The following is a 72,089-nucleotide window of genomic DNA, read 5'->3' as shown; positions in this document are numbered from 1 at the left end:
ATTTACAGAAGTGTGATATATATATATATATATATATATATATATATATATATATATATATATATATATAGTTTAAATTTTCAAATAAACCTTTTAATTTGCAAAACAAACCTACTTCTTGGCTCAGTGGGGTCAGGGGGATTCTAAGAGGGGGGTGTTATACAAGGGTTGTCATCCAGAGTACTGAACTGGACATAAAAATACATCAATAAGGGTTTTCCACAGCATCCCAGACTAGGCATTGACTTAGCTGTAGGCCCTCATTACGACCCTGGCGGATTTCGCGGTGCAAAATGCACCGCGGAGCATGGCGGAAAGCCGCCGATAGCGCCATGGGGGTTGGCGGATTTACCACCCCATGCCGACCTTGGCAGAGCGGTAAATCCCCAATCCCCATTTTACCCTTCCCCATTCCCATTCTTGCCCCATAGGGTATAATGGGAGTGGGGAAGGAGTTAATTACGCCGCCGTAAAGTACGGCGGCGTAATTAACAACGAGGTCCCTTAGCGCCATGGTTTTCTCCGCCCGGTAAAACCAGGCGGAGAAAACCTCCATGGCGCTAAGGGAACTCGTAGTACGGCGGACGGGTCCGCCGCGATTACCGCTGGCGGTATCCCACTCCGCCAGGGTCGTAATGAGGGCCGTAGTGTTGATTGAATATCGCTTACAATATTGTTGACCACGACATCTTATGTCTTCACCGGAACTCCACCTTCGCTCTCACCTCAGATGCCACCAGTTGGATTAACTCCTTTCTTAGCAAGCAAAACTCCAGGATCTTCACCGGCTCTGAAGCCGCAGACCTGATCCCTGTCTCTCACATGGCCCCACAAGGCTACTGCCATTCCCCCACGTTATACAATATGTATACCAAGCCCTTATTTGATCGTCTTGACAATCTTGGTATTCCCAACACATACTTTGCCGATGATATGTAAGTACTTCTAAAAGTTACTGCAGCTACAGCCAAGACTCTGCCAGTATTAAACAGATTCATAGCATCATCCGGGCCTGGGTGGCTAACCACGATCTCTGCTTGAATGACGACAAGACAGAGCTCCTTATTGTAGTTTCCCCCCACCAATTGAAACACCTGGACCCTGCCTACACCTCCTTCTCCATTGATGTCAATATCACACCAGCATCTAGCCATGTCAAAACACTTGGAGTTCTTATTAACTCTGAATTATCCATGAATAAACATATCAAGACTCTTGCAGTCATAGCAGCCTGCTCAACCAAACTCATCAACCACAGTAGAAAATGTCTAACCTCTGACAACTGCCTCACATTAGTCAAAGCCATCATACGTAGTACATTAGATTACTGCAATGCCATACTTTCCAGAACCTCCATAAAAAACACAAACTCCAACTTATCCAAAATAATGCCTTTCAGGCAGTCTGGGGCATTAAGCGATCAGACCACATCTCTCATGTGATGCACAAGGCCTACTGGCTGCCTATCAAAGCCTGTATCGAATTTAAAGTCCTAACTATCCCACACCAATGCATTCACAACACTGCACCGACCTACTTCAGCCAGTGCATCCACAAAAGCTCAGAAAAAGAGCAGGTGGAGCTAGCTTCACTGTTACAGCTCCAACTCTCTGAAATGCTCTCTACCATTTATCCAAGACGAGCCCTCTTACCAAATCGTCCGCAAAAAACTGAAAATGCTACTATTAAACAAATATGCCTTAAAGCTTTCCTACCTTCTTAGGTCTGCACAATCTATACCGATTTCTCTGTCTTACAGAAGTCTGATCACGTAACACCTTGGGTGCATAGGGTCTCCACATATTCTGCACATTGCCTAATTAGATCAACACAGAAGGAACAAGGAATTCTCTAGCAACTGGCAGCACAAAATGCTATAGATCCACACTGGCAAAACAAGAAAAGCACTTTGTAAACAAGACAAATGGCATACTAGAACTATATTATGTTTGTGTAACTTGACAGGAAACATTGATGAATATCTCAGGGACCAATTAATGTTGAACACGGACATGAGACCAGGCCATTGATATTGATCGGACCATGGAGCTAGGAGCCAAAAACTTAAGTCAATTACGGAAGCAGAATATGATGAAGAAAATCACATGGTGGCCCATGTGTGGCAAACCCAATATTTAAGGCAAGGCACAAAACCAGTGAAAGGAGACAAGGGGTGACAAAGTGAGCGAGTGCAGCATGGAAAACAAGCACATACAGCAAATGCATATGAAATTTAACGAGAAAAGCCACAGATGCGGCATGTTTAGACATCCCAATCATGACAAATATTGCACAATTATAGCAGAATGTCTGAGATGTTGTCTTGTAGGCCATTATGCCTGAGTTTGCAGATAAATAACAGGAGCAAGCCTAATACCAACACAATAAGGGCACTAGCAGAAATCAGAGGAGCGAGAAGCTGACTTACGATTGAATGCAGTGAAGAACCAGGCCATGTTGTTTTTGTCGCACACAAAGGAGGCAGTGGTCCATGAGACAATCGATACATAAATGGCATGGAACTCAGGACGATGATATGCCTAGGGTTGCCATATGCCATGGTGGGTACAGACATGTTTGTAAGAACACTAAGTGGGGATATGGAAACCCTATTGCTAGCGACGGTCAGAGGCAGGGGATGCAGGTAGGCTCCCATAAGAATAGTAGGTTTCAAATGGGTTCACCTTAAGTTCCATAACCGAATGACCAGCTGCAAAATATATGTAGCAGAAGGAGGATCCCCAGTAGTAGGGTGGGAGGAGCAGGTAGCACTAATGTACACCATGGAGAGAGCTGGCTTTATGTGGCTCGTAACAGTAGTTGCAGCAAGACAAACCTACAAGAAGAATATTCTGTAGTATTCTGTAGTATTCAGTGATGAAGGATGCTTAGGGGATTGAAGTTTCGAATAATTTTGAGACATAGGGTGGAACCTGTAGCTCTTAAGGTTAGAACTATTCCTATAGGAACAAGAGATGAGCTAGCAAGATAACCCAAGCAATTACACAAGGATGGCATAATCGAGCCCATTGAGTAATCCGAGTGATTGGTACCTACTGTAATAGTGAGCAAGTCAAATAACTCAATTTGCATGTGTGTCGATCTTGAGAGATTTAAACGCAAACATATGGGTTGTACACATGCTGCAGAATATCAGCCGAATGCTCATTACGATGAAGCCAGCAAAATATTTTAGCACCCAAGACTTATCATCAGTATACACCCGTCGAGTACAAGGAAGATTCAAGGGATTAACATTGTTTGTCACACTGATAGCTGTGTATAGATGTAGGTGGACGCCCTTTGGGCTAGCTTCTGTTGCTGCAGTGTTCCAAAGATTGAAGCAACATTTGTTTGGGGAGCTGTCTGGTGTCTACTTCTGTCAAGATGACATACTGGTTACAGGACAAGAGGAAGATGAACATGATTCGAGGCTATTAGGTGTCTTGAACATATTGAAAAGTAAAGGCCTAATCCATACGTTGGAGAAATGTAAGATACAAGTACCGAAGTTGAATATTTTGGACACACTATTAGTGGAGAAGGCATCAGGCTGAAAAACAACCAACTAGATAATATATTTATGATATCAGTCCCTTCCAACAAGGAACAATTAATGTCTTTTCTCCGGTTGTCTGAATGGTACTCATAATTTGTGAATAATTCTGCTCACAGGACGAGCAAAATGAGAGACATGAATGGACAGACACATGGAAAGTCAGCACAGACGTTTGCAGATGTTTGAAGCTACAGCAAAAGCAATAATCATCAAGGCTACTGAAAGGAGCAGTGAGATGATATTCTATGATGGAGAAGGAGACCTATTGGGCTTTGAGACACTTCAAAACAGTAATTTGGGGCCTGCCCATCGCGGTTAGAATGTATCACAAGCCACTCATCCACGTGGTTAACACCAAATGTAGGACCTCAATGTCACCCATAATAGGGAGATGGACATTGGATAGAAAGCAGTACAATGTCAGGCTGATGATCACATCAGGCAAAAGAAATTGTACGGCAGATTTCTTTTCACGGCACTCACCAGTGGATCAGGATAGTAAAGAAAATGATTCAATAGAAACGATGGATTCAGAGGAACAGGAATCAATCATAGCAATGACACAGTCAGGCATCTCTGCGAATAGTGTCGGAAAGCCACAGAAGGGGATGATGATGATGAAACCAACTTCCTGCACAAGGGTATACAAAGAATCTGGAGAAATATTGATCATAATGCACCAGAATATCCAAAGGTATGTCAGGAAATAGCAGAAGGTGAAGGATGCATGCATAGAAGAGATAGGCTCATACTGCCACTCTCCCTGTGGAAGAGTCTCATTATGTTAGCCCATGAAGGGTATTTGGGAAGGAGCAAGACTAAGCATAGGATACAAGAGAGATATTGGTGGCCCAGTAGGGGTTGAGGAATTAGTGAAGGAATGCCAACCCTGCAAGCACAGTTACAAGACAAGACAAAGAAATACAAAGTTGTGCCACTACAACCAGTAGAAGTACTGAAAAGGGTATGGAAAAATGTGAAAGGTTTGATGCACAAAAGATATACCTTTTTGCACTCATGCATTAGATTATACGTACACATCGGTGGAATGGGGCGTGGTGATAGGTTTGACAATACAAAAGGTGAAACATTTGTTGAAAAACATTATTTATTTATTTTTATTTATTTATTTATTGAATATAGTTGAATTTAATCAACTTTTTTCAATCAATACAATTTTATCAATCATTCAATTTAACAAGAGAAAATTAGAAAAAAAAGAAGACAATTTTTACATATACAATTACAATTTTCAATTTTAAGTTCATTTAAAGCGCATCTGTGCAGGTCGATAAAATGCCATTCATTCCATTTTCAAAGCTGTCAAAAAATGAATGGTGGCTAGACTAATACTCATGGATTTAGTGGCGGCCAATGCTATCCAGCGGTGTTCAGGGTTCATCTGTGCAAAGTACGCAAGATGTTTTGCAAAATGAGTCCTCCTTAAATTTATAAGTGCCGGACAGTCAATAATTACATGTTTCAGCGTCTCAACAACACTGTTATCATTACAAAAATGACAGCATCTGTCATCAAAAGGTATCAATTTCCTTCTGGCTTTAATCTCACGGGTAGGCCAGATATTAAATCGAAACGCAATATGGCATATCTTGAGGCAGTTGATGGTGCTAGATTTAAATAGGAAGCCATTTCTCTATAGCGTTTAGGACTGAATACTGAGGCATCAAAGTCCTTATATTGGAGACAGTATCCATCAATATCGTATCAATCCAATCCATCAGATACATTTTTGTTTTAGCCCGGTCTGGATTAAATAGGAGGGTCTCAAGAGAAATATCGGACACCAGAATAAAAATCACTTATAATGGCATACATTTGGTTTAAGAGGAGATGCAAGACATCTTGAGAGAGCATGAGATCATGCACTACCAGACCTCACTATACCATCCAGCTGCCAATGGACTAGGAGAAAGAATAAACCATGTTATAAAAGGTTCCATTCACTTAGCACTCACTAGCTCTTTGATGTGGAAGGAGCTTCACAGGGAAACTTTGAGTGCATAAAGGGTTACCCCACCTTCAACTGAAGTCGAGCCAATGACACTTATGAGAGATAACTAACAGGTTGAACCCCCCGGTGATTTGTTATTTTATGTTATGGTTTATGCTTATAAAATGCTGTATCCCACAGGCATCTGGGCGCACGTAAAACACAGGGCGAGAACTAAAAACACAGACAAAGATACATGTACCCAGTGGGCTACAGAAAATGAGAGTTCTGGGCAGGGGGCAGGCATTGTGGCAGAACGAGTTTCCTATTTAAATAAAAACGTCTTGGAGCCTTTTTCGAAAAGTTTGAAGGCTCTCCTCTGTGCGCATCTCAATTGGAAAGTCGATCCAAGCAAGAGTAGCGATAACCGGAAAAGAGCAATATTTGCCCAGGCTTCTTTTAATCCTTGGGCAAATTAGGTGATTGGTGTTGTTTGATCTTTTTGACCTCCACTGCATTTGACTGGTGAGGCAGATTTTCAGGTAGCTTGAGCGAGTCCATAAAGGCATTTATATGTCAGGGTCAAAATCTTGAAAGTATCCTAAAAGCAACAGAGAGCCATTGAAGTTCCCTCCTGGCAGAGGTCATGTGCTCCCTTTTGGAGACGCCTTTTATGATGTGGACCGCATCACTTTAAAAGACTTGGAGCTTCTGTATACATTTTGTGCTAGCTCTCCCAAGCAGAGCATTACAATAGTCAATGAGGGCCATTATTATGCCTCTGAACAAGGTCTTGCAGTTCTTACCAGTAACATATGGTTTAACCAACCTGAGAATCCTTAGGTGGTATTGAGATTTTTTTTAAAATTACATTTGCTACATGGGAATCTGCACCCAGTGACTGATCCACTATCACTCCTTGACCTGGTCTAAAACCCTAATGGAATGGTCATCAATATTAAATTATGCATATCCCAGCCCAATTTTGACCTTGCTTGGGAAGATCCAAAAACCAACAGCTCAGGGCCCGATTCTCATCTTGGCGCAGTGCGCCATTTCTTGATGCCCAGGCACAACTGCTATTCTCGTGTGGGCATGGGCGTTTTCGCAAAGCATGACAGTGCTTTCGCTGTAATCCGCCTGTTTCTAATGCGGAAGATTGCTCCACCTACAGAATAGGGTGTAATGACCGAAAATGTTGTTAGCCCTTTTTATGACATTTTCGGCAATTACCACCAACTTGAGAATCGGCCCTCAATCGTTCCACGTTTGAAGCATAGCCAGAATATTTATCAAATCCTTGATGATTTGGTAAATATTCTGTATAGTTTTCGAGTCATCACTATAGTTTCCACTGATTTCTACCAACAACTGAGTGTTGTCAGCATAGTTTGTAAATTTCACCCCTGGTTTATCCAAGATATTACATAGAGAGTGTAAATAGTTATTAAAGAGTGCAGGGGATAGACAGGCTCCATGCGGCAATCCATACACGGAAAGTAATTGCCCAGAGGATTGAGCATAACTGTAAATGTGAAAGAGCAACTAAATGTATTGAGATGCAAAAATGTACAAGGGATATTATACCTCGAGGAATGCGTCTGGACCTATTAAAGTCAGTGAAGGAAAGTGGGTGAGAGTAATAGAATCTTTGTTGGTTCTGAAGGGACTATCAACATATAGGCCACCCCAAAAGATCACAAGAGTAATACGAATCAGAGTGACATTAGAAGATAGACAGACATGGTCCTTAAATGATGTTGTGAAATGTTGGCAAGCAAGTGAAGAGAAAGGTGCATTAAGTCCTGTTAGCACTATGTATTATGGCAAAGATAAGGATGTCACAGGTTATTTTGTGAGAAGGGTGAGAATATACATCCAGGAGGGGCCGAAGATGTACACCTAAATAGAAGGAATCTTTTTTATATTAGAAGATACCCCATTTAAGCATCATTAGCACCCTGGTGGGGAGAGCCAGCCAATCAGGTAGCTAGGAACTTAGGCTTGAAATGCCAGTGAAAGCTTGTGTTCCATGCCACCTGACTTCTGGTTCCCCCTCCCGTCATCATCCCCCATCCTCTGTCCCTTTTTTTCCTTTTCTTCGCCCTCTCACATCCCACTTACCATATTTCTACAGCGGCGAGTACCACTGCCACAGCCACTCCTTCTCCCCGGCTCCCTCTGGCCACCAATGAAAGGGAAGAGGGGCTCCGTACAGAGCCCCTCCTTTCCATTCCATGTTGACCATCTTGGAAAAGTATTTTCCTTTGTTGAAGGGGATGCGTGCAGCGTCCCATTGAACGAAGGAAAACACTTTTTTAAGCATCCCTGGTTACAATTTTTGGCAACCCGGGGTGCTAATAGCTTTGATCCCCTGTTTCAAGGGCTGGAATGGGGGGTTCCAGTCCAGAGCCCTCATTACTCACCCTTGCTTATTATTTACAGAGCCTCTACATTGGCCTTCAAATTAATATTAAGTAAAGAAGGTGTTATATCTGTGCTAAGTGTACTGGGACCTTTCTCCATGTAGGAGGTGTGATTCCAGAACACTTATCATAGAATGTTATGATTCTGAGAGTGTCAGTTACCCTAATGGATGATTGCAGACTCCTTGAAAGTGGGGTCACTTTCTCATTAAACTTGTATTCAACTACTTACTTTGTAGTATACATTAGTAGTACTTAATCTGCTGCCATTCTAGGTCACAAGATGTCACTGAGCCTATAGGTGCTACGGTTATGGTGTTGACAACTGTTTGAGCAAGCAGATGCCTTCTTCAGGGAGCATGGAAACTTGATCTGGGTCATTCTGAGAACAGTCCTTTAGCATGTTTTAAAAGAGTAAAAGTATTAGTCTTTGACAGTAAAAAATGATGGGTAGGATGTAATCAAATAACGCTTCTGAAATCAGTAATGTCCCTCAGCTGTGAAAGGAATATTTCGAGTACTTTTTATTCACATATTTAAAAAAAAAAAAACATGAATGAGAACAACATAAAGTCTGCTTCACAATGGTGTCAGGTGTGTTTTTGTCAAAACTGCAAAGAATATGTTTCAAAAGACTTTCCTCTGAAACGTGTACAAATAACTACAGAGATTATGCTACTCTCATTTAAATAGTATGACACAATAAGAACAGGCAATGGAAGCTTAGATGGATTGTCAGTTAAGATTTATTCAAAGCTTTGCTTCCATGTTTTTATTTTGTTTCCATTGTTGACAATTGCCATCTGTCTAAATCTCTTTCAGGCACCTGATTAAATTCTACCTAAACCCTACCAAACCCATTTGGTTAATGATATTCCTCTCTTTAGGATAGTAAATCAAATTATCTTTATTATTGCCAACCTACACACATATCCATAGGTTGGGTTGACCCTGCATGAGGTCTTTGTGGACCTCTCTGTCTGTGTCTTACTTAAAAGTGTATCCTTGTGTCCTAGAGCAGAGATTGCCACAGGGTACCCTCCAGACAATTGAGATGCATATATATCTGCAACATATGGCAGCAGTGTTGACTTGGTATGCACTGCTGCCTGCTCTTGTATGTGTTTATCCAAGGACATTTAGGAGAAGACACGGCATGCTGCCACATGATTGGAACACCAACCCAATAAGTTGCCTTAGGACTTATCACAATTAGCCTACCCGAGGAGCACCATAACGAGGATATCAACATGACCGCACCAGATGACAGACCCAAATGCCCATCCTTTCTCCACTTACCCACACTGAAATGAAATGCTACAATACACAATAGCAATAACAACTAAGTCACCCACACATGACAATTGAGCACCCCTCCCAGAAGATATCAAACATTTCAATGATGCACTAGATAAGCCAACTTATATATGCTAACCTCAAACCAGCACACCCTCATGCTTGCGGCATATGAGACTCGCCTCTGGGAACAATAACCTGGGTACATCTGATCTGCCTGCATCAACATAACACAGCAAAGCTATCTTGAATTCTCTCATTCCCTGCTAAGCAAACCCATCAACCATTCCTTTCACGTCTGCTAGAGTGCCAAGCAATCTTGCAAATGGCAGCAGAGAACAGCATAAACAGAAATAATGTAACAGCTGGGAAGAACATGTCTGTTCAGTGGAATGCTGGCATATATTGGGCTCAGCCAGCATTCGAATGGCTTATGGGGGCAGCACTGGCATAGATCTGCATTTCAGCAATGTAAATCTTATAGAACAATCATATTAATGGCAATGCTTACATACAGTGTAAGCTTGGCATCATGCAAATGTATTGTGGAAATGGTGGGTATATATTGTGGGCACAGTGATCATGAAAGTGCTTTGTAAAATGTGTCTATGTTCTGTTAGTGAGATGGCATCTGCTGAATTTGTTCATGTGTTACCATCTATAAATGATTTTAAGTTGTATGACTTTTTGTCTAACTTTTCACAGAAATTGATATGTACAATGCACCATTTCAACCCACTGCCTTACAAACTTTCTCAGGGAGGTCGCCCCTGAAGACCCCATGATGATCACAGCTCACTCGCTGTGCTAGATTGTTTGCACTCATTCAAGGGAAAATATTCCTCTACCTCCAGTGGGGCTTGGGGTAATTGGGAACACAAGCCACCACCGACATTGAGTATTTCTTTCTCTTTCAAATGGAGAGGCTCCCTTATGAACTCCCTGCCGTCCCCATCCCCCAGAGCCAAATACTGTCTTGGTTACCGTTGCTTCAAAAGAGGTGATACAATCAGTCAGAAGGTCTGTATGCAGTCTTCTTTTCCCAAGCACCTCTGGGAGTTTCTCCTTCTCTATAGATTCCTACCTACTGATCAAAAAAAGATTGCACATACGGCAAACGTATCTGCAGACACTGAAGGGTAGTTTCCTGCCTTTAGTCCACTCTCGGATGTTCTTCTCCTTAGTAGTCACTAACGACATAAGTCACATGTATGTATTTCGTGCAGGGGATCACTGAGATGTGCTCCTCCCAAGAAGTCACAAAAGATGGCACACTCATGAATGATAAAGTCCTACTTGTCTCCAACACACTCTGGAATTTCCTATTTTTTCTGTTTATTGAGAGTTTTCTAATGCACATACAGTTTCAAAACAACATACATGTTACTGATATTCTGAACAGAAAACAAAAAACATAAGACAGAAAACATTACACAGGTAAATTTGGACTCCCCCCCAGGTGTACCCCCGCACCACAATGACTGTAGGTCGAGTCGGAATCCCAATCTGTTCCATCCGCCGCCCCTCTCGGCTGGCGTCATTGTGTCCCTGTGTGAAATCATTGTCTCGTTGAACAGTTTACTCAAACTTCCCATGAGGCCCTCACCCCCATCTGTTAATAACTACAACTGTTGCTATACAGAATCATAGCACCGATCCTGCTGTCGACGGCCAATAGATGTGTTGGCTACATGTTGATAGAATAGGGTGTCTGGGATGGGGTGTGGCGAGTGAGGTTAGCAGTAAATTTGTGATTTTGGATGGTGTCTGGGTGTCATTGGGATGAGAACGATGGTATGATGGAATCGTCAGTCCACATGCAAGATGGGGTCTATAGATGGGAATCAAACAGGTCCCAGAGTTTACATGCCGACTCCGCTTTGGCTGGATTCGTTTTTTTAAGTGTGCTTCTCTCTTGGGAGCACGTCCTGGTCAACATGGCGAAAAGCTGAGGTCGGTGGGTGGCTCTCGTGCTTTCCAATGTATTACAAGGAGATTACGGGCAGCGAATACCACTGTGTTCATGACTTTGCACGTCGGTGGGTCTGTATGCCAATACTTATAATTGGCCCCAAACAGCATGTCCTCTGTGGTCAGTGTTACATCCGCCTCTGGGAAGTGAGTGTTCAGCAACTCATGCACCATCTGCCAGTATCGTTTGATCTTAGGGCATAACCAGAGTATGCGCCCAATGTTGCCAACATCTGCGCATCCACGCCAGCAGAGGGTGGCAGGCAACAAATCCATATTGTACATTTTTTGATGGGGTATAGTAAAGGCGTTGGATGATTCTGAACTGTATTTCTCTATTTTTTATTTTCACTGAGGTCCCTGGAATGGCTGTGAAATACTGATATATGTCTTCCGTCTCGATCTGGGTACCGATGTCGAGTGACCATGCCGCTGCCAGGGCAGAGTTTCTACCCACATTGTACGGGATGGTCATGGAGTAAAATGTGTGGAGGTGCAGATGGGTCCACATCTGTCGCTCAAGTTCTTGCTCACACAGAGCTGGGGGTCTTGTCTGAAGGCCTCTGTGGTGTAGCATGCTATTGCGGCCGCGATTGTGCCATTTTCCCGCGTGTAGATCCAAAGTCCTGCCTCCCTCCGAGAATTATTGTATTCTAGGGCCGTTGCATAGGTCGAGAACTTTAACCTGTGACCAGCGGGAGTCTTGTTTCAGGTGAAGTTCGGGTACCTGTACTATCGAGAGAAGGGTCTTAATCGACATCCACGTGGGTGCCAACTTTATATTGAAACCCTGTTGGTATCGGAGCCTGTGCGCTATGGTCAGACCCACGACACAGTGAGACTTAAGATGCTGCATTAATTTTTACGCAGGGGTGGCGAAGACACCTAAAGCTGTTAGAGGGGTCATCAGGATCAGTTCTAGCCCTTTCCAGCTAGTGCTCTCCTCTGGGTTAAGCCAACTTTTGGCCCAGCATATCTGTGCGGCCTGATAGTAGCTCTTCCAGGATGGGAGTGCGAGGCCGCCATCCGGCTTGGAAGCTATGATGGTCTTCAAGCATATATGTGCTCTTTTACCCCGCCACATGAATTTTGAGAATGCAGTTTCCAGTGCTTTATAGAGCCCTGGGATCGGGGCGCACGGTAGCATCATTGCCAGGTATATGAGTTTGGGCATCAAATTCATTTTAATGGCATTGATCCTACCAGTTAGAGAGAGGGGCAGAGTGTCCCACTTGAGGAGGTCCGAGCGGATCCGCTCGATTAAGTCTGGGTAATTGAGGTCCCCAATGTGAGCGCTGATTTTGACCCCCAGGTATTTGATGAATTCCATTTGTAACCTTAAGGGGTCCAGGGTATATCTGACCTCAATGGCAAAATCTCCGACTTGGCCCAATTCATCCGATAGCCTGCCATCAGCCCATATTGTTGTAGGAGGTGGCGCACTCACGGGAGGGAGGTGGAGGTGTCACCAATGAATAAGAGAAGGTTGTCAGCGTACAGGCAGACCTGATGTTCCACCCCACCCCTCCTGAGCCCCCGCCATTGGGGATCTGTCTGTAGTACCACAGCCCCTGTCTCAATAGGCAAGCCATACAGGATGGGGGACAGCGGGCATCCCTGGTGAGTGCCTGAGTGGAGAGCAAAAGGTGCTGAGGTAAGGCCATTGGTGGTTACCGTCGCCTTCAGGTTTTCATATAGCAGGCGGGTCAATTTAATTAGAGACGGGGGAGGCTGTATTCAGTTAGAGCGAGAAACATGAAGTCCCACTGGACCTTGTCGAAGGACTTTTCCACATCGATTGTTAGGATAGAGTTTTCTCTTTCCGCTTCCCCGGCGATTACATGCAGTAGACGATGTACGTTATCCCCCGAATGTCGTTTGCATATGAAGCCAGTCTGGTCTGCATGCACCAGGTGAGTCAGGACCGCTTCTAATTTCTATGCAAGGCATTTCACCAGCACTTTAGCATCGGAGTTGATCAGCGATATGGCTCGATAGGACCCATATTCAACTGCCGCTCTCCCCATTTTGTGGAACACCACGATATTGGCGGTCATCATTGATTTGGGCAGCCGACCAGTATTGATCACCTCGGAATACCTCGTGGATCTTTGGGGCAACACCCTTAATCATGAGCTTGTACAGATCGATCGGGATCCCATCGGGTCCTGCTGCTTTGCCCGGGTTGGGGAAAGTGTCGCCCGGCTGTTGTTGGCCACTGTCAGAGGTGTATCCAGCCTCTCGTATTGGTTGTGGGTGATTTTGGGGAGTTGGTTGGAGTTCAGGAATCCCTGCATTGCCTGTGGGGGGAGTGTCTCTGGTTTAGCATAGAGGTTTGTTTAAAACTCTGCAAATCTAGCATTGATGCCCACTTCTCCTGAGATCAAATCCCCGTTCTCGGATAGCAGTGATTGCCATGGCTGCCTGGTGTTGTTTCAGAGCTAGAGCCATGAGTCACAGGGGTCTATCATTTTACAGATAATATTTTTAGGACCAAATCGACAAGGACTTCTGGACTGTGATGGAGGTGATATCTTTAATATCTGCACACGTCTTGCGTATCTACATGAGGACTTGGTGATCTGGTGTTTTTTTGTGTTGTCTTTCTAGGACCTCGAGAGTCCGTGTTAGTTGTACTTCCTCATCGTGCCATTGTTTGAGTTTATGTGCCCATCTGGAGATGCACTGACCTCTCGTGTAGGCCTTAAAGGCGTCCGAGCAGGAAAGGGTATTCTACAAGGGGGCTTATGTTTGCATCCCAGAACACACTCATATCCCCACTAATGTGTTCAATAAAGTCTGGGTAAGGTTCAAGCGCCAACTTGGGGATTTGCGGAGTGTGTCCAGGAGAGTTAGTTTCATCCTGACGGGCACATGGTCAGAGACAGTGGTGGGGAGCATAGAGAATTCTTCAAACATGTGCAAGGCCGAGTGGGGGACCAGCCAGTAATCTATCCGCAAGTAAGTCTGATGACAGTGCGAATAAAAAGTGAAATCTCTCTCGGTTCCGTGTTGGCATATAACTTTCATCCCCAGGTCCGGGAGAAGGGACGTGGGTGTGTTTAACTTTTTTGGTCTACCCTGTCCCAAAGGGCATGACCCTTGACTGTTCAGTTCCAGGTCCAGTGCTTTGTTTAGGCACCCGACCACCAGCGTAAGTTGCCCCATGAGAGGTGCACATTTTTCACATGCATGATTGAAAAAGGCTGGGGTATCGGAGGTTGAGGCGTAGATGATGATGAGCGTGAGGGGATGATGATGTACCGTGCCATGATCCAACACATATCTCCCCTCTTTGTCAGAGATGGTGTCCCGGATCACGAAGGGTACCCCCTTATGAACCATAATGGACACTCCCCTTTTGCCCCTGTATGGGGCGTGAACTGCGGCACCGCCCCACCCCCTCTCCAGTTTCTTAGATTCCACATCATTAAGGTGTGTTTCTTGAAGGAACAGACTATCCCCACGGAGGTCCCTCAGGTGGTTCAGCATCCACCTGCATTTAATTGGGTGTCATCCCTTGTACATTTAATGTTAGTAGCGTAAGTTTAGCCATTAGCGTTTATATATGGGTCCTCCACTAGCGGTCGTATTGAAAGATTGAGATTGGGCGGTGCACCCGTGAGAGGTGGCGTGGTGTGGCGGCAGGGTTGGACTCCCGATCCTTATACCTAGCAGCTATCCGCAGAATATAACCTAACATTTGAACCTTAACTGGAACTAAGGGGAGTAACGTCTCCCTTGTAACACTGGGTGTGGGATGGCCACACCAAATACATAGCCATGAAGCCAGTACATGGTGTTCCTGAGCGCGGATCTGCTTGGCCGCACTCGGCTCCATGCATAAGGGTAATCCCTCTACATAAGGTCTGGAATTGTGAAGTTTAGCTGGAGTGCGCGACCCTGGTAGTGATATCAACGAAGGCTGTGATTGGGTTGGAAGTTGGACCAGCCGGCATGTTCCGGCCTCTCGTGCTTGCGGCGTAGGGGTTAATGTGTTGAAAAGTACAAAGTTTGTGGGGGTTCGACTGCCGGTAGGTCACTTAGTTCACATGGCCTGTTGCCAATAACGTACCTGACAGTTCGCGTTTCTCCGCCCCGGGATGCAGGTGGCATTAGCGGGAGTCTTGAGAAGATCTGCGAGTCGAGGAAAGCGCTCCTGAGGTCAACGATGCTGTAGAGAGTATCCAGTGGCCAGGAGACCCAGTGGGCCACCTTAAAGGTAGTTGTACTAGTGATGACTCAAGCATGGTGGGGGTGAGGGTTCACGTTGTGGGTTCCTTTCGCCCCCGTTCTGGCCCCCTGAGGCCTCTCCGGGTGTACGTCCCCCACATTGGTTGCATGGCACCCTGAATCCGGATGATGTTATCGCCTGCGACATCGACGGTCTTTGGTCAGCGTCCTGTGGATATTCTGTTGTGATGAGGTTTTGGCGTTGCAGGAATCACCAAGCGTCCTCCGAGTCCTCAAAAGAGTGCCATTGGTGGTCGATCTGGGCACACCACACTGCCAGAAATTTCAGGCAGTGCCTCAGGCCCTGGCCTCTTAGCGCCTCAAAAAGAGGAATGAAGGCTTTCCTTCGGCATGAGACCTCTGCAGAGTAGACGTTGAATAGCTTGAAGGGTAACCCCTCGATGTTAACACTTGCCCCACTTTTCTGTAAAATTTTAAGATCGCCATCTTGTGTTGAAAATTTGGGAGTCTGAGAATGATCGGCCTCAGGCGCTCACTAGCCTTTGATTTTGGGATCGGTTCTATGGTTAGTTCCCTGGGGTTTACAATGTGGAGTACGTCTTGAAGAAAGTTGTACATAAATGATTCCAGGTCTGGACCTTCGGCATCTTTGGGGAGTCCGACCATCCTGAGGTTTTTGCGCCTGGACCAATTTTCTTGGTCCTCCATCTTGGCACTGAGGCGCTGGACCGCCCTTATAACGCTGGCCAGTTCTGTTGCCATTGAGTCTTGGTTGTCTTCAAGCAAACTAATGCACTGTTCATTGTCAGTTGTTGTTTCTGCCAGCATATCGAGCCTCGCCTAGACATCCTGTAGGTCTCGTTTTATATCCTGGACTTTGGTTTTGGTCTCTTGGGTGCTCAGGCCAATGAGCTAAATTTCTCCCAGGATAGCTTGAAGTTGCGCAGGGATATCCATGTTTCTCTTGCGTCATATGGAGCTCCTTGCTGCTTGTTCAACGATATCTGGATCTTTTACAGATGGCGTGAGTAGTTCCGTGCTCCCTTATAACATATGCCCCTAGGCATCGCCGGTTGTTGGCTGAGTGTGTGTGTCCTGGTTCCCTGTTGGGTTTTGGGTCCGGGTCTTTTGAGGCCTGCTGTGTTGTAAGCCCACAAGGGGTGGCGAGGTGGTGGGGTGCTTGTGCCCGTAGGAGATGCCTCCCGGTCCACTCAGACCGTATGTGTTGGGGAAGGGGTCATCGCTCTTCTCGTGCTGCCACTGGGCAGTGTCTGGCCCAAATATGACTGGGGTGTGCTTTGTCGCTGGTCTGAATCTGAGCCATTGGTCGCTATCATCTCCTGGTGGAGGTATGTGTTATTGGCGACCACTGTCGGGTCCGGTGGACTTGTGCTGTCTGGTGCAGTGGTTATGGGGGAGCAGACTCACATCCCATAGCACAAACAGAGGTAGGCGCTCTCTGACTATGACCTTTTAACTCCCGCGCCTGCAGGGAGGCTTTTTGCCGCAGGACCCACTGAGGGGATGGGGGTCAACGATGTTGGGCCCTTGTACCGGCATCCCACGCTAGATACGGATGGCCCTGTGGATGGTTCAGAGGCGTGCCTGTGGTTCGGATTGACCAAGGGTCGTATTCACCTGCGTGTTCCCATGTCGGGACAAGCTGGTGGTGGAGAGTGCAGGCCCGGGGGTCAGGTCTGGATGGGGGCTGCCCTCTTAGGCGTAGTGATTGTCACAGGGAGGTGTATCCGTGGAGCTTACAGAGTTTGTCTAGTGCAACCAGTCCCCCGGGTCCCTGTACGTCGCCAGGCTAGGTCCATCGCCGTAGAGCCACGTTAGGGTCCAACAAGGTCCAAGTATTTAACCCTCCAGAGTGTTGTACCTCGGGGCGCAGTCATGGAAATGGGAACCGAGGGGCTGGAGTTTAGGCTGGCGTCATGCCCCAATGGATAGCGGGTCCACCCTTGTAGGTCCGGGCATCTCGTTATGGAGGTATTGTGCGGATATCGCCCACGCTTTTCTACGTTTGGGGTTTGTGTGAAGCTGGTGCTTCTAGGGCTGTCACTTGCTGGTGGGTCTTCCGTGGTATATGCAATGCAGGCTCTGGTCGTGGCGTGGGACTCCCCTCCCAAAGGGCCCCAGACGGTGAGGGTGGTGCAATCTGTCTCCAGGTCTGCTAGTGGTGCAGTAGGGTGTCAGGGTGTGCTGGGTCTAGACCTCCCAGGTCAGCAGGGCCTACCCAGGGCTGACCCAGGGACAATTCGCCCTCTGAGTACAACCCGTCTGCCCCGCAGTGCCGCTCCTCACCTCCAGCGCCCGTGAGGCGGCTCTCTCCCAACCAAGCAGTGTGCCTATCAGGCGTCACGGACCGCGCCCAAGGTGGTCCCTTCACTGGCACAGGTGGGCGTTTCTCTGTGGTCTTCGGAGCAAGATTATACAAGAGGCAGGGTGTGTGTGGCAGGCCAGCAGCGAGACCGCTGAGCCGGGGCTCCCACTGGGCGGACCCACCCGGCATCCAAAGCACTCTGGTTGCAGTGGACTGGACGCGGTCTGCCCTGAAACACCGGGGTCAGGCTCCGCTCAGGATCAGCGTGGTCAGTTTGCAGCGGTTTTAGGGCCCTCTGCTTCCGCCAGGTCTGCGCACGCAGGCAGGGCTGCTCCCACGAGGCTTGCTGTGGTCATCAGTGCATAACGGTTAGAGGCCCACTCTGCGAGCGATCTCAGTAGGCACTTAGACAGCTGTATTCATGGCTGAAATTCCCACAGTGCTCACTGGAGGGTCTCTGCCACTGGCGTCTGCATTTTCAGCTGCTCCACAGGGGTTTGAGAGGATGAATCTCATGGCACGATGGCAGACTCGCACAGAGCTTCAGCGACCTGCGGCCATCTTGGCTCGGGCTCTCGAGCGCCCCCCAAAATCTGGAATTTGCAAAAAAGTTAGCCACCATATGCTATTTCTTTTCTCTACCTCAATCCTATTTCAAATGTATTTCTCTCCCTCAACTACACTAATGTCACTCAAAAGAAAAATGTCTTCCCTTAGTACTTACACTAGCCAAGGCACCAGAAACCTCCTGCGTCCGCCAAACAAGATTGAACAAAATTCCAACCTTGCATGCCTTATATTTATTTATTTATTTCATTTTTGAAGCGTAAACCAACCCTCAGGCATTGAGGCACTGTTGCAGAGATCAGTTACTTGCAATGGACAGAAATATTGACAGTCAAAGTACATGCGGGTGGATCCCAGACTGGGCAAACAACCAAGTTTTGAGGGATCAACAGAATACCCAGTATGAATATTCAGCTCTCAAGGTGAGAGGAAGAGACTTCCACTGTTTGGCTGCGATATAGGGGAAAGCACAAACCTGACTTTAGGCTGGTGGAGGCGGTGAGCATATGGGATCCTAGTTGCCTTGATGAAGTGGGCTTTATAGATTTTCTGGGAGAGGCGGGGGGCAGTGTTGGAGAGACACTTGTGAGTAATGGACAGGGTTTTAATGATAATCCATTTGCAAATCGGTAGCCAGTGTGCCACTCTCTTGGCAGCAGAGATGTGCTCCTGTTTGCGAATGTTAATATAACATATACCTGAACGACCCACCACAAACTCCAAAATATGTCAGGGAAAGTTGGAATATTATTAGGAAGATGTATACGAGCAGGAATTAAACTGTTAATCCAGAAGGACCACTTCTAAGCATCGCTTTGGGATTGTTCCTCTGGGAATAATTAGGCTTAGCCACAGACTTTTACCCCCTTCACAATGACTTGGCCAGGGAGTACAACACATCCTTCTAGCCACAAATAGTAACATTAACTGTACGCCCTCTGGGTTTCTAGCACCAAGCGCTAATTTGCTAGCATTGGATAAGGAGGATGCACTCCGTTTTGGAACGTTTGCTTCTGTCTGGGTCCCTGTCTACGTTTCGTTGTCACACTTCCCTGAGTCTTTTGTCACTCCAGTGCCTTCCAATGTGGTATATGATAGAGTCCCTGAGTGTTTAGGTGCAAGGTCAGCTCCCAGTGGTGAGTCATGAAGTTCGTACTTTTCCCACTTGGGGAAACCCTGTGCAGAACTCTAATGGTCTTGGTGTGATGTGTTTTATGGTAAACAGATGTTCTTAATACTCTGTCGATTTTGGCTGACATGGTGAGACCACTGAAGCAGGATAGGGAAGCCCTAAAGGCATTTGATACATTCTTTACAAAATGTTTCTATTTGGGCAAGCTCGATGGCCCAGTGGTTTTAAGTACTAAAAACGGTTTAATAAATCACCCAGATAAAAGTGGGGGGCATGGTAATGGAAGGGCTGTGACTGTCGACAGCGACAGCTGGGTAGATATCCATGAAGTTTCTGATTTGCACTCAAGCCACGGTTCTTTGCCCGCTTACCTCGTCAGCCCTTTGTTTCAAAGTTACCATTGCTCCCAAGGTCTCTGTTGCCGTCTGATATTGATCAGAGGTAATTAGGAAGGTTCCACACAAGGCCCTCTCCATTGGAATACAAACTTTAATGTTTTGCAGTTACCACCTGAAGCAGCGCAATTGGTGTAAGTGATCCTGCACATGCCCATATTAGAGGTTGGCATGAGGGAGGACTGTAGCACCCTGATTAATAAATCAACTCAATGGATTAATTCCAATATTCAGGGTAGTCCCGTTGACTCACACTTATTTGTAATGGCCAGTAGAGTGCCGTTGGTGGGCCTCACTAACAGAACAGTTATGGGTGATTGTGTGGTGGTGTCCTGGTGTTAATAACCATGTATGGGCCTCTAATTTAGATTTCCGGGCCTGAAGTGTTGTGCATGGATGATACCACTGAAATATGTGTATCCCATGTGGACGGGAGGGTGGCTTGATTGCTGTAGAGGGGCCTAAGTTGTCATGCTCTACACAGCTGCCTGTGACATGTGTGACTGTTACTCCTGGAGTTGCTCAGTTTTCTATGGGGCCTGGGTTGGGAGAGTTAGTGGTAGAGTGGACTATAACTATGTCACCAGTGAACCAGTTTGCTTGCCTTCGCGAAATGGATGATATTGATTGACTTGCCCAGACTGGTCCAAGCTCTAGTTAATGTTAATGTTAATGTTAAAGGATATTTGTACCAGGCACTATCACCACCGGACTGGTCCCCTGGCGGCCTGTCATACCCAGGATATCCCACTGGGCTATTCTATGAGTAATACTAATGTAAATCTAGTTATTGACCAACTTTCCTTTTTGTCATGGAATGTGGCAGCGGTAAATCCCGTTTAGCATGTTTGTAATCCCAATCATTATTTGAAGAAATTGACGTTATTCTTCTACAAAAGATGTGGTCACAGCAGGAAATCAATATGGATGGATATGTCTCATAAATAGAGTTGGGCCAAAGGAAGACAAGGGGGTGGAATTATGGAGGTATGTCCACTCTGGTTAGGTCTATTTTCGAGAGTAAGCTGGTGGCACTAGAGACTCCTTTTTCGTTCATTTTGGTGTTTAGAATTGTTAGACCTGGTACTTATGATATATTGTTTGTGAATTTGTACAATAACTCACACAACCAATATAAGAAGAACTGTCTGCATATTCTTGCCTCGGTAATGGAGGATTTTATCCCGCAGGCTACCTTGAAAAATCTCTGTTTGGTATTACTGGGATATTTTAATGTGAAGCTTGGAGTAGGGCCAGGTACTAAGTTGTATGATGACATGGAGGATGTGGTGGTAGGGATTTCGGCCCATAATATGATGGACCCGAGTGCAGAGGGTCAGAGGCTGTGACATTACCTCCAAGATTGGGGGATGCACACTGTACATGGTCTCCATGATAGTGTCATTTCAGGTAGGATAACTTTCTCCTCTGCATAAAGTAGTTCTACTATTGATAATTTTTTTGCCTCAGTGAATTTTTGCAGGAAATTAGGGGGTTTAAAGTGGTGACTGACATCTGTAGCAACCACTTTCCTATTAGGCTTGACATTGGTTTGGGCCAGAGAGATATCTCATGAGGGCGGATTCTTTGCCTGAGGAATGTGTGTTTGCATTGGGTGGTAGGTTGAGGTGGACTAATGACAAGAGGGTGGATTTATTGAGTACGGCTGTCCAATCAAGCTCAAATGAATTGGAGGCTATATTGTCGGGCCTGGGAAGAAGAACATTATTTTAAAGGAGTTTGGATCATTACTGCAGAAACTCTCATTGGTGTGTGGGATGTTTTAACCTACTCATCCAGGCCCTACAACAGTACTGTGCATTGCTGGCAGCAGAAACATCAGAATGGCCACTGGAAAGCATGCTGCTTACCAGAAATCACCAGAAAAAGCGCAGTGAAAACTTGACAGATAGGCCACCATCCACTTTGCCTCTGTCTGTGTTAATACAGGAGACCATTGCCAGACCCCATCCTTTGGCTGCACCCAGAGCAAAATCAGTGCAAAGGAATACAGAGCTGTTCTAAAATCTGTTTTATTTGGTGTCAAAATTGCTAAATACCTGGCTCACAAATCACCTAAAAAAAATCCAACCTCTTGTTGGGTGTTCCACATCATTTACTGCAAGAATCCATACAAATACCATATCAACAAGAATCATATGCTATCAAGCAAAATCTACTTTAAAGATGCTTGCTGGAGGACAGCTGTCAAAAATGGGTGTAGTACATTTGCTCGCCTCTGACAGGTGCTGGCGATTTATAATTCTGACAGGAGAGCTGTGTTCCAGAAGTTAACTATGCCAAAGAAGGGAATTCCATCAAAATGCCATATAGAGTGCTAACCAGTGATTTCATGTTGAAAGAGACTTGATTTAAAGAGATATTGCTTATTTTAAAGTTTATAAATGTATGTGTTTTTTTACAAGAAACTCTGCTGCATTTGATCAGAGGGTAACCTGATGCAGTTGAGACTTCAAAAGACTTGCTTTTCATGAGGACCCTTCACACCTCATCCCTAGACAAAGGAGACTTCCTTCTGCCCTTGGCCAAGAGATTAACAGACTCATGTGAACAGGAACCAGCCAAGGCACCCTGGCATGTTGCCTGGAAACAAGACAATGGATTCTTTCAGCTGAATAGAATATGCTAAATTCCGGTGTAACTGTCAACAGCTGCTCTGGTAGAAACAAGACATGTGACCTCTGAGTCAGAGCCAAGCTTCTGGAGGCGGAGACAAACCAATGGGTGAACTGAATTGAAGGCAAATGTATGTTTTATGAAATTGCTTATAACTAATTATACCAAGCGGACAAAAATGTCAAACTTGGAGATTCTTAAAATGACAATTTCACTCACAGGTCAAGACTAAGCTGGATGCCGAGTGATGTTCTGAGACCAAACCCCGGGATTTATTAATATTGTGGACACAGTGTTTATGCTAGAAACATAAAAATGTATAGCAATATGCTCAGAGAGGGTGTGTATGCCTGTGTAAAATTTGGTGTAGAGCCGATATTGCAAAACCCACCAAAAAAGGAAAATAAGTTGTCATTTCTGAACCCATGTTTGTAGGTACATGGGATGTGAACAGAGATATGCCTTAATTCATCTTTGATGTGTATATGTATTATGAACAACTTGTGTATCTGGGAAACCTGGCTGTTATGAAAAATTGATTTTCTATGAAAAAGCAGAGGGGAGGGATTACAGCTAAGCCATAAACACAGCATCACTCTGACACACTAATCCTTTCTCCAATCAGGTCACAGGGAATCCTCTAACCTATCAAATCCTTAGTGGGTTGGGCATGTAGAACCAGCCTCCACACCCACTTTGAAAATACATAAATAGAGACGGTATAGGACAGGCAAGGGCACTTCTTTCCACTACTCACCAATTTCTTGCGAAGCGCTCTACCGGAAAACTCCAGACTCCAGACTCCAGACAGACTCCAGAACCAAACTCTAGAACCCAAACTCTAAAACATTGGAGAAGCGGAGGCCTAATCCACAAGCTGAACTCTTCTCAGAAGGCTTCAGAATCTAGCAACCTAACCAAAATATTCAACAGCCTTGCCGTGCTGTTTGCTTCTAGCCACGAACCCTGTGCTAGAACCAAGATCCAGAGAGAGCAGTGCTGTAACCCAGAACCATTTGATCCAGACCGAGGGACCGAGCAGACCAGAGGCCATGCTGTGAGCAGAATTCCGTGCCTGAGACCTATCCGGAGGCGAGTGCAGTCCAGACCCCTTGACCAGATCTTTGACGAGGCGCATTCCATTCCAAAACTAGGAGTGAGTATCTAGTCTAGAACTGTACAGAACCAATCTCTTAGTCTAAAGTAATCTTATCCCATCCATTTCAACCTATTCAGAACTGCATTTAGAATTTTGCGTCCATCCTGTGATTTCAAATCTTTAAAAGCGCCGTCTGTCATTCTGAAATCTTGACTTTATTTCTGAAAATCTACCTTCACAATAATGTCCGTATCTTTTAAACCGCACGTCCTAGAAGCGAAATGTAACTGTAATTTTAAAGCTAAGATCCTCAGACATTCCAATTCCTTATAGTTTTTCCGTTATCGCGATGTACGCATGTGGAAAAAGTGCCGCGAATCGCAATTTGACTCAATTTCACCACATGTTAAAAATAGCTGGCTCTTGCATTCCACTGCTGAAATTCATTTTCAACCTGATAATCATTCATGAATCATTGCTAGTGTTGACCTGAACCAATCTCAAGTAATTCTCACTAGTGCTGAATATCCTTTAGTGAATTAAAATCATTTTAGCACATTTTCACTTTCACTGCAAGCACATTCAAAAGTGTTTCTGCCTGTTTAAAATCATACATGTTTCTCTAAGCTTGCTGTGGGAACTGGAATTGAACTGCATAGTGATTGTATTCTTGAAACCTGTGTGCCATCTTTTCCATCTCTTCATATTGCATTGTGGGGGGTGTGAGCAGTCACAGGGGAAAAAGTGATTATATTATCTTCTGATTGAAATCATATCAAGTTTATTTCTGTGTTGCATTCTTTCCCATTATTGCATTTCCTTGAATCACATAAAAGTATTCTCTGCTACCTTATCCTGTCTATTCCTACTCCTAATGGATTAAAGAGTGTGGATATTGTAATATTACCCATTGTTGAGTACCGTCCATATTCATAAGTGTGCTATTCAAATATTATTTTGTTCATAATAGTGTGATATATATATTGTTTAATTCTTCAAATAAACCTTTTAATTTGCAAAACAAACCTACTTCTTGGCTCAGTGAGGTCAGGGGGATTCAAAGAGAAGGACGTTATATAAGGGTTCATCATCCAGATTTAAGAACTTTGACATAAAAATATATTAATAAGGGCTTCCATTGGGCATCCCAGACTAGGCAGTGACTTAGTTGGATTGCTGCATTGAAGTTACTTACAGGTGTTTACCGCAAGGACGGGATGGTGTGACCATGAATGTACAAGAGCTAAGGCTTACATACTCACAGTATTGAAAAAATAAAATTTGTACAAATTCTATTATCTGTGCAAGATCTCATTTCAAGAAGGCTGTGGCCAGAATAAAAAAAATCCATTGGACCCGAGGCATGGGACACATGGGTGATAGCGTCCCAGGATATTGATGCTAAATTATTCTGGGAAATAGCGAACTATGGTCCATTTTATAAATGTAATCAGAAGGCTCCAGTCTCCGATGTATCTGACCTGGCCTTGGTGGATCATTTTTCATCCATATATACTGCACAGCGAGGGGAAGTAAATGGCACTATTGGTATTGCAGTGAATAGGTGGAATCTGGAAGAAGGGGACCCCGTTCTAGCGATTGTATTTTCAGTTATGGAAATAACTAAAGCCATTAGCTGTCAGTGCAGTAATAATAACGTGCCGACAGATCTGTTTGTAATGGCTCCGGAATTGTGGGCCCCAGTTTTGACCCAGCGATTCAATGCTATCCACGTGGGGGAGTTGTTCCTGCTTCATGGTCCTGTACAAATATTTATCCAATATACGAAAAGGGGCCACGGGATACACCAGCTTCATACAGGCCCATCTTGTTGCTGGATTCTCTCTTTAAAATGTTTGGCTGTGCAGTATTGGCAAGGCTGGAGGAGTGGGTTGTGGAGAGTTGTGGGCACGTTTTGGCGCAGTTGGGATTCTGGCCTCGGCTTCCTACTGCCGAGCAGTCTCTTATTCTTTATATGATAGTTCCTCACTCAATTTACATAAGGGAGGAGCCAATGAATTTGGCATTCATGGATTTGAGCATGTTCTTTGATATGGTCAATCGAGCTAAGATGTGGTCTGTGCTCAGATCCATGAAATGTCCCCCTGCCCTGCGGAAACCTTTGGCACAATTGCATGATTCCACAGAGGCCTGTCCTAGGAGTGGGGCCAATGGGAGATGTACAGGCTCATTTAAATTGGAGTCAGGGGTGCGCCAGGACTGTGTCCGAGCCTCCCTGCATTTCCGCTTGTATATTAATGGTTTGCACGATCACTTATTGAGCTCCTCACCTGATGTTCTGAGGATGGGCGGCTGGCCTTTACCGATCCTGTTGTACGTGGCTGACACTGGTATAATGACGCGTACAGAGACTTATTCTGCTTTTTCATGGACAGTTTGGACTTGGTGGTTAATCCAGCGTAGTCTGCATTGATGGCATTCTGTAGTGGCAGGGGTATGTTGAAGTTCACAGCAATGTATTGTGGAGCGGCTCTAATCCCGAGGGTTGGTCATTTCAAATATTTGGGGCTCAAGTTCTCATCCAACTTTGACCCAAACCTGCATGTGAGCAAACAGACAACTAACTTTAAGCAGGCTTTTGGAGGTGTTACCAGGTCAATTGGTATGTTTAGAGCTAAACCATTTGACCTGTTGCTAAAATTTTACAATGGTGAGACAGCTTATGTTGCCAGATCTGGGCTGGAGTTATGAGGACACTCTAACACGAATTCCCTCCAAGTAGTGAAGAACCCATTTTATTTTAAGTATTTTGGGCTTCCCACCATCTGCTCTGAATTTCGAGGTACATTTGGAACTGGGCTGCAAATTTATCAGGGATGTGATCGCCCTGGTGCCTGTTCTTCACTGGCTCAGGCTATGGGATATGAAAAATCAGTCCTCACTCACAAGTCAATTAACCTCATGATTTCCAAAGATATTGGTGGAAAGGTTCCATGGCTGAGTCACATTAAGAAACAACTGTTGTACCCACCTTGTAATGTTATATTGTGTGGGGAGATAAGATTGTTTTCTAGCCCTTTCTGTGACCATGTAGGTCGAATGAGAGAGCGTTTGGAGCTGGTGACACCTAAGGTTTGCAGGTTGATAACCTTCATGTCCATGTCTCCAGGCATACAGAAATATTTATCATGGACCAGGGGACCAAGGTATTTTAACAAAGGCAACATTTGATTGTCTTTTGTTAAGGGCGGTGGTGGCTTCTGGTCAGGAGAGAATGGTAATCAGTCCTGCCCTCTGTGTAATGCCCCTTGTGAGGATCTCACACATTTTTTTTCTTCTGCCCGGCATATGAGAGTGTGAGAGGTCCTCTGCTACACCCCCTGTTACTTGAATTGGGTTTTGTGCAATATCGACCCACACTGATGTTTTTATTATGGGCTGGTTCCCCACGTGTTAGGTGGAATCCTTTATTGTATCTTAAAAAAAGCACTATATATTAGAAAGTGTTTGCTCGGGAATATGTTTTAAAATGTGGTTTTTTGCATGGTTGTGTTTTTATGATATGATATTGATGTGACTGTGTTCTTAAACCAGTTGTTTTTTTTCTTGGCCCCCTTACTGTTATGTATTTTGTTCTGTATTTGCACTGTTTTAATAGAAACCTCTCTACATTTCTGAAATAAACATTATGATGATGAGTAGAGGCTAAAGCGCCCACACACTGCTATAGAACAGGCACAGGTAAGATATATACCTCCTTTGCCTTTTTTGCTAATATGAGCTTAGGGAAGGTCATACTCTCAAGAAGAGTGTGATGGTGAAACAGTAGCAACCCAACCAGCAAAGTACAACAATCCAAAAAAAGGAATGCCCAATCAGGTTTCTATAACAATATATATAATTTCAATAAACACGCCATATGCAATAATAACTAATTAGAAAGAGACTACAAAAACCCACCCTTGTTGACAGAACACAGAATATGCAAAGGTAGCAAGATGCAGCACGCTGGATAATGAGACAGGTGAAGAAAGGGAATAACGACCACAATGCTCTTCAAAAAGGATATGTTGGTGGATGCAAAAGGGATTCAAATGATAAGCCTGTCTCTAGGATCCAGAAATTGTGTCAACAAACCAGGCTGTTAGCCATGTGCTGGTTTGATTCAGGGTCAAATGCAGCAGTCGCGATAGTGCAGATGGCAAGCATGTGTCGGGTTGGCGTCAAATTGAATGTTGCTGCAGTTCAAAACAATGCTTGAGCAATGTGGATCGTGGAGATGACCAGGTTCGGTTCGACAATCAAGTAATCCGCCGGACAGAATAATGTCGGGATGCACAAGGAATGTTAGTTCAAATATGTGCTTGAATTTCATTGTTCATGAAGAACATCTGGGTTGTTTTAACTGTCGACTGGATCGGCGACGTAAAGGCTGATGGTTTGAGCAGTCATTGAAGCATTGCAGGTGCAATGATGCTTCTTTGTTGAACAGAGGAAACAACGCACTTGACCTGGCACGGTGGTGAACTGATTTGAACCTGTGTGACAGCGGTTCGAAGGTCGGCAATTAAAAAAGGCAGCTGTGGAGGGGTCCTATTAGTTTGAACAGTGTTGAAGGGGCTCGAAAAACAGTTTACAGTGATTAAACAATGGAGTTGCAGGTGTGAGTTTCACTGCAGGATTTCAGGGACAAGGTATCCCTTGTTCCCGGACTTCCAAACATGGGGAACCTGGAACACACCTGCAGGAGTTCTTATGCATTGTGACGTTCTGGGTACCAGTGGCTAGCAGAGAGGCAAGTCTTGCTTCAGCAGTTGGTCACTCCTAAAGTTCCCTGGGACGGTAAGCGATCAGTACTTGCCTCAGCCTTATTTTCACATCACAAATGAAGGACTTTGGAAAGGAATTCTCTCCCAACCGGGTACAAACAAATTCTTCTATGAGGGCTGAAGTTCAGAAATTAATCATACACTCCTTGAGACGGGCAGCCAGTCTGCACTTAACCCAGGCCCTTGTTGGACTAGGTGCACTTGCCCACCCCCCTCCCTTGCACTGCTTGTCTGTGCACTGCATGACCGTGAACGTACTAGGCCTAACAAGTTTGTTCTGTCCTGTACTACCTCTGTCTCCCCTCCCCTGCTTGGTTGTACCTGAAATACTCGAGAATAGGCGTATTAGTGACCACCAACCACCAACCAATCTGAAATGTTGCCAGGACTAGTATGGTAGTTTATTGTTCTGTATGTCATTTTCCCTCTCCCCCTCTACTCTCCAAACACTTCGCATTGTTAACTCCCCCTTTCTCTCATTCCTTCCTGTCATGCACTAGTTGAAATGCATGTGGCCTAGTATGCTAGTTATTTTTGTTAGATCATTCGGAATGTTCAAGGCCTGAGAATGATGATGTTATTCCCTTGTTCCCTTCCTGCCTTGAAGCTCTTTGAAGCACTTCAGTTGTATATAAGCACTTTAAAAATACACAATTACAATTACAATAAAAGGAGTGGGAGAACCCTTCTTTTAAAGGGAAAGATTCACAGGGATTGCAATAAAGCAAGCCTGCCTTAATGGGTCCAATCACTGTGCTTGAAACAAGTGGTGTTTTCATTTTGACTTTGCACCCACAATGCTTTGTGTTAAAGGAAATCGAGGGGACAGCAATGGAGATATTGAGAGAAAACAAGATGGTGGAATCTTTCTCCAGTTGGTGTGAGTTCCAGCTGTCTACACTAACTCTGCACCCTTCTCAACAGCATCAAAGATATGCAGAAACCTGGTGTGCGGCTACTCCTTTTGGGATGGGGGCTTCCAAGGTCAGCTCCTGCATAGAAGCTTTGTCACTGGATAGAGATGTTACTAGACCTCATAAAGGATCAAAGGGGAGGCATAGATGTCTAGTCTCCTGCCCTGTCACTTGGCAAACTGTCTGCCCAGAATACACATAATCTTCTACAGCTGGCTGAGCTGGGTTTTCAGAGGTGAGACATGCATAATATCAAACTGATATGGCTGTAATAAGTATGAGAGAGGCTAGCTACCATATTCCAACTCAAATGTGAATTATTTGTACAGTTTACAACTGCCAGCAGAATAGTAACTCTCATAGTTATGTTTATTGGCCACAATAGTGCATGTCTTAGTGACCTGCAAAGAGGTCCCATGTGACCGATGTGACCCATAAACCTGCTCTGTGCCAATCAAGAGTGTTTGGTGAAGATCAAGGTACTGATCAAGCAGGCCACAGGTGCTCTCTATGCTTTTGTCAGGAATATTATGAAGGGGGGACCTGGTTGGCAGGTCAATCTTTCTGACATATAATTACCTGCATCATGTAATTGATCAACAAATATAAAAAAAAGCCATGGCTTTTACGCCCTTGTCAAAATGGTAATTGCGCACACTGGCAAACAAGCAAATAAATGTACCTCTCTGGAGAAGGATGCCAGAGGAACCTATTGATACATAGTGATACTATGTGTCATATGTGCATGCCTGTGGAGGCCTGGCTGCTCCAACAGAGAGGAGTTAACTTGTGAGAACCACGCAAGTGAGAAAACAACATCTTATTTTCAAGGTATTGCAGATAATATCAGCCTTTTAGTTCTCTTTGATGAAAGAGAGCTAAACATAATGACAGGTGTTCAATGCATTGCCAGGCATTCCACCACTGTTGGCTCACACACTAGGATCAGAGAGAGTCCGAAGCTCATGAAGGCACTGACAATAGGGCTCCCACAAGCATAGAGGGGCACTCTACACTTATCTAAGAACTTTGAGAAATTCATAATGATTGCTGACCCTCATGTAGATTAAGGCTGAACCCCTATCACAGCACATGACATCCAATAAATTGCCCAATCACCTACCAGCACATACCTCAGACCTTGGGTGTTCTCAATAGCATAAGACACCACAAAATGGGATGGCCAACTCTAATATTGCCAATCAGATACATATTTGAATGTGGGCAGTAAGAGTAGGAACTTGAGAAAGGGGTTTGCAGAGTCTGACAAGAAAGAGGAGTATTGAGAGGAGAGGATGAAGACAGAGCAGGAGGTTGGAGGTAGAGTTTGGAGGAGGTTGGCATGAAGGAGAGTTGTCAGCAGGGGAGAAGAGGTTTTGGAGAGTGGAATAGGCTGGAGAAGCGAAGGTCGTCATCAGGCAAAGAGGCAGAGTGGAAGAGTTTGTAGGGAGTGGAGGAGGCAATCTATTTGAAGGAGCTTGAGACTGGTAGGGAGGTTGGGCAAGAGATTCAGTTAAGAAGCCCAATACCTAAGAGGAGAGGCGAGATGAAGGCCTTTAACACCTTTAGTATATTGGTAGAGCTGTGGAGATTGGACGAGACCATGTAGAAAATAAAACAGTGATGTTCCAGTGGACCTTTTCAACCCTAGCCAAAGCTCAGAAGAGGCTGTAGGGGTTTATAGTCAAAAAGTCGAATCCAATAATGTTGAAAGTCAAAAAGTCGAAAACAAAAAGTCGAAAACAAAAATGTCGATTTTTTTTTTGGTTGCTTTTTTTTCGAAATGGGGGGTACCCCCCAACCCCCCTTTTTTTTATTTATTTTTTTTAGTTTTACCCCTTTTTTTACCCCTGGAGCCCCAAAAAAATATATAAATAAAAAAAATAAAAATTCGACATTTTTGTTTTCGACTTTTTGGATTCGACATTTTTGTAATTCGTCATTATTGGTTCGACATTATGACTGGACACCGCTGTAGGATGTATGGAACAATGGAAACTCAGCTGTAGTCAAGGCATTTGCATCATAAAGAGATAGTGTGGAGGTGCTTTGAGACACAGATCCTAATGTAGGGAAGTGTTCATCTGCCCAAGAACTTCCCAGGCTTCAACCACAGGAACCAACACGAAGTAAACCAGCGTTGGAAAACTTCACCAGCTGTCTCAACTACCTGGAGGACACCCATCAACAGGTCCAAGCCGAGAATTCACCAACTGTGGATGGCTCTCCTACAAAACCAGAAAACCCAAAGCCTGAAAACACTGACCAGAGTTGATAGTTGGATACACGAATAGGGGTGGACAAATGCCACTACTGGAAATTGGTTTGAGAGACCTTTGTTTATAACTTCGGAAAAAGACATCATTCACTAGTATTTTTTCTGTTACCTGTTTGAAAAAAAAAACTCGTGTATCACCCGAAGCTACTTTCATGTCTGTCTCTGTGTGCAGCCCCAACCATGTTACTCAGATGTTCTTAGTGCAAATGGAACACAGCTCAGAACTTCATATGACACCTAACAAAATGTAGCTTATACATCAATTCTTATATGTTAGCCAATAATGGCTTCATTACGACTTTGATAGCAGTGCAAACATGTGGTATTGTACTTCATATGTTTTAAATACCGCCTAGTCATGTGCTTTTGATCACATGTGATATTAATAGTATGTGTTGCAAAGAAAATATTGGCAATATCCCAAGCAACACGGTCTCTACCCTATGCCATAAATATCCTTTCCCATGAAAGCAAGTGTTATTTGAAACACAACATAGTTTGTAGTCAACTCCACACCCAACATAAGATCCTGAGCATGAACGTCTGTCAGTGGGTGAGTGAGTGAGTGAGTGAGTGAGTGAGTGAGTGAGTGAGTGAGTGAGTGAGAAAGATAGAGAGAGAGAGAGAGAGAGAGAGAGAGAGAGAGAGAGAGAGAGAGAGAGAGAGAGAAAGAGGGAGAGTGAGAGAGAGACCTAGAGAGAGAGAGAGAGAGAGAGAGAGAGAGAGAGAGAGTAATTGACTGCGTGAATGAATGGGTAAGCAGATGATTGATTGAGTTTATGAATTACTAATGTTTAGCCTTCCCCATGCTCCAACATAGAACTTGGCATGTGAATTTGGAAACAGAACTAAGGTACTAATGAAGCCAAAACAAATATTATTAGGAACCTGATTAAACTGTCTCATCAAGAAAAGTCCACATTTCCCCTGGTTTAAAAAAAGGTGCCTGTTTTCTGATGTCAGCATACATATCAGAATGACTACATTTATTCCAGATGTAAGACCTGACCCTTAGGTCAAGCACTCAAAGTGACATTGAAGGTATCCTGGGGACTACAATTACGTTCACACCTCACATGACGAGGTGTCTGTGGTTCAAGTAAAATCCTATAGTCCTGTTATTGTTCTAGAAATAATATGTATTGCTGCAAAGTGAATGAGGATGACGCCCCTCATACATAGCATGGTTGCATGTTAAAGCATACAATGGTGGATATATGGGAGGATGTCAGGGGCTATGTTATCAATCAAATGGCCATATTAAATGAAATGAGGAGATTGCTTAGGATGAGAGAGAGTCAACAAATATGCCTGGGCCACAAGAGGGGTCATAGACTCCTATAAGGCACAGGAGGATGTTAAAAATGGGGAACATCATGCAACTAACTGCAGTATGGTAAGGTAAGACTTCACTTCTGAGAAAATGAGCCATGCACCAAATCTTGAACATATTCTGAATGTCAATAGTTTGAAAACCAGAGGGTGTCTCACGGACTGGTCCCTTGGGATCTGTCATCCAGGTGGCCAGGACATGGCTTTTGGATCCAGTTCCAGGGGGTGGTCCAGTGCAGGGATCACCTGGATGGGGGGTCTCGGGGGATTGGGAGTGAGGCACCCAATGGAGAGATGCGGTATCTCCTTCCCAATCTTCCTATTACCCCTTGCCATCTCATATGCTATCTGGGAACCTTACCCGTGCCCCCTTTTCTACACGAACACTACTACACAGTCTGCGTTCTCTGGGGGAAGACAGACTCAGACCCAACCATTCCATGCAACATGTCCTAATCTCAGGCAGAGTCATTCAATCACCCATAACAACTCTCACCTGAATCCTGTTACCTTTCCCCACACAAATAAAAGGTGGAGCATGAGAGGACACTGAGCAATTTGAGGAGAGAGGTGAAAAGCAAAACGGAGCAGGATTATCATGCTGGGGAAGGGACGGAGGCAGAAGACAAACAGTTGAAGGTGGGGCTACAAGCAGGGAGAAGCCCATGACCCTGTCCCCCTGTGATCATTCGAAACTGAACGGTTGGTTAACAGCTGGAATAACAAAGATTTGCCGTCTTATAGGTGCCGACTGGCCAAAGCCCTCCTGCATGGTGAGATGAAGCGGGGTGGAGCTGCGGCTGCCAAAGTATCATCCTTGGCTCGAGAGAAACAGACGCCGGCCGAGCAGCTCAGTGCAGCTGGTGAGTTGGAGGCAACATTGCGATACCGGTTGGCATTGAAACGAAGGTTGTGAGCGGCAATAACCTGATAAATTGAACTGTGCTATAAAGAGGATGAATAGAAATTGTAGATGAAAGCCCAAGACAAAAGGAAGTGATCCTTTGAAACTAAAATAGAAGAGATATTTATGACAGAGTGGTCCAGCACCAGTGGGGGCTCATTCAAAGGTCTCTGGATGGAGTATCTCAGAAAGATGCTAAAGCAGTGAGATGTGAAAGTGTCAAAATGGTCCTGCACCGGTTAGACAGAAAACCGTCCACAATCGAAAGTTTTCGAACTTATAAACCTGGCAAAAAGGAACGCAGGCTTGCGCCCAATGAACAGGAATCTGTCCTGATAAGAGAAAAGTAGTTGTGTGAAGCATTCTTAGAAACCCAGGGACTGAGCCCGGCAGATGGTGATCTATTGTGTATTCTGAGAAAAGCGGAATCTGAGCCAAGTTGTGGGAGATTCCACTCAGAAGAAGAAAGAGAAAGAGGTCTGAGCCCGGCAGAGGGAGACCAAGAGAAGATAACGTAAAATGTTTTAAATCGTTATATATATGGACTAAGGCATTTCAACACAGAGAGACTTGGTATGATAAAAAGGATGCTATGCTGAAAGGCCCTGGTGTGCCTTAAAGACTGCCTCCTCGTGCCAAGGAAGTCAGAGTGTGCTGCAGGTGCTATATTGTTCCGCCTTGTCCTGTGCTGAAACGTGGTGAAAAGGAAGTTACAGTTCAGCAGTCCTGAACTACCATATTATCTGTACCGTTTTGTTTATCACACACTATTTTTACACATTGCAACATCCCACACCCCTTTTACTCTTTATTGTAGGGGTTGACAATAGGTTTCTTAGTACTGGCCATTTTTGATTTGACTGGACTTGACTAGAACAGCGTTTTCTTTTATTTGACGGTCACAGCGTGTTCACATTGTTATAATTAGGATTTTCCAACCGATGCTAAGTTCAATAAACACCCTTGAACTATACTTTATTGTGTCTGTCGTACTTTTGATACCATTACTTCCTTACAGTATCAAACCAGACATTGGGCCTCATTACGGGTCTGGCAGTAACCATGCTGGTAAAACCGACAGGTTGCCGCCGGACCAGTTATGAATTACCGTTGCCTGACTTCCCGGTGCCACCGGGCTATTCTGAGTCTGGTAGCCGGCAAGTCAGGCGCCTGTAATTTTGTTATTCCCCATTCCCATACACTCAATAGGAATGGGGAACATGGAAGCATTGGCACCGATAATAACAGTGCTGGTGCTTACGTGAAACTCTGCGGGCGGATTCCGTTCTGCCCGCCAGGTCTGACCCTGCCGGGTGGGATGGCACCCATCCGCAGAGTCATAGTGTGCCGGTCCAGAAACAACAGTGCCGGTAGGCTTACCGGCACCGTTATTTCCGGATTAGCACACTCATAATGAGGCCCATTGTTGTGGCACAACGGGAGAGAAGGGCTTGCAAGGGAGGGCTATGCATATATGTGGATTAGTTGTGTTTGTACCCTTTCAGCTCCGAAAACCTTGCTTGGCACCTGTGAATATCGGTAAGAATCACAGAGTAAGGCTAAATGAACCTCTAAACTCACAGTGCTACACTGCACAACAGAGGAAATATTTTTTTTCCCAAGAAACGCAGACCCCTCAAGCCCTCCTTGCTCACTCATAGATAAAACCAAAATGGTTACCAAGCATCACATAGATTTGGACTAGGCCCAACAGCCTTAACTGGACCAAAGTGAGACTGGGAGCATGGACTAATCACAGCTCTCCAACATTTGGCAATCTCAGAGGCAAATTCCCTTATCAAACATCCCAGCAAGATTCCAGTTTCAGGGCACTATAAAAAATCCTACCCCTCATTCAGCCACTCTGGTTCCTGGAACAGGTCCTGGTTGGTGGCTGGAAGAGAATGGAGGGTAATACAAGTACTGTGGATGTGTTGAGGCTGTTATAGACAAGGGTAAGGAGCTAGAAAGAGATGCTGAGAGTCTGAAGAAGGTATTTACATCAGGAGGTTGTAGTAAAGAGTTGGCAGATGTGAATCATTGGGAGGAGATGATGATAGGAGATGGTGATATATTTGAGGAAGTGGACAAATCAGTAGGAGGTGGTGAAGAGCTGGGTATTTGGCTATAAGAGGAGGAGGCTACAAACCCCAGAAGGAGAGAACAACACCTGGAGGAAGTGGTGACGAATACAGCAAGAGCAGGAATGACTGACAAGTCTGGCTGGGCCCAAGGCAAGTGGAAATAGTGTGATGTGGTACAAGACCCAGCATAGAGGTCAGAGCAGGAGTATAAAGGAATGTAGAATGAAGGAATATCAGGGGAACAACCTTTGAGGTGGAGATGGCTCCTGGGATATAGACAGAATTGGCATAGGGTCCTGACTCCAACTCTTAGTCCTTGAGAAACTCAGTTTGTGACTACAACATGTGGATTGTGTCTGTGGACTGTTGGTGATAGATGGCCATGGGTACGGGACATAATAAAGCCTGTGTCTAATTAGTTGACAAGGAGCAGCAAATAACCCAACATAAGAGCACTTGTCAACCCCAGGTTTAGAGAATTTGTTTGGTGAATCATGATACCATTGAATTCCTTACAGTGACCTTTGTATTTATTCTTTTGTCTGCTTGTAGAAATAAAGACAATAAACCACATTCTGCTAGTTCAGCCATGTGTGCATTCTACACAGCCTCCATGACAATTTCTTTTTTTTTAAAGGTAGAGTGTGCACCCTTAGCATTATTTCATTCTGTCAATGTGCAGAACATAGTACATTTAAAATTAAAAAAAAATGTTATGCCTTCTTGCTTGCTGCTTGCTTCTTATGAATTAGGACACTTGGTAGAGCTGATGGTTCACCAGTTCCAACTGAATGAGAAATTCCTTAACAACCACTTTTAGTACAAAACCACATTTTTAACACACTTCTCCCTATATTCAATACTGTATTTACTTGCAGTAAATAGATACCTATTGCTTAGCATGTTTTGTACATGTCAGGGTGGTGTGACGATCCTTTAGATGGTGACACTTCTCCCCAGTGGAGTACCCTCCTCCATGAGGCTAAGGAGGTGAGGCCGCTAACCGATAGTCCTCCTAGGGAAGGTAACATGCGGTGGATTTCATCATGAGAGACTCCTCTCCTGGGAATAAGGACATGATTGTGAGGCACAGTCCCTTTAAAACCCAACCCGGTAGGCTGACGATAGGACCTGAACCTTATGGGTCTAAACTCATGTCTAAAATCATGTGTTACTGTGAAACATGGAACTACCATTATGGTGTAGGTACTGGGATGAAGAATCTCCCTAGACTGCTACAAGCAGGTGGGAAAAACGAAAGAACGCTGTAGTCCATGGAATGAACGTTACATCAGAGTGGACCTCACTATGTCAGGGCATCATAAACAAATGAAGGCAGAAGGTTACTGGGAGGGATATTGGAGATAGAACAAGAGAGTGAACCGAAGAGAGCAATCAAGGTGGAGAGATAAATAGAGAACCAGAGAGAGGTCAAAGCTGAGAGAACACCCGAAGGCAGACTCGAGAAGCTTGAGCAAGAGACGTGGAGAGTGTGGTTCAAGGGAATGCACAAGGATATCTTGGAGGCTGATGGGGAGAAAGCAAAAATGAAAGAGGGAATAGGCAACCTGCATCAAGGCAGAATGATAAATGCTATAGAACTGAATGCTGGTGGCCAGTGGGCGAGATGCAAACCAAACAAGAGAAGGAATGGCAGAATAAACTGGTAAACCAGAAGAACATTGTTCTTAAAATGCAGGGGGGAAATCATCATATCTGATGGCCGAGAGTCGGCTCTACAGAAGGACAGATATTGGGTTGAAGTGGCGTGACCTGTAGTAGGTGGAATAGGCAGTCAAACAACTGTGTTGAACAGTATCCAGAGAGGAAGTAGCGGAAGGAAAGAAGAAGCAAATCCCCAAAAAAGTAGGAGAATGCAGTAAACTATCATCCGAAATCCTACTGACACGATGAAGCATTCCAATGCCAATACAGGAAAAAGGAGTTAACAAAAAGCCTGGGGCGAGGGGACAAGCTGTTTCAGAAACTCTTTAGACGTTCCATGAAACTTAAGGCAACAAGGGAGAGCAGTGAAAATATTAACTAAGAGCACATACTTCAGCAATTGCAAAGCCACGTTGTACAGGAAATCGAAACACCAACTCCCTGAAATGCCTTAAAAGGGTTTTATCTTATCAATCTTGGAAATTACAACAGAGGGGCCTAAAAGGGTTGCAAGCCCAAGGATAGTTTATGCTCTTCTTCTCTAGCCGAACATCAAATAGCTGGTTGAAGCCCCTGCCAAAGGAGGGAAGCACTGTACACACTCCAGAATCATCCATGGCAGGACCGTAGAGATAAACCCCAATCATCTTTTGTCGTTAGTCAGATACGCATTGATGATTTGTCAACACCAGGTCCTGCTAAGAGTCCCATTTTATTCAGCTCATGCCTTAACCTTGCCTTCTTCAAGATACAAAGAAAAATTGCATTGTTGTTATTTTCTTTGTGCCTGAAAAACCATAACATTCAAGAGCCCTTTGAGTATATGAGCCATAAAGAAACAGAACATACAGTAAACCATTTTTGTGATATAGGCCAGTTCCACAGGAGGGTGGTAATGGGGAGTCAAGAGGAACTCCGGGAACAACATCATCATCCCAGTGGGGTGGATCAAGAATTTTACAAAACTTAGAGATTGGGAAAACCTCCTTAATGGAGCTAGAAAGGGAGAAGAGAGTCATTCTCTAAGCCCCACAAGAATTTGATGTGAATAAACGACTTTCAGTTGGGTGATGGAGGACCTGGGCGTTTTGTGGCACTTTTGCTTGGAAAAACGTGAGAAGTGTTTGGACACTTACCGTCCAGAGGAAGGGTTTGATTCTGATGGATTGCAAATAGTAGCTGGACGTTATGGTGTTCTGTTGTAGTGACAGGCATAGAGTAGAAGCCCGTGTGACCGGCATGGTGTCTTTTTGTTTTGATCCACATACACTTCCTGATGAACACTGAGTTTCTTTAGCTAAGGTAGGTAAGCACCCCCATAGAGTTAGGGATTGATAGGTTTGGTTTTCATTAAATAAAAGTCTATAGCAACCACTATTGCACCACTTGGTCAGTCTCTTAATTCATTGTCGCCACAGTGGGCAGTAGGCTATGCTAATATAGGATAACAATATAAGACAATTGAAGTGTATATCATGGTATGTGTCAAGTTTATTAAATATAAATGTGACATTTTTCACTAAATAATGTGCATTGTGCATGGTGCTTATTCCCTATAATGTTAACTGTCTGTAACAAATAGTGTTTTTTGTGCAGCAATGTTAGACACATAAACAATAAAGTGTATACTCATATTGTGCGAGATTCTGACCAGTCAATGCACAGTATGCATTATGCAGATTGAGTTAGATGTGTGACTATTGCATACATTACTACAGTCTTATTCATTGAAAATTGCAAATATACCATTTGTTTTCTATATGCTTGTGCAATAGAGAACCTGTAGCAGCGGACAGATTATCGGGAAATGAGAAAGAACAAAACGGTATAAAGGGGCAGACCTCACACATCACGGCAGGCGGAATGATTGCTACAGTAACGACACGGACTACAACTCCCAGAATGCCTCAACAGATGCATTTTTTAAATAAAAGCCAACAACGGGGAAAAGAAAACAGGGACAGAAGGCGAGAATCCACATTTCCTTATATGAATAGACTCTCCCAGTTAAGGGTGAAAACTAACGCTGATTCCACGTGTATGAAGCAGGAAGGAGGGGAATTAGCATCTAAACGCCTCAACGTGTGTCTCATTTTTCAGGAGTGGAAGGCGACGGCCGGCGTGGATTCCGAGTGGGAAGAGACCAGCTCACAACACCGGTGGGCTTATTAGAGGAAGAAGGGAACTCCGCAGGACGAACCCTTATCGAGACGGCAGGCAACACTGTGGGCGGAACAGAGCACAGTCACCACGAAAGGGACTGTTCACAAGGTGATAAAAAATACTGGAGTTTTGAATTTGTCGTTTCACTTCAAGGACGGCAAGAATACTGGAGGAACTTTATATGCCAGATCGCAATCAAAGGCTAGATCTCCCTCTACCACGGGTGCTCAGACGAGCGTGTGAAGGAAACCGCTCAGCCCGGCACGAACGTAGGTGCTAACAGAGGACTTTAAACCGTGAGGTCACGGTATAAACTGAGAGGGGGAAGAAGTGGTAATAGTTGAATGGCCGTGACGAACTGCCTGTTTAAACATACCGATCCACGGTATTCCTTCATGATATGATATAATTTTCTTGGAGGTAAATCTGAACCTATGATTACGGTCACATTCTGAAAAAGGAATTCTGAGAACCCTGGTTGGCACTTTAATTTCGAATTGAGACTTTTTGCATAACCTCTGTTTTTTTTTTTACTTGAAGTGCTATAAAAATAAATATCATTTGTAAAAATCCTCTGGTGTCTCCGGCTCACTACTTTACAGCTTGGCCCTCATTACGACCCTGGCGGAGGACCATGGTGCAATTTGCACCATGGTCCATGGCGCAAAGCTGCCAACTCCGCCATGGGGGTTGGCGGACTTACCGCCCCATTCCGACCTTGGCGGGGCGGTAAGTCCCCAATCCCCATTTACCCTTCCCCATTCCCATTTTTGCCCCATAGGGTATAATGGGAGTGGGGAAGGCGTTAATTACGCCACCGTAAATTACGGTGGCGTAATTAACAACAGGTCCCGTAGCGCCATGGATTTTTCCGCCCGGAAAAACCAGGCGAAAAAAGCACCATGGCGCTACGGGAACTCGTAGTAAGGCGGAAAGGTACGCCATGCATTACGCTGGCGTATACCCCTTTCCGCCAGGGTCGTAATGAGGGCCCTTGTCACTTTTAAAGGGTCAATGAAGCTGGAATCTTGTCAAATCTGGCATGGGCTTGCTCTGTGCTCTGTTCTGAAGGCAGAATAATCAGAGGGCAGCCATTTGGTAAGACACCTCCACTATTAATCACTAATTAATCCTATTCCCGAGATGCACATACTGTGGGTATTCAGAGGATAAATGCTGATCTTAAAAATGCATGAATTTCAGGTCATTACATTCCAGGACCTCAGTTTTAATGAAGCTTCAAAGTTCATGAGGGGCACAATGTCAAAAGTTCTGTTTCTTTAGTAAAGCTGCATCAAAGGTCCAGATCTCTATATAAACATAATATCTCTGTCCTGTTGCCACTCAATAAGCCATTAACATAGTATGTTTCAGAATAGGTGTTCAGCACATTTTTCTGTTAAGTATGAACATGCAATGCACAGCTTTTAAAAACACAGTAAATGTGTTCAATCAAGAATGCACCAAATAATGAAATCATAGTATCAGCTATAACTGTAGAACCTTTTATTCGATTACAGAATGAAGTTAGATTTGAATTCCACAAAGCGTTCCACATAATATGCCTATTGACACAATTTTTAAACCCTTAAGTACCAAGGACGAGGTATCTTGTCATTGACATTATGTTTGCAGTGCCAAGGACGAGATACCTCAACCTTTTTGGCACTGCATTTTGGGAGATCACTGCAAAGCGGAGATCACACAAAAGTGTAATCCAACCCCGGGCTATGTGAGGAGGAGGTTCCTCCTCACGGCCCAGGGGTTAGATTTCCTTCAGTTTCATGTCAGCGTGCGTAATGCACGCTGACATGAAACTGAAAGTAAATTTCACTGTGGCAGCCATTTTTGGAACTCTGCTGCTCATAAACGAACGCACTTACCCTAACGGCGGTTCTTGTTTATATTTGCCAGCACTGCGAGCTGGGAAACGCTCTTGCTGGTGCCATAGCCCATTGTTTCCTGGAGAAGGCGGGGCTGGGGGCATACACGTCACAATCACGTGACTCAGGATCCCCTGATGACGAGGAAACAGCCGCCCGAGCGGCAAACTCTGCTGCTCATAAACGAACGCACTTACCCTAACGGAGGTTCTTGTTTATATTTGCCAGCACTGCGAGGTGGGAAACGATCTTGCTGGTGCCATAGCCCGTTGTTTCCTGGAGGAGGCGGGGCTGGGGGCATACACGTCACGATCACGTGACTCCGGATCCCCTGATAACGAGGAGACAGACGCCCGAGCGGCGAACTCTGCTGCTCATAAACGAACACACTTACCCTAACAGAGGTTCTTGTTTATATTTGCCAGCACTGCGAGCTGGGAAACGCTCTTGCTGGTGCCATAGCCCGTTGTTTCCTAGAGGAGGCGGGGCTGGGGGCATACACGTCACGATCACGTGACTCCGGATCCCCTGATAACGAGGAGACAGACGCCCGAGCGGCGAACTCTGCTGCTCATAAACGAACACACTTACCCTAACGGAGGTTCTTGTTTATATTTGCCAGCACTGCGAGTTGGGAAACGCTCTTGCTGGTGCCATAGCCCGTTGTTTCCTGGAGGAGGCGGGGCTGGGGGCATACACGTCACGATCACGTGACTCAGGATCCCCTGATAACGAGGAGACAGTCACCCTCGCGGCGTTAAGCCCGATAGGTGTAAAGGGCGCCGGCTGTTTTGCAGCTGTTTGGAGCGTTGTGGATGCAAGTATAAACGCTAAGAAAGCTGGGAGTAGATAAATCGTATTTTCAGTGGTCTGGACTTGGTGTAAGTGACCAAGATCGTAAATACACTGCAATATAACCACCTGGTGGGGGGGAGAGTCGGACTAAGGCCTGCTCCTTAAGCTGTCGGGCGTTCCAAAACCAGGTGGATTTGTGGTATTTGACACTTGCACCCATTGTTGTTATGAGACTAGTGTTATATCTGCTCTGTAATAGTGGTTGATAGCCACTCCTTATTTTATCTTCTTAATATTGATTCTTTAATGCCGAAAATATAACAGGGGTCTCATTATATAATACGAGTTTTAAATTGCTCGCTTTTCCTGAATATTTTTACACTTTGGATTTTTATATCGTTTTTTTCTATTGAGTGCGTTCTCTGTTTCACCATCCATAGTGATAGGTGTGTATCGTGAACATTGTTCACATTTTGGTATTGGTGATCGAATATAGAGACCAGCAACATTTTATCCGACCTACTGTTTGGTAGATTAGAAGGTGGTATCTTATAATTATTTTGTACCTTCTATTATTATGGCACCAAGCCCATGTTCTCATAATCTTAGGTCAAAAAAAGGTAAACAAAGTACACCAATAACTAATATAACGGTAGAAACCAAGAAGGTGGGGAAAAGGAAAAATAATAGGAAGGGAGAGAAGAAGGAGCCTATTGGTGAGTTTAAAGATGCACCTAGTCAACCCAAAATATTTAGTTTTTTAACTATTAAAGAAAAAGTTGTGGTACCTGATATTGAACAGCCCTACCCACCCTCATCTAACAGTTCAATGATTGATAATAACTCTCTGCTGGCACTAGTACACAATTTGAGACGACAATCAATGGGAACAGATAATGACCCAAACCTTTCTGCAGTTGAGGATACTGAAATGAATAATATTATTGGATCTAACCTATCTGATACTCCAGATTTAACTAAATTTGCACAAGAAGAAGATGCTGGTAATGAGGGAGAGATGTCATGGAACCCTACAGAAAACTCATTTAATAATTCTATTAATAGAGATATGAGTGGGGCTAATGAAAATTCTCTTGAGATTGGAGAAAAATGTGACACACTCACTACTATGATGGATGTTTTATTGACCATTTGTACTAAGTTGCTTAAAGAACAAAGGGATATTAAGGACGTGGAACAACAGAATATTGACAACACCAGATCCCTCGAGACTGGGATAAAGGAATACTGGGGGGGGGAGTATCCAATGGAAATAAGTGATGATTTAGGAGATCTGAGCAAATTGGTCCTAGCGGCCGAAAATGAAAGCAAGAAAGAATATGCTCAGCATAATCCACCCCCCCATGAGTTGTCCAATCCTAGGGATAATATACCAGAAGAAATAACTCCAAATGAGAGTGTTGTTGAATTAATAGTATCTCAAAGTTTGAAGAGACGCACTAGGCGTAGAAGGAAAAATAGAAGGCCCTCTCGGAAAAGGGTGGCGATGGCTAAAGTTAAAACTACTAAAACAATTAAAAAGAATACAATGGCTCTAGCAGCTATGGTTTCTCCAAATTCTGAATGTGTAGAAGTGGGGAATCACTTTGAAATTATTGAACATCAGCAGAAACTGGACCTAGGTAAAAAAACGAAAACAAAAAACGGGGGTCTACAGAACTGGTTAAAAAGTAATAAGCAGGTGCTGGAGGAATTAGGACCCAAGGACATGGTACCTATGGAAAATAATTTTAAATATGTCACAATACCTCGAAATAGTAATGCTATGTCTCTCACTAAAACAGAACAGGAAATATATATTAGGGAGATGGAGCGTCTGGCCATGCATAGTAATTATAAAATTGGCATGGCAAACTCTGTTGGAATGAATGAAGAGCCTTTGCTTCCAGTGGGAAAAACTATAAAGATTATAGAAAAGGGTACTACAGACGAAGGCCCCTTTTTAAACCGGACATGGTTATTGAATAAATTGTCATCTATACCGCAGTTACAAAATATTAACACAGTGGACATTGAATCCATTATCCTATCAGAAATTGGAAGTTGGGAAAATGGGGTTATTGTCCGATTTAGATCTGCAGTATTTGTTGACCTTATACGGGAGAATTCTAATGGAATATGGAGGAATGAATATGAAATAGTGATATGTAATTCTCCCATATATAAAAATACTGGTGCAGTAAATAAGGACTTTGATGGGCTCCCCCCGACTTGTATTGAATCTGTAAGTAATTCAAAGGAGATAACATCTTTGGAAGGAAATATGCCATGCCCAAACTGAGATGAGGTATGTACTAATGAATACACTCTCCTCTCTTGGAATTGCAGGGGTTTTAACTCCCTTTTACATAAGGATGGAATTCAATTACTCTTGGAGAGTGACATTTTTTCCCTCCAAGAAACTTGGATCACTGGGGAAATCTTATTGGATGGATATAATATATGGCATAAAGCTGCCGATAAAGGTGAGAAGGGTCGTCCTTATGGAGGGCTTTGTATTGGGATACAAAATTATTATAATTATAAACCATATGAGAAACATGGGAACCTTCGGAATGTCATGTGCGCATCTATTAACAGAGGAAGCTCTAGAAGGAAACTTCTTCTTATAAATTTCTATTCTCAACCAGGTGGGGATAACATTTGGGAGATTGAGGAGTATCTGAACTTAACTCTTGATAGTTGGATTTTGGAATCACCTGATTCTGATATCTGTATAGTGGGAGACTTTAATGCCCATTGTAATATAGCTATAAAGGATATGAATAGGTGTAAAGAACTGCGGGAGGAAACAGCTATAATTGCATCAATAGAATTACAGGATTGTCTCGGGGTTGGGGGGCAAAACCAGCAGACCCTATTAGGCTGTCGATGGATGAACTTGATGTCTGACTGGGGGCTTACGTACTTGGAAACAAATATAGGTACAGGGGATGGGAATACCTGGACAAATGGAAAGGTTTCCTATAGGCTAGACTACATGTTCGCTAATAAAAATCAAAGACTTTCAAACATCTCTTTCGAGCATGTAGACATCTTGCTGAGTGATCACGTACCTCTTAGGGGTAAATTTAACTACAACCCAGGAACCCAAAGATGGGGAATGGTCAAGGAGATGAATATACAATTTTCAACAAGTGGAAATCGGATTACTTGGTCTGATAAAAACCTAGCCTTTTTTAATGGCATGTTTGACCGTTTAATTATTGATGGTCATGATATTGCCTGTAATGGGCTTAATTCTATTACCAATCTGTTGGGTATGATACGTCGTACAAATAGTAACGCCATTTTGAAAAGTACAAAGGGGAAAAACTACACACATAAGTTTGATCAAGCAATTTATGATAGAAAAAAAGAGATGATGCGCGACATTTGAAAACTTAAGCAGATATGTGACTTAGATGATAACGAGAGAAGTAAAAGAATTAGTAACATAAAGACGCATTATAAAAATTGGATAAAGGATTATAAATACAATACCAATAATGCAAATTGGAGATGCATATATAAGTTATGTAGAACTCATGACTCAAAAAAAATGTTGGTATCTCTATCGCCAATTTTTAATGGAGGAAGATAACAGGGAAAACAATGATGTTGGTCAGGAGGTTTGGAAACAATATATTACTGATCTCTTTTTCAAGACCAGTCACATATCTGCAAATACTAGCTTAAACCCATGCGGTACGGCCAATTTCCCTTTTGATATTACAGACATTCTTAAAGTGATCTCAAAAATGAATTCCTCTCGTGCCCCAGGGCCGGATGGGCTGGCTAACATTGCTATAAAACAAAACCCTAAGAAATGGGCAGGTATTTTTCTCCAACTATTTACGAGCATATGGGAAACAGGTATTATACCGGAAAGTTGAAAGAAAGCTATTGTTGTCCCTATTTTTAAAAAAGGGGACAGAAAACTGCTGGATAATTATAGACTCCTCGCAATGGCGGATAGTAGTTGTAAGATTTTTTGCTCCTTGTTAGTGAACAGCTTGAATAATTGGATAGAGGATAATAGTCTTCTCTCTATTCAACAAACGGGTTTCCGTAAGGGATATAGTACCCTGGATAATCTGACCATGCTGAACTACATCATAGCTAATTCATAGGACAAGGGGGAAAAATTATATGTATGTTTTGTAGATTACTCGAAAGCCTTTGACTGTGTTAATAGGGGACTTTTGTGGAAAAAATTGAGAGGGAAAAAGATTTGTCCAAAAATCCTTCATTTTTTGGAGGAAATGTATAGGGATACTACAGTGCTATCTGCTTGGGTAAAGGAAGGATGTTGTCATCTGAGATTAGAACTAATACTGGACTCAAGCAGGGTTGTGTTACCTCCCCATACTGTATAATTTATATGTGTTAGATATGTGGGAGAGTTTTAAGCTCCTAAACAATTTCCCACCTATTGTGGCTGGGAAACCAATATGCAGACTTATGTATGCAGACGATACTATCCTCATGGATAAAACGCCATTAGGACTGCAAAGAATGTTGAATGGTCTGTCTGTTTTTTCGGAGGCAAACAACCTCAATATTAATATAAATAAAACTAAAATTATGGGATTTGGAGTTACTAAACAGGAAAAGAAAAGGCTTATCTCCAGATGGCATATTAATAATATTGAATTGGAGGTTGTTGATGCCTATCCCTATTTGGGGATGCCCATCCTGAGTAAACCATGTATTAACTTTTTCCAAGAGGTAGTTAATTTGAAAATTTTAAAGAAATGGAATGTGATAAGGAAATACATGGCTAGTAAGGGTGGTCACTCCATTGAATGTTTTTTAGAAATATATAAGAGCCTTATTATTCCTGGAATTATGTATGCTGTAGAAACTGTGGAAAGTAAATATCTGAGTAAATTATACCAACTCGAAGGGAAGCTTTGGAGGCCAGTTCTTGGGCTATCCAAAGCTGTGCCTATACAAGCAATAAGATGCGAGTTGGGGATTACTTCTCTTTCCACGTGGTGGAAAATAGGATGTTGTAAACTCTTTTTTAAAATAATACTGGGGAAAGAGGGGAATGAAAACCTTCTTGGCCTCATAGGAAAAAATAAGAGCAAAGGTAGGTTTAAGATCTCCTATAAGGCTAGCTTACAAAATACAGCACTATCCTTTCTTGAAATCCTAGGTTTTAATGAACTCACGGGGAAGGATAATATTGTACGTATCTTGAAAAACCTTAAAGAAAAAGCATGTATTTGGGATTTGTGTGAAAATCAGTCCTATTTATATAATATCCCCCGATATACAGTGTATGCTCTTCAAGGCTTTAAACCAGCCACCCCGAAACAATATTTGTTAAACACGGGTAATAGGACTTTGAGGAGATTTATTTTACAGTTACGTATGAATACTCTCCCATGTAATGAAATAACTGGGGCTTGGGTTAATATACCCTGTGCTGAAAGACTGTGTAGGCACTGCAAATTAGAGGTGGAGACAGCAAGACACATTCTAACTATGTGTACTAAATTAAAGGAATGGTATTTTAAAGGCTATTCAAATCTAGTTGGCAAACAATTAAAAAATAAAAAATAGTTGATATTTTGGACCATTTGGGCGTCACGTATACCAATTACGCTGACGACACACAGATACTAATCCCCATCACAGGAGACTACACAACTGACTCCCTTGCCATCAACGCCATCTACCAGGTCATCCAAGCGTGGATGGCCCAGCACGGCCTCTGCCTAAATGATGAAAAGACAGAGCTCCTCATTCTTGGTTCACCACAAAAACTCACTAAACTTGACCCTGCCTTCAAGTCTCTCACCATTGATGGGAACACCATCCCGATTGCTAAGGACACGAAAACCCTAGGGATTTACATCGACTCAACCCTATCCTTGACTTGACAATCCAACGCAGTCTCATCTGCAGCAGCGCATACTTGCAAGCTCATCACCGCCTTTCGCCCGTTCCTAACCACTGCCAACTGCGTAACCTTGGCCAGGACCCTTGTACTATCCAAGGTCGACTACTGTAATGCCCTCTATCTAGGTACTAATCTCCGCAACTTAAACAAGCTACATATTGTCCGAAACAATGCGATCAGAGCGGCCCTTAACATTCCTAGGCGCCAGCATATATCTGACACCAGGCGCAACCTGCACTGGCTCTCTATCCCACAGCGCATCTCCTTGAAGTCCTTGGCTCTCACACACAAATGCCTCCACAACCAAGCCCCTCGCTACCTGGCAAACAGATTCTCTTTCCACAATTCCACCAGACCTCGCAGAGCGGCCCAAGCCAACTGCCTTGACATCCCGCGTTTTAATCTCCAAAGATCTGGTGGAACCAGCTTCCCCATCCTGGCAGCCAAACTTTGGAACTCACTCCCCAATGACCTTAGAGCAGAACCTTCCTTCCTGAAATTCAAATACCTTACCAAAGCATGGCTATCCGCCCAAGACTGCTAACACCAGCTTACTGCCCTACTTGCACTTTGACCTACTCTGCATCCCTTATTAACTATCCTGTAAATCACTGCCTTATCGATATTCACTTGAATGTATATTTTGTAAATTTTGTAAATCTTCCTGTAATAATCTTGTAATACTCTGTCACATTGCCTTGTCATGCTTTCATCTTGTTGTAACTAAGTTAAGCGCCCGGTTGCCCCTGGGCCTGGTGCGCTATAGAAATAAATAAAATACTAAATACTAAACCTTCAAAGGATAGAATCTAATCAATTTTGGTTAGTAATTTATGATGGTGAAATTAAGGTGTTTATTTGGGCAGCTTTTTATATTTGGAAGCGAGCAATTTGCTAAAATGTATGTACATTTTTTTCCTATGTATGGATAATATGGAATTAATGTATGTTTCTTGTTTTTTGCTATTGATGTAATTGTTTTCTATTAGTGTATAAGGTTTTAATTAACCAATATGCACTTTAAATTCAATAAAAAAAAAAAGTAGTTATGATTTGTTTTTGCTGGGCTGACCACAGCTTACAAATTATTTTCTGTTTCGTTTACAGCTTTTTCTATGCAAGCAGCTGCAATGTTATGTGAATACTGTTTTTTATTATTCTATGGTTAGGACCCATTGTCAGTGGGGTGGGTGGGACTGGGGCTGGATTGTTGGTGGTGTGGGTGGGAGTGGGCCGTCTGGGGAGATATTTTGCAGGGTCAGGCACCAAATTGCTCCCCATGCCAGCATAACATTGGTGTTTCCCTGGGAGCGGCTGTCTCCCATGTGGGTTGACTGTCCGCAAGCCCAGGCTGCACCTCTGGCTGTGCTGCGTTACAGATGTCACCTCCGAGGAGGAATGGGGATCCTGACGGGGCTCCCTGGAAATGCCGCTGGACTTGTGGATGGTCGACCCACATGGGAGTCAAGGCGCCCAGGACCGGAGGCATCACCTCCGACCATGGTGAAGTTCTGGCTGGCCTGCGTTACAGATTTTCCCTATGTGAAAGAACAGGAACCCTGATGGGGCTCCCTGGAACTGCAGCTGGGCTTGGGGATGGTCAACCCACATGTCAGACAGCCACCCAATACCAGGGACATTAGTCCCCACCTTCCTGTAGCTCTGGCTGGCCTGCATTACAGCTTCTTCCTCCAGGAAATGACGGGGACCCTGCCAGGGCTCCCTGGGATTGCCACTGTGCTTGGGGGTGGTAGACCCACATGGGAGATGGATGCCCAAGGCCAGGGACATCACCCCTGACCATCCTGGAGCTCTGGCTGGACCGTGTTACAGAATCTCCCTTCAGGGAGCTATTGGCACACTGCCAGGTCTACCTGGTGGGGAGAAGCTGTAACATAGGCCAGCCAGAGCTCCAGGATGGTCGGGAGTGATGTCCACAGCCTTCGGTGGCAGTCTCCCATGTGGGACGACCATCCAGAAGCACAGCGGCAGTACAGGGGAGCTCCAGCAGGGTTTCGACCTTTCAAAGGGAAATTCTGTATCACAGGCCAGCCAGCGCTCCAGGATGGTCAGGGGTGATGTCCTTGGGTTTTGGCATGCATTTCCCATGTGTGTTTACTGCCCACAAGCACAGCTGCAGCTCCAGGGAGCCCCGGTGGGTCCCCTTCCCTCCCCGAGGGAAATTCTGTAACGCAGCCCAGCCAGCGCTCCACGATGGTCAGTGGTGATGTCCCTGGCCTTTGGCGGCTGTCTCCCATGCGATTTTACCATCCCCAAGCACAGCAGCAGTTCCAGTGAGCCCCGGCAGGATTCCCGACCTTTCCTGGAGGGAGAAGCTGTAACATAGGCCAGGCAGAGCTCCTGGATAGTCTGGGGTAATGTGCCTGGCCTTGGTGGGCTGTTTCCCATATGTGGCGACCATTCCCAATTGCAGCGGCTGTCCCAGGGAGCACCGGCAGGTTCCCGATTCCTTCCCCAAGGGAAATTCTGTAATACAACCAAGCCAGAGCTCCAGGATTTGTTGGGGGTGATGTCCCTGTCCTTGGGTGGCTGTCTCTCATGTGGGTTGACCGTCCCCAAGTCTGAGATTCCCTGAAACCACTGCTGTACTTGTGGATGGTCAACCCACATGAGGGACAGCCACTCAAGGCCAGGGACATCACCCCCCACCATCCTGGAGTTCTAGCTAGGCTACATTACAGAGATTCCCTCGGGGAACGGACAGGGACCCTGCCAGGGCTCACTGGGACTGCTGTTGGACTTGTGGACAGTCAACACTTTTTATTTTCCACCCAGGAAGGTGCACCCACACATGTGAGGTACTGTTTTCATCCAGACCCCCGTGGGAATGTGAGAAGGTAGGACATGTGTTGTTGGCGGTGTGTTTCAGTAGTTTCCAGGTGGGAAATGTCTGAAAATTATGTTTTTTTTCCTAAATTTGGGACTTTCCGGGGCTTGTGGGTAATACATTCTAAGGCAATTTGCCCAAATGTGAGACCTCTGTGGATTCCCACAGGTGTCTTCTTATCATAAATTCATGGGGTTCCCTGTTTCCTTGGTGGCTGTGACACCCCTGGCCCAAATCTTTAGGTTGTCCACAAGAGAAAATTCCTGCAAAATCTGCTCTGCCGAAAGACTTGGGGTTACCAGTGGTTAATACGTTTCCCTTTGCAACTATGTAGGTGTACCCACATCGGCGAGGTACCATTTTCATTGGGGCACATGTGGGAATGTTGGAAGGTAGGACATGTGTTGTTAGTGGTGTGTTTTGGTGGTTTGGCAGTGGGAAATGTTTGTAAATTGTGTTTTTTTCGCAAAATGTCATACTTTGCCGGGGCTTGTGGGTAATATATTCAGGGGTGATTCATGCAAGTCAGTCCTCTGTGGATTCCCACAGGTATCTTCTTTCCGGAGATGCATGGGGATCCCTGTTTTCCTTGGTGTCTGCGACACCCCAGGCCCAAATCTAGGCTTTCCACACAAGCAAAATCCTGCAAAACTTGCTCTGCCGAAAGACTTGGGGTTATCAGTGGTTTAGCCTTATCCCTTTGCGCCCAGGTAGGTGCACCCACACATTGGAGGAACCATTTTATTTGGGACACCTGTGCGAACGAGGGACGGTAGGACATGTGTTGTTGGCGGCGTGTTAAGGTGGTTTGGCGGTGGGAAATGTCTGTAAATTGTGATAGCATTTAGTAGATATCTGGATTAAAATAGAAGACCAGGAACACTCTTAATGGTTTCAAATAGCCTTGTACCTCACTACAGAAGATATGTATAATCTAAGTAAATGGTTATCGTTTTGCACATTTTGCTATGATAAGCTTGATGACAACCAAAAACCCTCTCCAGCTGTCAATAACAGCTTAAATCGCATCCACTGTCTGAAACTCTGCAACAATTACATCTTAAAGAGAACATCAACTGTGCATCCTTTCCATTCAATTGAACAATACTCTAAATGGCTAAATTGCCCACTTCAAAATGTATAAGAGGCGTCTGTGGTAATGTTGTATATTTACTATTGGACCTCAATGAGATAATAGGTACTTTTACAGTATGTCTTCAATTATGTTATTTCTTTGATAATGTTGGTTAATGGAGTACCAGCCAAAGATGAAATACATGTGTAAATGTAAGCAAGGTTAATGATTCTCTTCAAATTCTACAAGACAAGGGCGCAATAAATTTTATAAATAAATACATTTTGTTGACAACACAAATATGGATACATAAATACAAAACACATATTAAATCCTGATAGTATGGATGATATGTGTGGTCTCTGAACAACTTAGCCATTGCATTCCTGAGATGTCATGCAAGATGCTTTAGCTATATAACAAATGTGCTGGTCAAAAGGGTGTTGAACAAGTTTGTGGTACAAAGCTTAGAACTCCTCTTTCTCTCCGAGAAATGAGAAAGATACAATGGGAGTGCATTGCAGATAAGTGCACCATAGCACCATTTCTAAAGAGTGTAATCTCACGACCCTATGTTCTGATGGAATATTGAATTAATGTTCTATCTCTTGTTTGAGAGTGAATTGACAGGCTTATTCTATGGTCTTGCCAATGCACTGACAACTCACACTCGCTTTGCAAACGTCTCAGTTCATGAACTAGTCCAAAAGATTAGGAAAACTGTCAAGTGTTACCAACTTTTTGGCAACTATGCACGACACACAAGAATATATGTTTGAATGTCATGCTGATATTTACAGTATGCTAATGAACCTTGATCATCCCATTTGGTTTGTCACTGTTAGTTGTGCAGAGTATGCATGGGAGGATTTGCATGACTTCCTATGTGCTACAAGCCAAAACAAAAAATGTATTGCCTTAACAAATACTAGTGAAATCTGTTCAATAGATCCCGTGAACATGTAACATTACTTTTGCCACTGCTGCATTGCCATATTACATTTCACCTCCAAGAAAAAATACCCTCCACAAGGTTAAGCATTTCACTCGGTTAAAATTCTAGAAGCCAAGAGGAGCTCCATATATTCATATGCTATTGTGGATCAAATACACTACAATATGTGGCCTTTACACTGATGACTGTGCTTGTCAATTTATAGGAAAGAAAATCACTTGTGTTATCCCTTATAAGACTCTAAGGAAGACCTGCTAGACACGGTTTAAACTGTCTCAGATAGTGCAAACGAGTTACAAAAACAAAGGAAAGTACTACACTAATGGTGTTGCACTTGTCCGCTGTCAGGCAAAGTGTTACTTCTAAGTTTCATAACGAAACACAGGTTCCTCCTCACGGTGGGGTGAATACTGTGGGCGATCAGGGAGGGTAATATCGAAAGAGAGGAATCCTCCAAGTACATTAATATTAAACTGCATTGCCATCCTCCATGTGAAATGCCAATGCAGATGTTTATTTAATCACAGACAACTCGACAGAGGCACTGGAGTATAAGGGGACACTGCATCCCCCACAGTTTGGGGTGCCCTGGAGCAGGGTGTCAGGCCCCCTAGGACTGCTGATCACACTGCAAGGACTGAAGAGGACACTGCTAGGCCAGCCGTATCCCCATGATGACTGCAGCCCACCCCACAATATCCTGTACTTGAATATGGTTTAGGTATCTTTCTATGGGCATTTGAACTTACGTCCATGAAAAGGAGGAATCAGAACCTAATCCCATAGAAAGGGGCCATAAACATAGGCAGGCCCTCAAAAAATGCACACGCGAATCACCATGAAGATTCCAGGAGGGAGAGAAGACCCCTGTGTGAGCCTGAAGGTAAGCAAAAGAGAAGTGTTTGCATGCATACATATTTGTTTGCATTGCATTGCGAGTGTATATTTTGAAATGTGTGTGTGTGCATGTATGTGTGTGTGTGCCACATGATCGATAGGGGAATATGTTCGGGGGTGAACGGACTGAGAGGATTGGGTTATGGGCTACAGGCCACATCATGTAAGTTATTTACAATGGGTGTGCTGACTTGTATATTGGTGCAAATTTATAAAAGTGCTGCATTGGGAAATCTGGTTTTGGTTGTTGCTTCAGCTCAATATCTTCATGAAAGTGAGTTACGTTGACCATACTGGCATAGATCGTGGTGGCATCTTGAGGAAAAGATTTAGAGTAACCGTAGTTGCCACTTTAAGAACATCATTTACAGTTACTATACTGGCATAGATTTTGGCAGCAGCATCAAGCAAGTCATTTACTATACTGGCAAATATTGTGGCTACAGCTTCAAGAAAGTGATTTACAGTGACAAAACTGACATAGATTGAGGCTGCATTGATAGTGGCCACACCATCAACATGTTTTCCATTGGGAATGCTGGCATATTATGTGGGTGCATCAGCATGAAAATCCCTCACAATGACAATGCTGACATATATTGTGGATAAAGGCATCATACAAATATTGTAGAGCGCTCCTGTTTTACTGTTGGCAAAAGGCATCTAATGGATGTTTTGTTTGATTTTCCATACAGAATAGATTGTCAATTATAGGGATATTTACCACATTTTTCCCTGCAAATGTCCACATGTCAACACATATCTCCTCCAAGCTTTTTACATTACTTACAGCTCCCTCTCTGTACTTTGTTGATGATGCTAATTCATGGAAGATGGTAATGCCCCTCCACTAAACAGTATTCAATTGCAGCCAAAAAAACATGTCTCATTTTAACCACATGCATCCCCTCTGGAGCCCCCTGCTCCCCTAGGAGCCAAAATGTATCTCTGCCACTAGCAAGTCCATTACAATGTTACTGACCATGCACCGTGGTGGCAAGTACATTAGAGAACCAGGGACCATGTGTTAGCCCTTGCCCCTTATTCCTCCCTTAGTTAAAAGAATTGATTAAAACATGTATATCTTTCTACTAGTGCAGCATGTGGTGCGCTGATGAGAAATCATACTGTGATGACATGTCATCAGACAAAACTCTTTCTCAAAACACATACAGTGTTGTCATAATAATGTGGCCTTTTACACACAGGAGTGATGGGCATAGAAAACAGCAGCCTGCTTAAAATGCTTGCCACAAGTAGATCAGAAAACATAATTTGTCTTAGCCTTTGTCCAGCGGCCGCTCGAAAAGAGCACTGAAATCCTTTCAAGAAATTGAATATCTTGCTGTGCAAGTCCCACAAAGTCAAGATATCCTCAAAAAAGACTCTTTGGCACATACTATCCAAGCAGAAGTCCTGCTTTGGAACACATGCTTATTTGGACATAAGTCAGTGCTAAACATAATACAAATGTGTCTGTACATGTAAGAATTTAGCATTTTGAATTGTGAAAGCTGTCTAGTCAGAAGATCAAAGGTCAATTATATTGACCACAGAAAAAGTTCTAACCAATCTGCCAACAAGAAATCGTTCTATTACATGGCTGTTCAGTAGTTTTTCAAACCTTAATGATCTAAACAATAATTAAGATGAGAGTACAATCCTTTCTAGGCAGCCTTTTGGGCAATAGAAAACAACCTTAACTGTGAAAGGTTTACAATGTACAAGCTAATGCGTGAAGCAGAAATTTGCAAGAACAAATGAATGCTAGTGAGATTGGTAAGAAACTCCCGAACACATTCAATCATCCCTTGTAGGAAGCCAATAGCCACTAGAAGTACCACTGATTCAAAATAAAGCAGAAGTAGAAATGTGAAGTGATAAATGCCACTCTACAAGTCAAACAGGCATAAGAAGATTTGGCAATGCTTGCAGCTCAATGACTCAACATTTGTCAGGAGCTCAATGAACAGGATGGACATGGATTACACCATTTATTTTATTTATTTGTGTCAGGCATTTGTGAGGTGCTTATACATAAAGACAATTGTGTTTCAAATCTCCCACAGGAGGGGAAACATCAAAACAACAGAATACATAAAAACAGAAAAAGCGGTCATATTGGACCATGTGAACATTGGGATTGTGCAAGTGCAGAGAGAGAGAAGGGACAGGGGAAAGGGTGAGTGCTATGGGATCCACAGAGGGGTGAAGTGCCAGATAGGTAGTTGCAAGGCAACAGGTAAGTGCGAGAGCCAGTTGCTAAGACAACAGGTGAGTGCCAGGCAGTGACCACTGGATGGAGGAGGGGTCACCAGCCCATCAATAGGTGCAGGCCTGTGAGGCAGCACAGGCTGAGTGGTGCTCAAAGGCAAGTGCAGTGGGGGCGAATACTGCGGGTGACCAGACAGAAGGCCAGGACCCAGCAGGACACATAAGGCTCTAGGCCACTATACAGAGCTACTTTGGGGTTTAGCATGGAAGGGAGAGAGAGGGAAGGCGGAGGAAAAGAGGAATGTCTTGAGGTGCTTGCAGAACTTGAGGAGATCCAGCTCAAGACAGAGAGAAATCGGGATGATGTTCAGAGAAGGGAGCCAGCGGACGAGAGGGAACAGCCACTTGCTCTCTGCTTGGAGAAGCGCTTTGCAACCAGAGAGTTGGAGCCAGTGGATTGAGGGTTCTGGAAGGAGAGTTTTTGGTGGGAGCAAGTTGTAGATAGAGTGGTCCCGGGCCCCAGACCACCTTATGGATGATGCAGAGGGAATTGAATTTAATCCTTGAAGCAACCAGGAGCCAGTGGAGAGATTTTAGGGCTGGAGAGATACGGTCCCTGGGCTTGAGGCCAAGGATAATTCTCACGGCTCTATTCTTGATTAGCTGGAAGGGGCAGATAGAAGAAGAAAGTAGATTAAGGAAGACGTTGTTGCAGTAGTTCAGTAAACAACTTGAGGGAAATTGCCGGTTTCAGGGGAGCAAACCTGACACATCTTAAACAAGAACAAAAACAAAAGGCTCCCACACCTGTTATAGGTTTGGACGCACAATTCACTAGATAATTCTAGGATTATCCCACTTACAAAACAGTTTGTGCAATGACAAGTGGAAGTTCATGGAAAATACAACCAGACTTCAATAATTATTCATTTAAAATAGGTACCATTTAATAAGAGGTAGTATTAAAAACAAACACATACAAACGTGCAAAGTGACCAGTGCTCCAAAAAGTGCTTAGTGCTAATAAGCAGAGAACTGACAATGTGCAAAATACGCAATAAATCTGTATCTCTCTCTTAGATACTGGAATAACATCAAATATACATATATACATATAAGCAATGTCAGGTTATTTAAACCTTGATTCTTGAGTAAACAAATCCACACAATATATAGAAAAAGAGACCTTTGTTGTGTAGTATCTCTACTCTTGATGCCTTGGTCAATAAGTACCTGAAGTGCACCTTATGAAAGGTTCTAATACTCAGCTAGATACTTGACATTAGTATCTGTAAATGCCCTTGTTGCAGTAGTTCAGCCTGGAGAGTACCAGTGCTCTGGTTACAATGAGTTGCTGGGGAAAAGTGAGGAAAGGGAGGATGCCCTGAGGAGATAGAGTTGGAAATGGGATTTCTTTGCAAGGAGAGAGGGGAGTCGAAGATAACTCCAAGGTTTCTGGTCTCAGAGGAAGGAGAGGGGAAGAGGGGGGACAGGAGGGAGTGTGGGGAAAGCCCATTGAGGGTGGCCAGAGTGAGGGGAGAAGAGAGGGAACAGCAGTCCCGATATGAATAATCTCAGTCTTGCTGGCATTGAGAAAGAGGTCATTGGTGGTACAGCATGACTGGATAGCGCACGGGCAGTCAGGAATGACAGAGGAGGTAAGAAGAGATGCAGAGGGTACTCTAAATAACAGTTGGGTGTTGTCTGCATAACACTGGAAGTGTGGTGAGGAAGTGGAGTGGAGATAAGGTGAGCAAGAGGAGCGAGATAGATGTTAAAGGGCCATGGTGAAAGGTAGAGCCTTGGGGAATGCCACAGTTTGAGATAGAAATGGGAGAGGAGAAAGACCCCAGGATAACCTGAGAGGATCAGTCAGTGAGGGAGGAAGTCAGCCAGTACGGTGCCCACTCCGAGATCCCAAGGGTATCATGGAGCCTTTTAACCATGCCAAAAGCACAGGAGAGATCAGTTAGAATGAGAACAGCAGGTGAGTTGGAGTCAAGAGATGCAAGCAATTCTTCATGGGTGTTCAGGGGAGCAGTTTCCATGCCTCTGGATGCTCGGAATGCAGATTGATGGTCGTGCAGGCAACCAACACGCTCAGTATGCTGGGTCAGATGGGGGAAGACCAACTTCTCCTGGAGTTTCCCAAGGAAAGGAGTAAAAGAGATGGGGCTGTAGTTAGCCAGACACGAGGGGTCGTCCAAAGGCTTTTTCAGGACGGTACGCACAAGAGAGTGCTTGAGGGAAGAGGGGAAAGACCCAGTGCAAGAGAGTGTTTGCAGAAATCTGTGAGTCCAGGGGCAAGGGAGCCGATATTGTCCTTAGTAGGAAGATTAGGGGGCGACTGGTTTGGCGGAGACCTTCATAGAGCAGACAACTCTATTGGCCTCGTCCAATGTGAAAGGAGAGAAAGACAAAAGCGTGGATGAGGGAGGAGGAGGAATCAAAGGCGGCAGGGGAAGGCCATGGTAACAAAACAATACATGTGCACCAAATACATACATTTATTTTGTTCATTAGTGCTGAGTCGCGGAGTCTGGTACCGGCATGGGCTTTCTGATTCAATCAATCCATATTTTCTTGTTACAGCCCCAACAGGACTGGCTTCTTACAAAATAGGTGGTGTTACATCACATCAGCTCCTATTTCACCCAGTTGAGCATCAGAAAATTAATGATTATAGTACGTTTTCTGCAGAAGCGAATGAAGTTAGGGAAAGTGTGTGTGGTATTAAAGTTAATCTTATATAATAGGTGAAATGGTTTCTAACATAATTCTTGCCTTCATTCACATTAGAATGCCAGAAGTACTAAAAACTGGATATGAAGAACTGTTTGGAGGAAAACATGTTCTTATGTTTGGTGATATCTTTCAATAAACACCAGTCATAGTCCTACCTATTTTCCAAATATTAACTCATACAGAATGTTGCATCAATTTAGGAAGCATAGGGGATACATATTGGTGTGTTAACTTTCAATACAGAGAGCTAGCACAATATGTGTCAGGTCAAAGACAACAACTTTGCTCAAACACTTGAAAACCTCAGAATTGGTGTATTCTCTGGGCATGCAAAAACAACTCTAAAACGGTCTTGGCAGTAACATGTATGATAAAACAAAACAAGTCCACATTTAATAGCCCAGTTAAAGCAACACAATGTACACTGTGTATGCTTGAGTTCTGCACTGGCAGACTGTGCACAATGGAATGAACACATACTTCAGAATGAAAAGCCGCCCATAATCCACATCAAAATATAAACAAATCAGGGGTAATTGTCATGACTTTCTTAATGTGCCGACAAGCATTGTTATCCTACACCAACTGAAACATCTGTATACAATACAGCTGGCTTAGAAAGTGTAACTTTGCCACAAATCCAGTTTCATTCTGGGTCACAATCTGGACAAATACCATGGTTTGGTAAATGGAGCAATGGGCACAGTGGTAGTCTTACAGCCTTATCCAAATCAAGAGGAAATCCAGTATATCATTGTGAAACTCGCAAGCAACATGAAACCAAAAGTATTGCTTGCCCCTCCAAAGACATGCATGCAAGAAGAGAAGAATGGCCCCTTTGTCTCGCACGCGCAGACACTATTCACACGACTCCAGGTTTCAGCCGTGATCACGCAGTGGCAAACATAGGTGAAATAGTCTTCAAAGAAGGTATGAGTTACGTGGCAATCTGACATTTCTGTACACTTGCAGCACTCTTCTTACTAAACGATGATACAACCGTAGTCAGTGCAGTACCGCAAAAAACATAACACTTCTGAAAAATAACTACAAAATACGAAAGTACATCAAAACTGCCCTTTACACCCACCTAGAAAAGCACTCAGGCTCCACATGTGTTGGTCCATTCAAATGTGAAAAAATGATAGGAGTCAATTGTTAGGGAATTGTGGCTGTTGATATGCTGTATCTTTTGTCATTGTTACGTGCTAGCTATAACTTGCAAACCTAAAAACAGACATCCGGAGCACTTGCTTAGCTACATAGAGGTGCAACAAAAATCCAGATGTCAAATGCCCAACTTATATTATTCAAGCCAAGGTTCTTTTGGAGATCTGAGGAAAAATGTATTATAATGAAAGTATAACCTCAAGTTTCTCTAAATAGTAAAAGTAGGCCTGCAGTGCCCACTCTTTATTTATTTCTGTCTTTCAAAGTAGTGTATTTGGTTTACTCATTGCATTCCTGACAGAATTCTGTGTATAAAAAAAAAAACATTATACATAAGTTATTTCCTCAGTATTTACCCAAACGCACATACATCTGCAATGTTCATTATTTGCATGTCATACTTAAGACTACGGCAATTGGTAAAATAATACATGTAGTTCCTTTCCACTTATTTAATTTATTTCTGCAATTGAAATGCATTTGTTTTAAACTTCCTTTTTTTTACTTTGACCAAAGAACAAGAAATATTTACTGTACATACAGTAAATACTAAACAGATCGTGCTGAATTATAACATACTATATATAAAGCATTATTGATTAAGATACAAATATAAATCTTGCAATGCTTGTGAAACTGTTACACCATGTATCATAGTTTACTTTTTCCCTTTCTTATGGTGTTCTTAACTCACTCCATGGACCCTCCCGGGGGTAACGTCCCGGCAGCCCGTGTTAACGGACCAAGCGTAGCGAGGGTAGTAAACAAGGGCATTGGGAAGTTACCCCTGGTATGGCCTGTGGAAAAGGTTAAGAACAGCATTAGTACCCCGGGTTACCAAAGCGATAACCAAGGGTGATTAAAATAAAAAGCATTTTCATTCAATGAATGAAAAGGCTTTGCCATGATGGCCGCCATGTTAGTAGAAGGCGGGGGTCTGAACGGAGCCCCTCTTCCATTACCATGGTTCCTGGAAAAGGAAGAGGCAGTCAACGATGTGGCAGTGGCAGCAGATGGCGGTGCCGCCACAATAAGGTAAGTGGGGCTGGGGATTGGGGTTGCGATTTTTTAGAGAAAGGGAATGGTGGGCAGGCTGCAGAGCCGGCCATCAGGCAGCTTTGGACAACGGCTAGAACGGGAGTCTCAGCCCGCGTTTCCAGCTCTCTAATTGTCCTGCTCCCACCTGCTGGGTGCTAATTATATATATGTAATGCAAATCTTCAACTAAACTTAAACTGCTCCCATTTGCTACTCAAAGATTCATTACAGTTGAAATGTAGACAATTCAATTTAATTAAAGAATTTTAAAAATACAAGCGTTCTTCAAACATTGAGGGTTATTGGCTGTGACATAAAAGGCAAGAAAACATGTAATTGTTTAATTCATAACATCTTATGTATTGTTTACACGTGTGCAGATCTCTATTGTTTATAGGTATGGACAATAAACACATGGGGCCTGATTCATGGAATTTCTTGCAAGGTGGAAAGTGACTTTGCATTGCCAACAAACACCCTGATTCCCAGAACGATGCAAAGTGTATTCACAGAATGGAGACAAAGTGTATTTTTTGCAGTGCCAACAAACACCCTGATTCCCAGAACGATGCAAAGTGTATTCACAGAATGGAGACAAAGTGTATTTTTTGCAGTGCCAACAAACACCCCCATTCACAGATATTGAATTGTCTAAATGTGAGCTGTAATGAATCTGAGAGTATAAATGTGGAATAATGCACATTACTCAAACTACCACAATACTCACACAATTCAAATGATCAATTAGCCAAACTAATAGCCAGATCCAGTACCTACGGTACTGCATTAGCAAACACTGGCCCATGTGCTATTTCCTAAAGCAGCATTTCTGGTCTATATACGACTGATCCATTGCCTCGACTTGTGACCAGTATCACAATCAAAGCTACTCTCAGCATTACATCGACTGCATCTTTAACCGAGACTTACACTAGCCAGTGTCATTTGCTCTGACATCTCCTCCCTTTTGAGCCTGTCCCACTTGCCATTTTACCTAATGGACACATTCCCTGTGCCTGCTCTTCAGGCATTCCCAAACCTCCATCAAAGCTCCCAAATGAGCAACTCTTCCGAGTAAAGAGGCCCATGAACCTGACCACAGGATTGACCAAATGGCCACTTTAGAGTTGCAATGGAAATTTAAATATCGAAAAAGCCCACTACCAAAATGTCACCCTCATTTGTACGCCCCCGCAGTCACTGCAACTTTAGGGTTGTGTAAAATGAGGGCGACATTTACTTCGCCCAAGCAGAGCAGGAGTTGCGATCTACTTGGGCGCCGTATGGGAAGTCAGAGGGGGGACAAGATAAAAAAACACTCAGCAGCGTCAGCTCTAACCCACGTTATTGGGAGGAACTGACACCGCAGGGATAGCAGGGTGTAGGCAGCACACACAGAGGTGTGCCGCCGTAAAGGTAAGATGGATGAGGTGGGGGGATTGGGAAGGGAAATGCGGACCGGGGGATGCGGGCACAGTGATCTATCTGATCACTGCGCCGTGCTACATTTTCATGGGTGCCGTTACGAGCGGCGCAGGGATCACATTGATTCGAAGCAAAGCATTGTTCTTGGCCTTCTGCTGGGCCCATGTGCACTTTACCCAGACAATAACTGCGTTACAATAGTCTCTGGGCCTGCTTTTCACCAAAACCAACACCCGTTTTACCTTGAACACGGTGTGCTTTTCCCGCCACATGTCCTGCAGCTATACCCAAGGTGCAATCTCATTTCTATAGGTAGGGAGATGAGCCGGGAGGCCACTTCACACCATTTGCACACGCAAGAGCAGAGACCACAAACTGTGCACAAAGTCAGTAAGTACTTTCCAACACGGCCCCACCCTCATTGAAATAAGTATATGGGTCTTTGAGCATGGCCACAGTACAGACACAGTCATCATTTCACACAAGCCTCAGTAAAAAAAAAAAAAAAAATACAATAAAAAAATAAAAATGTATTACGTGCCACAATAAAGCCGGGCATCATGCTTTATGAACTTAAAGAACATCCCATGAGGCTGGCATGCTCCCCCTTTCATGCTACTAGTCTGCAGGCCCAAATGGTATCTCGTGAACAAACTGTGGGTCCATGGACAGCGCATAATCCATGAACTTGTTTTGTCATTTAAAGATCATATTAGGCGGTATAATGTAACCCTATATGACCCCTGAACTTCCCTATGTTCGGGGGTGATCTAGGACATAGCAATATGGCACTTTTAGAGTCTGCATGACAGCAGGAATGTCCGCGAACAACAATGACTTGGGATTTTTTTTAAAGTCCAACCCGCTAATCATATAAAATGGTTCGCAACAAACCAATCGTCTGATCTGAAACGGTCCGTGACCTGGACACCCAGAAGCGCCTCTGCCGATGGAACCTAGATATCACTTATGACCACTTCTTTAAAAATCTGCTTAGGAAATTTGCTCCAAATTTGTGAAAGCAGGTTTTTGGGACAAAACTGCCACTCCAAGCAAAAGTATTTTGCAAACTATGGAGAGTTCAAAACGTTTGAAATCGCCTAGAAATGTCCCCCATTGATGAAACCACACAGAACCTTCCAACACATTTTAGAATCCGGTTTATATTTTCTTGGGGTACACTTGGCACAGTCTAGTCAAGCGGCTCGAAAACAATAGTGTAAAATACAAGTGTTCTTCCCATGGTGAGTGCAAAGTAACCATAACTACAAGGTTGCTACTGCTGACCCTTTCATAAATATACATGCTATGTGAAAAATCACACCCACTTGCTAAAATCGGCAGAGACAATCAGATGGACACCAAACAAATTGGAACTTAGGGGCTGGCAAGATGCTGTTTTTAAGTAGCATCTGGGATTGGAGAAAATTGCCTGCCCCTTGTCCCCAACATGTCATTGAGTAAATCCTTGACCAGCTCTGCTGAACGTGACATGCATTCAGGTAATGAAAACACATCGGTAACACGCAGTCTGGTACCGTATCATTTTACAGGGTACACAATGGAAGCCAGAATGCAACAGATAAAACATTGCTTTTTCGTTTCCCATTCATCTTAAAGGAGGAAATTGCCCTGCACCCGGTGCCCTGTCATAATCGCTCCACAATGGTAGTATTATCTGATTTATCAGCTGTGTCAAAAGCCAATGCGGTACATTTATCTGTCCTCTCAGAAAGGGTTATCATTAGAAAAGCAGCAGTGACGCTGCGCTGAGATGCTTTTCTGGCAGAAGTGCCCCGTCTCAGTGAGAACGTGTCTGTTCCTCGTATTGCCAACACTTCGTTCTCCATTTCAAGCTGCCCGTAATGACAGGTTCCTGTCTCCGCATGTTGTTCTCTTGTAATGACGGCTCTGGAAGTGTGCGTATTGATCTGGCGTTTGCCATTCACATAATGTAGGACAGCAGCTCCCGCCGCGTAGCACGTCCGTCGAGTCAACCGATCGCGGAGGGGCACTGAACCCGGGTATGTGGCGGGTTTGCAGGCTCTTCCACACTGCAGTGCCAGGGCCAGGTGGAGCAACAGGTCAGAGAGCCTGCCGCTCTGTTGGATACTCTAGAAGCCGCCTGCTTTGGTTGTGTGTACAGCGTTATTAGTTTACATTACTATTTTCTCATGCTTTCCAAAATAGTCCCACTGTAAGTCAAGTAAGTAAGTCAAAATGAAAGGCGTTTCTGGAGCATTCACCAAGCAATCAAACACGTACAGAGTACGAAATTCAATATGTACATTAACAACAACAAAAACTGTCAGTGAACATGTTATAAGCAGTTTACTCAATGCTAACAGAAAGAATCAACTGTAGAAGAGGACTGCTTATCACTGCTTATTAAAAGGTTATTTAAACATCCCAACAGCTTGATCAATGTTTGAGAAATGGTAAACCTGCATTTCTGTTTGTCTCAGTTAGGGTAATTGTATTTCTTTCGTATAGCGATCCCACCGCCTGGTAGTGTTAACATGTAGTTATAAATAAAAAGAGTTTATAGTCAATGAGCCAAAGCTTTGCCCGATTCTCAGTAGGGGCGTATGCATGTGTACTCTACACAGGCAAAGGAAAGCAATAACACAGAGGGGCTCATTTTCGGTTCAGCATAGCATAAGCAAAATGCGTTAAAGCCTTGAGTAAGGCTTGCTTTAACGTGTTTTGTTTATGCCACGCCTACATTTATTGGCAGAGATGAGGAGAGGAATGTCAACTGCGTGTCTGTCGCCTCCCTTCCTATTGTTGGGAAGGAGCTAGCGCCTTTGTTCATTCCCAAGCGCTTTAGAATTCGGAAATACTTCTTTTGACTTTTTCTAGGCAAAACAAAGAGACCAGGGGGAAGGAGGAGCAATGACAAAATCTTTTTTTTCATGCAAATATAATCACACACAGCAATGAGCAGGCACTGACAGAAGACAGATTGGGGCCGATTCATGGAACAAATGTGCGCCGAAAAAAGTGGCGCAAGCTGGCGCAAGCAGGCGCAAGCGTGAAAAAGGAAGTCATGGAAGTCTCTGCGCATGTTTTTCTCGGGATGTGCGTCAAACCCGTGCGTGACGCACATAGACGCACACGTCATTGCAACATCCTGAACGCCGTGCGCGACGCGCACAGGGAAAGCGCACAACAGGGGGCGTAACGCACGGAATGGGGAACAACGTGTGAAATAGAAGGCGTAACTGGGGAAGTACTGCAGGGAAATATACAGAACGCCCACATGCACGCGAACAACTCGTATTCATGAATTTCAATGCGCGAAATAAGCGCACGCTAAAAGATGCGCATAGGCGTCAACACGTCCCCCACAGGAAGGCAGGCGGAAGCGTCCCCGCGCACAGTATAAAAGCACCCACAAACAACAAACACGTACACACCGCTACGATGAATGCCCCATTTGTCGCAGCGCTGATCGTGTGGCACCGCAGGATGAGGAGAATAGCCAGGGCCCGCATTTTTTCCCACCGGGCAATCCTTTTTGGGATGCCTGACGACCAGGTCTACGGCAGGTATAGGTTTCCACCTCGTATCATCCTAGACCTGGTCAGGGAGTGGGAAGATGACCTTACATCACCCACCCTCTGCTCCGAAGCATTGAGCCCCTTGGAGAAGGGGCTCAATGTCCTGCATTTTTTGGCCACTGGGTCATTTCAGCGGACTACTGCCATAGTGGTGGGGGGTCTCACAGGCCACGCAGTCACGCTGCCTCCACCAGGTGTTGGCAATCATGACTGCGCGCCCCTCAGTCCGCAGGCACATATACATGCCCAGAACACCTGCAGAAAGTCAGGCCATTGTCCAGGACATTTACAGGGTGGCACACTTCCCCAAAGTGCTCAGTGCCATAGATTGCACCCATGTGGCCCTACGTCCATCTAGGGCCACTGAGCACATCTACTGAAACCGCAAACACTGGCATTCCATCAACGTGCAGGTGGCATGCGATGCCAAAGGAATCATCACCTCTGTCTATGCAAACTACCCTGGCTCCACCCATGACAGTTTCATATACAGAATGTCCGCCCTGAGCCGGGCCCTGGAAGCTGGGCAGCATGGCGACACATGGCTCCTAGATGAGTACAAATGCCCGTGCACATTCATGCATGTCACACACAGACAAATACACAAACCCCAATAATCACAACCATTATCACCTCTCCAGGGGACAGTGCCTACCCTCTGAGCAACCACATGATGATGCCAATCCGGAACCCGACAACACCACCCCAGGTAAGATACAACGCTGCCCATATTGCAACCAGGGCCATAGTGGAACGCACATTCAGAGTGCTCAAGTCACGCTTCCGCTCCCTTGACTGCTCTGGCGGGCAGCTACTCTATGCACCCCCAGTAGTGTGCAGGATTATTGTGGCAGCATGTGTCCTGCACAATGTTGCAACACGGCAGGGTGTACCGGTGGACATGGTAGTGCCCCAACATCCCCAACCACAGGCACAGGTGCTGCCCATGGGACGGGATAGGGCAAGTGGCGAGGCAGCCCGGACCCAGCTTGTGGCCACATTTTTCACCTAAACTCCCACCCTTGCGGAGTGCACACAGGCCTGGCACATACCAGGTGACAATCGATGATGACAAAGAGACAGTCATCTGTCACAACCTTACCATCCTGAGAATGCTGCCATGGAAGTGTCACATTGTGTGCATCCCTAGCTACTCAAACCTAACCAATCCTGTGTGACCAAAAGGTACACATGCAAGGTGTGTATCACACAGACCTGCAAAACAGGCCATGCCAATCACTGGTATGTCACACAAAGCTACCAAAACCACAACATGGCATGGCAAACAATAGCAAAACACCAACACAATAACAATAATGTACACATTGACATGTGAAAAATGCAAAGTGGCGTCAGACTGTGAAAACAAAATCAAAATATCGAGGCAAAAATCAAAATATTTGAGTACCCCAAAAGGAAATACACCGAACACGGGTTACAAATGAACATACAAAGTACTTTATTTTATACTGAATCCAGTTACAAAAACAGAGCAAAATCAGATAGCTATCGGGCCTCAGTACAACACAACGAACTCCAGCGTGGTTCAATGTGTTCAGTGAGAGACGCTGTACATTAGAATGCATTGGCTTTTTATACATTTTGTGAGCACAATGTCCAGCCCTACTTCGGGTTAATATTCCATTAATACATCACCGATCTAGGGTTCATGCCGAGTCTTGAACATCCGCATATAACTGGTTTGCTTTTAATACATATATCAACAAGCCTATACGGCAACTGTGTATTCTGGGATTTTCCATGTAAGTCTTCTTAAACATTAATACAATGTAGTTAAACAAGAGTTCTACGTTCAGTATTTGAATACATTGTCTTTATAGTATACTCGTGGATTAGTTTCATTGTACGAGTAATCCCTTACACACAGGTCAACGAAGGATAAGGCCTCAGTTCCCGACCTCAACAAGTGGCCTGCAGGCAAGTTACATATTAGCTATGTACAGAGGTCAAGACGGCCATGTTGTATTTTTGGAATGACATCGTCCAGCATTTTAACTCACAGGGTGACTTTACAAAGCAAACCTAAAATGGCGGATTGACCTAAAATGGCAGCTTACATTGATCTAAAGGTCAGGACCTTGCGACACGGATTCTTTAGCAAGCGACTTTCGAGCAGCTTGGCGTAGGCCAATATACATATATTTATTGCAATAGGAGGCACAATATAATTTCTCTTTTGACAAGACATTGATCCCTGACATGGAATCAGAGGAAATGACTGACCAACAACCTCCCACACAAAGCAAGTCATACCCAAATGCATAACAACAGTTGTAGCTTGAACATAACAATGAATGCCTCATGCACATTGTGCATGGCAAAATAAACACTGCATAATACATGTGCTGTGTCCATCTCCTGCAACACACTGCTCAGCACACAGCATAGTGACCAGTTATTGTGGGTGATGCACACCCTGAGCATCACATGAAAATGACAAACTAAATAAAAAAACAAATTGCACATGTACAGGATCCACAAATGGTCATAGATCATGTGCTGCAGGGACACAGCAGTCCCCAGAAGGCTAACTGTGTGCACATATGGACATGGAAGGGTGGTTGTACATGTTGTGGATCATAGTGCGAGTGTGTGTGTCAGTAGGGACATGCACTCAATACATGCATGTGCAATCAAGTGACCATCTGTCTCTGCATCACATGTGAACATTGCCCATGGGTACACCCCAGCATGTGAAACCACAACTATACCCTCACACCTGAAAGGTAAACACAACACATGAACAGCCATTGATCAGCAAAATACATCATGTACATAGGATACAACAATTACGGTGTCATGGTGCCCATCACACTGTGGGGCAAGGCAACTGTCCAACAACAAAATACCCCCCCTCCCTCACATATCACCATGACCCACTGAACAACTGCGCATGGGGTATGTAGCCTTCATCCTTGAAGTTCACCTGGCCACAGGATCACCCTTCCCCTTTGTCTCCATCTTTCACCTTGCGTGTAAAATTGTCCAGCACTCTCAGAGGCCACCTTGACTTGCAAAAACAACAAATCAAAGAGAACTCAAAGCAGGCCAACACATAGGCCCAGCAAAAAGCCTGCAGGCAGCAAAACAAACCAGAAGAGCCTCCAGTAGATGACTTGAAGTAGCAGTACATCACAAAGCCCAAGTACTAGCACAATGATGGAACAACCAAGGTAGCACAGTAAAACAATGTCACAACAGGAAGTGTACCATGTGTGGTACATAATATCGAATGATGCACCACAAACTGATGTGTACTGTCACAGCTCCCATGTACAGGCGCAGGAGTGGCACAAACCAACCACCCCCACCGTGCTCTGGGTGCCTGCAAGGTCAAACTCACACAGGCCTCTGAGACCCTGGTGGGGAAGGAGGGTCAGGGATATGCAGTCGTGACAGGCATTGGTATACTGGATAACCAGAATGAGGGGCAGGAGAGGGGAGTAGGATTGACAAGGGAAAGTAGGGAATGTACAAAAACATAATAATCACATTAACACATACACAATCAGACCAAACGTGTACATCATGCACATAGTACCAAATTACTCAAATGGAAGTCAAAGAGAAACTTATCTCTAGGGTGAGTGCTGGCCTCCTGCCTGCACACTCTCAGGTCCAGTAACATGAGCAGTTCAATGCTGCAAAGAGAGCCAGAATCACTAATCTGTGCGTGCCCATAACACACACACACCACCATGCATGCCCCAAAGTAACAAGATACTCTACAAACTATCTGGTGTGGTGCTTCGTAACCATATGTAGGATTCCCCCCGTGATGGTACATACACAGTCAATGCAGTAAGTAAAGAGCCGGTGGGTGCGTGGCAAATGTAAGACCTATGTGTCAAGATTCACACAACATCCAATGTACCCTGGGTAAGCATCCAGACGCATTTAGCAAGGTACGACTTCAGTACAAGTCGTGTTCCAGCATAACCTAAAGAAAGTAGGTAGTGCATGTGGCAATTCAAAACTGTAAATGAAATGCACTGCACACGAGTCTGTCCCTCGCTGTCTGTCCCAGTGAGCTGCTTCTTTCCCTGTCTTGGAACGTTACATGGCTAAAACAACTGCCTCAATGGACCATGTTGGACCGGAGGATATGTGCCACTGCCCATGCATGTGCCCCTGACAACTTTCCCATCAACTACCCATTACTCCACCAACGCATCTTAGCTGTACTGTGCGCTTCAACACCAATATCTGTCCAAGCTCACCGTCAGTGGTGCTACTTAGCATGCATGTGCAACTGTCCTGGTGGATGGTTGGCTGCAGTGTGGCCCCCTTGTGCTGCTCACCTTTCCTGGAGTTCCTTGAAACAAGTCAGCTTCTGAATGATGTATGAGCGCAATCCCTGTGGCTCTGCCTGCGCACACATGTGCATGTCTGCACCACCGAACGTGGCCAGCTTCCAGCCATCCAATGGCCCATGTCTGCTGGGAAAGGTGGTCTGGAGGCTCATCCTCCTGCAGAAAGGGCAGAAAACACATGATTAATGCATGAAATTTCCCTGTGTGTGTCTCCTCAGGCATGTCATGAGAGGACCATGTCAGAGACGTACATCTGAAATCACTCCATCAGTGCAACTTTCCAAGCCAAAGTGTGTCAGCCACTGTCTACAGCATGACTTGCATGAAGCACATGTACAGCAAAGATAAGAAACACACTACACAATGTATAGCAATTAATGCACACATGAATCATAAAACCACCCATCTAGCATAGGAAGAACTGCGGTCAAAATCACCCCTATCATCCCCACTAGGGGTGTCAACACAAGCAGTACAGCAGCAGACATGCCACAGATATGACAGTCCTAAGCCCTTGTGTAATAGGCTGTTACACCAAACCATCCTTGCGAGCCCATGGATAAGGGAAGCAGGAGTGGCATATGTGAGTCAGGACCCCAAGCTGCAAACACATACATGAGACAAGCTTGAAGGGACCAGCTGGAACAGACAGTGGATGCTTTCAAAAGCCACAAAGCACCACACCGTCACATGAAAGCACAACAGACAAGCAATTTTAAACTATATTAACTAATTACACTAACTATCAAATAGAAACTTAACTAACTAAACTAAAAGAAAAATCAAAAATGGCCACATACAACCCGGGGGAGGGACCCAGAAGTGGGGAGGTACAGGGTGCTGCTCAACACCCACATGCGCTGATGTTGAGGGGAAAAAAAAAAAACTCCATGGGCTCAACGCCTGCACAGCCCGACTATGTGGGAGATACCTCATCGTCCGAGTCTGGCTTTTCCTGGAAAGGAGGATGTTACACAGGAGCCTGACCATGCCTAGCCGCAGCTTGCCCCTCGTCAGAAGCAAGTCTGCCGGACGGGTGAGCCTCGTTCTGTGCGGCGATGACACGTAGGTCTGCATGCAGAACCTCACGTGATACGCGTGCTTCCTCTAGCAAGGTAACACGTGTAACACGGAGTTCCTCCTGCAAGGCCTGGCTGGAGAACTGATGCACCTCCCTGCAAGCATGTAGCTCAGCCGAGATGGTACGCTCAAGCTGTGCAAACCTCTCCTCTGACTGCTCCCTCTGGGACATCAGAAGGACACCCAGATTGGATCTGAGGGAAGCATACTCCTCCCTCAGGGGGGCCTCCATGTGTGCCTCTGCGTGAGCAGCAATCGCTTCATGCAGAGACAACATTTCAGCCTGGCGTGCCCTGTCTGAGGCCGCCATGCCCAGCCTGAGCGTGTGGACCATGGACCGTGCAGCCTGCTGCTGGAAAAGCACCTGCCTAGCAGGAGGGAGCACGGATCGGGCCACACGCTCCATGCTCACAGCGATGTTCTCCACGTTGCTGGGCTTGACAACTGCGGGACCCAAGGACTGGGTGTCC

This window comes from Ambystoma mexicanum, chromosome 2p (genome assembly GCF_040938575.1).
Source record: "Ambystoma mexicanum isolate Mex_15411 chromosome 2p, UKY_AmexF1_1, whole genome shotgun sequence".
NCBI classification, from domain to species: domain Eukaryota; kingdom Metazoa; phylum Chordata; class Amphibia; order Caudata; family Ambystomatidae; genus Ambystoma; species Ambystoma mexicanum.
The sequence above is the reverse complement of the archived record's forward strand: the minus strand, read 5'-3'. Positions refer to the sequence as shown.